Source organism: Triticum dicoccoides, chromosome 6A, assembly GCF_002162155.2.
Source record: "Triticum dicoccoides isolate Atlit2015 ecotype Zavitan chromosome 6A, WEW_v2.0, whole genome shotgun sequence".
Classification (NCBI taxonomy): domain Eukaryota; kingdom Viridiplantae; phylum Streptophyta; class Magnoliopsida; order Poales; family Poaceae; genus Triticum; species Triticum dicoccoides.
This window is the reverse complement of record NC_041390.1, coordinates 443813791-443885879: the sequence shown is the minus strand read 5'-3', so window position 1 is coordinate 443885879 and position 72089 is coordinate 443813791.

Genomic DNA, 72089 nt, shown 5'->3' with positions numbered 1-72089 from the left:
ATTGGCAGTTGGGAGAACTTGGAAGACGCATTCCTTGACAACTTCCAGCGCACTTATGTGCGACCACCGGATGCTGATGACTTGAGTCACGTAACCCAATAGCCTGGGGAATCAGCCAGGAAATTCTGGACTCAGTTCCTAACTAAAAATAACCAAATTGTTGACTGCCCGGATGTCGAGGCCTTAGCGGCATTTAAGCATAACATCCGCGATGAGTGGCTCGCCCGACACCTCGGCCAAGAGAAGCCGAAGTCCATGGCAGCCCTCACGACACTCATGACCCGCTTTTATGTGGGCGAGGACAGCTGGCTGGCTCACAACAACAACACATCAAGAAATCATGTCAATTCAGATGCCAAAGATAGCAACGGCAAGCCACGTCGCAACAGACACAAGTGCCGCAACAACGGCGACAACACCGAAGACACGACAGTCAACGCCGGATTTAGTGGCTCTAAATCCGGTCAGCGGAAAAAGTTGTTCAAAAGAAGCAATCCGGGCCCGTCCAGTTTGGACCGCATACTCGATCGCTCGTGTCAAATTCACGGCACCCCCGATAAACCATCCAACCACACCAACAGAGAATGCTGGGTGTTTAAATAGGCCGGCAAGTCGAATGCTGAAAACAAGGAAAAGGGGCTGCATAGCGACGATGAGGAGGAGCCCCGGCCGCCGAACACAGGAGGGCAGAAGAAATTTCCTTCCCAAGTGAAAACGGTGAACATGATATACACAACTCATATTCCCAAGCGAGAATGGAAGCATGCACTAAGGGCGTCTATGCGATGGAGCCAGTCGCCCCGAAGTTCAACCCATGGTCTTCTTGTCCGATCACTTTCGATCGCAGGGACCACCCTACTAGTATTCGTCATGGAGGTTCTGCCGCATTGGTCGTTGACCCCATCATTGACGGATTTCACCTCACTCGAGTCCTTATGGATGGTGGCAGCAGCCTGAACCTGCTCTATCAGGATATAGTGCGCAAAATGGGTATCGACCCCTCAAGGATCGAACACACAAAAACCACCTTTAAAGGTGTCATACCAGGTGTAGAGGCCTGTTGCACGGGCTCAATCACACTGGAAGTGGTCTTCGGATCTCCGGACAACTTCCGAAGCGAGGAATTTATGTTCGATATCGTCCCCTTCCACAGTGGCTATCACACACTGCTCGGACGAACCGCATTCCCAGATTCAATGCGGTACCGCAATATGCATACCTCAATCTCAAAATGCCAGGACCTCACGGGGTTATGACAGTTAATGGAAACACAGAACGCTCGCTCCGTACGGAGGAGCACACTGCGGCCCTCGCAGCAAAAGTACAAAACAACATTCTGAGGCAAAATGCCAATTCGACAATAAAGCCCCCAGACACCTTCAAGCGAGTCCGGAGTACCCTACAACAGGATCGCCCGACACGTCCAGAGCTCGCCTAGCAATTCGGCCTCCGTCCTAGTCCCAGTCAAGCGGCGAAATTTGCGCCACGCGTACATAACTACACACTCAAGATACCATGGGCATAGGCGGAGGCACGGCTATGGCACGGACCACAATGCGGCTCAACCGCTTCAGGACCCGTATATCTTTACCATTTTCTTCCTTTCAGGACCCTATTCTCTGAAGGCCCTCTCTGATAGCCTGATCATCGGACCCACCACGGGAAGGAAACACCAAGGAAGCAAGAAGCTTTGACGTACAAGGGAATCCCCAGGTGGTCTCTAATAACGATCGCTATACCTGTTTTACATACCCACACGCAGCCTGCCCTTGGATAGGACATGTCAAATAGTCCTATTTTTGCTTATTGCACTACTTGTATACATATGCTTTGACGTATCATTTAAATACCAATGTACAATGTTAGCTTATTATTGCATTCCTTCATCTTTTTTCCCTTTCTGCTTATTTACGACAAATTGCACCCGTACATTTTGGTACGCCCAGTGCGCCAGGGGCTTCAGTGTACCCCATAACACGGCATGAAAAGTCTGAACACTTTCGACAGAGCGGCACCCTGTACATATCGCATTATATGCATCAGCTTTGAATCATGTCTTGGGTCAATAGTTGGGTTTGCCCGGCTCCCATGTTTTGGTACCTTACGTTCCACTATATCGGCTAAGGTAGCACTAGGAGAACTACTACGATTGTGTCCCGATTCTTCCTGACGAGCACGTCAGTAGAGAAAGCCGAAAACTGACTGTCATGATGCGGTGAGAGCTGGTCGTTGTTCAAGAGGTCTCAAATCCTTAAAGATTTTTTCCGCTTCTGGCGAGGAGTCGGCCTTGTCCGATTTAGGCGTACATAGCGCACCAAGTTCGGCCTTCCGAATACTAGGGGCTTCGTCGAAATTTAAAATTGTAGACTTCTATGGCTAAGTGAGAGTGATAAAGCTTTATAGTCCGATTGCCTGGTTCGTTGTGCTGAACACCTCCTTTGAAGGACCCAAAACTGGGATAAAGAGTGGTTAGGTTTATCCTGAGCACCTCAGTACTAGTTACATGGGGGCAGAAGCCGACGACTGGCCACCTCTCAAATTTTATAAACAGCCGCACAGAAGGTAATATTTTAAATTAACAAGCGTTACATAGCGCACATGAACTCGTTCCACATTACAGGGTCACATGAGTACATTCATTCAAATATTACATCCTTAGCACATTCCTCTGCCACAAGGCGAGCACCCTTCAGGACACTGTCATAATACTTTTCGGGGTGGCGATGCTCCTTGCTCTCCGGCAGCCCCTCCTTCACCAGCTTTTCGGCGTCCATCTTCGCCCAGTGCACTTCCGCCCGGGCAAAAGCCCTGCGCGCACCCTCAATGCAGACGGACCGCTTTATGACTTCAAACCGTGGGCAGGCGTTCACAAGCCGCCTTACCAGGCCGAAATAGCTACCAGGCAGGGGCTCGCCAGGCCACATCTGGACTATGAGGCCCTTCATGGCCAGTTCGGCCGCCTTGTGAAGCTCGACCAGTTGCTTCAATTGGTCGCTCAAGGGCATTGGATGTTCGGTCCCAGTATACTAAGACCAGAACAACTTCTCCGTCAAGCTCCCTTCCTCGGCCCGGTAGAACTCCGCGGCATCCGACACACTGCTGGGTAGATCTGCGAACGCTCCTGGAGAGCTCCAAATTCGGGTAAGTAAAAGGAAAGTTTCCTTCACATGCTTGCTTTGCATAATGAATGCCTTACCCGCCGCTATCTTCTTGACCGCCTCAATTTCCTGGAGGGCCTTTTGGGCTTCGGCCTTGGCATTTTGTGCGTTCTCGAGGGCCTTCGCAAGCTCGGACCCTTGCGTCTTAGAGTCACGCTCCAAGGACTCGTACTTCTTGACAAACTCCTGGAGCTCTTGCTAGACCTCGCTGACTCGGGCCTCTTGCTTCTCGCGCTCGGCGTGCTCCTTGGCCGCTTTGCATTCGGCCTCGGACAGCGCCTTCTTCAGGGCCGCCACTTCGGTCGTGGCCCCTAGCAAAATTCATGATGATCCTGTGATCTAACAACCACTTTCCTTTTTATTTATCAATAAACAGATGAGGTATTACTTACCTTTGTTCTCTTCGAGCTGCCTCTTGGTAAGGTCGAGCTCTTCCTCGGACCGCTCAAGGTCCCGCTTCAGTGTGGAGACCTCCACCGTGCGAGTGGCAGCGGCCAGCAGTGAAGCCTTCTTATTCACACAGACATATTCTGATTAGACTCCCATGATTATTATTTGATCCTCTGTCCGGCCTTTCTTTGCGAACACCAAATAGAGAATCAGGGGCTACTGTCTATGCTGTAACATTTCCTCATAATTTGATTACTTACCTCAAAGCCTGTTATGAGGCTGGCACAGGCTTCAGTCAGTCCGCTTTTGGCGGACCGAACCTTCTTGACCACCGCACTCATGATAGTGCGGTGCTCTTCGTCAATGGAAGTGCCGCGAAGCGCTTCCAGCAAATTGTCCGATGCCTCTGGATGGACAGAGGCCATCGGCACAGACGGCTTGCCCCCCTTGGCGAGGGGTCGCCTGACAGAATCCGGAACCACTGGAGGTTCCAACGCAGTATTCAGCTGGGGGCTAGACTTGCTGCCCCCGGCATTAGAGCCCATGGGAGTCTTGCCCCTCGTGCGCCTAGCGTCCGGAATGTCGCCTTGGGGCGCCTCCGGAACTGTCTCCCCTTGGTTAAATACCCTTTGATACAACACCTCGACGTTGTCCGTAGGGCGGGGGGAGGAGGCGGTCGGGAGTGAATCACTGTTCATCTCCGACAGGCCCAAAGACTCATCCGAGGAGGATACGTCGATATGGGCTTTGGATGGGCTGCATGATCATGTTGGGCATGATAAGAAGCAATAAGATAAAACATACCAAGAACTATTATGGTATCCGGATACTTACGACTTTGTCAGGGGCTTGTCCCTGGGTAACCACTCCTCGTCGCTAAAAGCGGCCACCGTGGAGCAGTCCGGAAGGAGAGTCCTTCCCTTCTTGGACCCTTCGGCCTCCCCTGACAGGGTGGCCTTCCTTTTCTTGTCTCCCCCAGCTGGGGGGGGGGGATAACTTTCCTCTTCCTCCTCCTCGTTTTCATGGGAGGAGGGCACCTCGGTATTATCGGACGATGAGTCTGATATGACCTTGCGTCGGAGACCTTTCCTGGTCCCCGTGGCCTTCTTCTTGGCCTTCTTCTCTGGTGCCTCATAGGGCGCCAAAACCAGCATCTCCGTTAAGAGAGCCCTTGCTAGATCTTCGGCAGTGGGGCCGAACAATCGATCTGCTCCGCTGTCGCGACCCAGTCCTGTTAAATGGCTTGGAGGCTTAGATCCCCCACATGATTATACTGGGGAAAGAAACATCTTACGAGATATAAGGAGCTCACCGGATTTGTAGGGCGCTTTGCGCTGAGTCCGCGATCCTCGGTAAGGGGAGGAGGTACCTCGGCGGACTTGAACAACACCTTCCAGATGTCCTAGTGCGTCGTGTCGAAGAGCTCTCGCAGCGTGTGGTGCTTAGCCGGGTCGAACTCCCACATATTGAATGCCCGTCTTTGACACGGGAGGATCCGGTGGAAGAGCATGACCTGGACCATGTTGACAAGCTTGATTTTCTTGCTTATCATGTTTTTAACACAGTTCCGGAGTCTAGTCAGCTCCACTGATGAACCCCAGGTAGGCCCTTCTCTTTCCAGGAGGTGAGCTGCATGGGGATGCCGGATCGAAATTCGGGGGCCGCCACCCAGTTGGTGTCACGCGGCTCGGTGATGTAGAACCACCCCGATTGCCACCCCTTCACGGTCTCCACACAGGAGCCTTCGAGCCAGGTGATGTTGGGCATTTTTCCCACCATGGCACCTCCGCACTCCGCTTGCTAGCCGACCACCACCTTCGGTTTAATGTTGAAGGTATTCAGCCGCAGGCCAAAGTGGGGCTTGATGCGGAGGAAGGCCTCGCACACGATGATAAACGCCGAGATGTTGAGGATGAAATTGGGGGCAAGATCGTGGAAGTCCAGCCCGTAGTAGAACATGAGCCCACGGACAAATGGGTGGAGGGGAAATCCCAGCCCGCGGACAAAATGGGTAAGGAATACAACCCTTTCATGGGGTTGGGGGTAGGGATGATCTGCCCCGCGTCTGGGAGCCGGTGCACGATATCTGCGGCTAGGTCTCCGGCTTCTCGGAGCTTCGTAATGTTCTCCTCCGTAACATATGAGACCATCCACTTGCCTCCCACTCCAGACATGTTTGTAGTGGTTTTGCGAAGAAAATGTGAACTTGGGCGCTGGAGCTCGAGTGCGCGAGAATGGATGGGCAGGGAAGAAGAAGGCATGGGTGAAAAGGAGAAGTCCTTGTCCCTTTATAAGGGCGGAAGAAACTATGCGCCTCCCCACCTGCCTGGTAAACTCGCTTATTCCCCAAGCGCCGTGATTGATGGCGTGGCTGGGTTACCCACACCCGTATTGATGAGAATCCCGTAATAAGGGGACACGATCTCTGCTTCGACAAGACATGCCAAGAAAACCGCCTCGCAATATGTGCAATAGCTGGTTGAGAAAAATGGTTCGAACAATGACCGGGCCATGGCGTGATGTCACGCTATGAAATTTGTCAGTAGATTAGATTTGTGGGGTATTGTACTCTCTACGGTGGTATGTGGAATTTGTTTTGCAGAGCCGGACAAGATCCTTGTGTTCGAAATCTTCTATGGAGTATTCGGAGGAAGAAGCCGCCTTGCAATGCCAAAGACAATCTGTGCGCCAGACTCGTCATCATTGAAGCCTGGTTCAGGGGCTACTGAGGGAGTCCTAGATTAGGGGGTCCCCAGACAGCCGGATGTAGGATCGAAAGTATGTCTAGAGGGGGGTGATTAGACTACTTAATCAAATAAAAATCTAGCCTTTTCCCAATTTTAGTTCTTGGCATATTTTAGCTATCTTAGCACAAGTCAAGCAATCTCCACATAATTCAAGCAAGCATGCAAAAGAGTATATGAGCAGCGGAAAGTAAAGCATGCAACTTGCAAGAATGTAAAGGGAATGGTTTGGAGGATTCAAACGCAATTGGAGACACGGATGTTTTTGTCGTGGTTCCGATAGGTGGTGCTATCGTACATCCACGTTGATGGAGACTTCAACCCACGGAGGGTAATGGTTGCGCGAGTCCACGGAGGGCTCCACCCACGAAGGGTCCATGAAGAAGCAACCATGTCTATTCCATCACGGCCGTCGCCCACGAAGGACTTGCCTCACTAGCGGTAGATCTTCACGAAGTAGGCGATCTCCTTGCCCTTACAAACTCCTTGGTTCAACTCCACAATCTTGTCGGAGGATCCCAAGTGACACCTAGCCAATCTAGGAGACACCACTCTCCAAGAAGTAACAAATGGTGTGTTGATGATGAACTCCTTGCTCTTGTGCTTCAAATGATAGTCTCCCCAACACTCAACTCTCTCTCACAGGATTTGGATTTGGTGGAAAGAAGATTTGAGTGGAAAGCAACTTGGGGAAGGCTAGAGATCAAGATTCATATGGTTGGAATGGAATATCTTGACCTCAACACAAGTGTAGGTGGTTCTCTCTCAGAAAATGTGTATTGGAAGTGTAGGTATGTTCTGATGGCTCTCTCCTCGAATGAAGAGTGGGTGGAGGAGTATATATAGCCTCCACACAAAATTTAACCGTTACACACAATTTGCCAAACTCGGTGGGACCGAATGGTTAAACTCGGTCGGACCGATTCAGCAAACCTAATGACCGTTAGGATTTTCGGTGGGATTGAGATGCAACTCAGTAGGACCGATATGGTTAGGGTTAGGGCATAACGTAATCTCGGTGTGATCGATTACACAAACTTGGTGGGACCAATTTTGGTAATAAGCTAACCAGAGAGTTGGTCGGGTAAACTCGGTGGGACCGATTCGCTCATCTCGGTGAGACCGAAGTGTTACAAAAGGGAAACAGAGAGTTTACATTGCAATCTCGGTGGGACCGATCGCTCATCTCGGTAACACCGAAACGTTACGAAGGGAAACAGAGAGATTACAATCCCATCTCGGTGAGACCGAGATCCCTATCGGTGAGACCGATTTGCCTAGGGTTTGTGGCAGTGGCTATGACATTTGAAACTCGGTGGCGCCGGATAGAAAGAATCGGTGGGCCCGAGTTTGACTTTTGGTTTAGGTCATATGTGGATGTGGGAAGGTAGTTGAGGATTTTGGAGCATATCACTAAGCATTTTGAGCAAGCAAGCCATTAAGCAACACCTCATCCCTCCTTGATAGTATTGGCTTTTCCTATAGACTCAATATGATCTTGGATCACTAAAATATAAAATGTAGAGTTTGAGCTTCAAGCTTGAGCCAAACTTTTTGTCCTTAGAATTTTGAGGGATCCACTTTCCTCATCCATGCCATGCCATTCATTGAGCTTTTCTTGAAATATTAATCTTGGAATAATGTTAGCTCAATGAGCTATATTTTGTTAGGAATTACCAAAACCACCCAGGGATAGTTTCACTTTCAATCTCCCCCTTTTTGGTAATTGATGACAACATATAGATCAAAGCTTCGACAAATGATAATAAGAGTGAAAGATATTGTCGCTTTGAGAAGTATGTGAAAAGCAAGAGCTCCCCCTAAATTTGTGCATATCTTAAGATTTTCTTTGGACTGCAAATGCACAATGAGTTAGGATCATGTGTTACTCTTCCATGTCACATACATCTTGGTGGAGCGCTCAAAATGATAAGAATGAATACATGCACTCATCACCTAGCAAGGTGAATGATCATATAAGGATAAGTAAGATAATATCATCTAACAAGCATAAGTGTAGCTTATGATCAACCACATGATCATCAATGTCTCACAGATAATAGCATAGTATCTCAAGCAATCAAAAGACAGACAAAGTTCAACCACCAAAGCAAGAGAGAATAGAAAGCAACGCTCTCTCTCGAAGCCTATGATCTATACATTCCCCCCCCCCCTTTGGCAACAAGTTACCAAAAAGTTCATAAAAATGCATAGCACTAGAACGTCTCTCAAGCTTGGTCTTCAGGTGGTGGTGTCCGGAGAACGCCAAGGACGAAGGCTTCAGTCGATGTGGATGGAGCTGATGGAGTTGGTGCTGGAGCTGGTTGCGCTGGAGCTGTAGCTGGTGCAGATGAAGTGACTCTAGTGTCTGGAACAGGCACTGCAGCAGACCTCTGAGCTCTAGGCACTCTGGCAAATGCATCAGTGGTTGTCTTGCCCTTCCTCTCCTGCATATCATCTTGAAGTTGCTCCACAACAGACTGAATCTCAGTTACCTTCACATCCAAGTCATAGAATTTTTGCTCCGCGATTCTTTCCAAGCTCTCCTGGTTTTCAGTTAGGGTGGCTAGTCCCTTCTCAATCCTCAGAGTGGATGCAATCAGGTAGCCAAGCTGATCTTGCTTGCTTTTCAAAAAGTACTCAGATGCCTCCTCTTGAGTTGGCATCTTGGCAGCCTTCTCTTTCATTGCTTTCTCCTTCTCTTGAGCTTGTACTGATGATGGTTCATTCTCATTCATCACAACTTGATTGTCCTCAAAGTCAGGATAGATAGGCAAGTGTTCCTTATCCAACAGGTATGTGCATGTTCCCATCTTTGAGTTTATCAACTCCTGGATCTGTGGGGCATATCCACAACTTCTTTTCTGGTCAGCTGCAGTCCTCTTGATAGTCTCAACTATAAGGCTCATGACCTTGAACTTCTGTGGCACATCAAATATATGTAGCACGTTAATTGCATGGCCTCTGATCATTCTGTGATCACCAGACTTGGGCAAGAGAGTGTGCCTAAGGATCCAATTGATTGTAGGCAGCCCTGACAGCAAGTGTTTTACTGACCCAAACTGGTGAGTCTCAAGATCATCTTCAGGAATCTCCTTGTACATGTTTGCCACAGAGTTGTGATCCATCTTCTTCTTGGCATAGACATCCAAGTCATCTTCTTCTTCCTTAGGAGAATTGATCAAATTTTCCCATTCCTCAATAGTTGAGTGGTACCTTGTACCTTCAGACATCCATACTATCCTACCATCTGGATAGAAGTGTGCTGTGGAGTAGAATTGCATTATGAGCTCCTCATTCCACTTTGTGAGCTTCTACCCAACAAAGTCTGCAACTCCACAAGCACTGAAGCTGTCAAACACACCAGGATAGTGTTCCTCATTTTCCTTGATATACTTCCAGTCGACCCACCTAATTTCACACACTATAGGCTTCTTGTCCAACAAGATTGTCTCATAGAAGTCCTGCTGTTCCTTTGTGTGGAACCTGTAATCAACAGCAGTCCTTCTCCTGGTGGCATATGGATCTGACTCTCTCCATAGCCTCAACCCTGAGTCTCTCCTGATCTTCATGTTCTCATCCACAGGATGAGCATCATTGTGGTCTATAATCTTGGGTTTGAGCTTCCTCAGGACTTGTCCTTCATCATCTTCATCAGCAGCAACTTCAGGCACTGGGGCCTTGTTCTTCTCAGCAGCTGGTATACTCCTGGTATTCCTCTTAGGTGCACTCTTAGGCTTGGGGGCTGCTTTGGGTGCTTCTTTGGGCTTTGATGAAGCAGCCCCTGTCCTGATAGCATCACCCATAAGCTTCTGGGCCTTAGGTGCTAGTGCATCAACCTCTTCTTCCTCTTCCTCTTCAGAATCTCTCATGATTGAGGATCTCCCAAGCACTCTAGCAGTGGTCTTTTTGATCCTCTCCTTCCTCTTCTTCCCTTCTGCAGCAGCCTCTTTGGGTTCAGATCCCAAAGGGACTTGAGTAGATGCTCTGGCCTTAGACATTGGAATTCTCTTTGCAGGAACCTTTTGTTGGAAATATGCCCTAGAGGCAATAATAAATTGGTTATTATTATATTTCCTTGTTCATGATAATCGTTTATTATCCATGCTTGAATTGTATTGATAGGAAACTCAGATACATGTGTGGATACATAGACAACACCATGTCCCTAGTAAGCCTCTAGTTGACTAGCTCGTTGATCAATAGATGGTTACGGTTTCCTGACCATGGACATTGGATGTCGTTGATAACGGGATCACATCATTAGGAGAATGATGTGATGAACAAGACCCAATCCTAAGCCTAGCACAAGATCGTGTAGTTCGTTTGCTAAAGCTTTTCTAATGTCAAGTATCATTTCCTTAGACCATGAGATTGTGCAACTCCCGGATACTGTAGGAGTGCTTTCGGTGTGCCAAACGTCACAACGTAACTGGATGGCTATAAAGGTACACTACAGGTATCTCCGAAAGTATTTGTTGGGTTGGCACGAATCGAGACTGGGATTTGTCACTCCATGTAACGGAGAGGTATCTCTGGGACCACTCGGTAGGACATCATCATAATGTGCACAATGTGATCAAGGAGTTGATCACGGGATGATGTGTTACGGAATGAGTAAAGAGACTTGCCGGCAACGAGATTGAACAAGGTATCGGGATACCGACGATCGAATCTCGGGCAAGTATCGTACCGATGGACAAAGGGAATTGTATACGAGATTGCTTGAATCCTCGACATCGTGGTTCATCCGATGAGATCATCGTGGAGCATGTGGGAACCAACATGGGTATCCAGATCCCGCTGTTGGTTATTGACCAGAGAGTTGTCTCGGCCATGTCTGCATGACTCCCAAACCCGTAGGGTCTACACACTTAAGGTTCGATGACGCTAGGGTTATACGGAATAGATATATGTGGTTACCGAATGTTGTTCGGAGTCCCGGATGAGATCCCGGACGTCATGAGGAGTTCCGGAATGGTCCGGAGGTAAAGATTTATATGTGGGAAGTCCTGTTTTGGTCGCCGGAAAAGTTTCGGGTTTTATCGGTAATGTACCGGGACCACCGGGAGGGTCCCGGTGGTCCACCAAGTGGGGCCACCAACCCCGGAGGGCTGCATGGGCCAAGTGTGGGAGGGGACCAGCCCCAGGTGGGCTGGTGCGCCCCCCCCACCAAGGCCCAAGGCGCAAGGGAGAGTGGAAGGGGGCAAACCCTAGGCTCAGATGGGCCTAAGGCCCACCTAGTGGTGCGCCCCCTCTCTCCCCCCTTGGCCGCCCCCCTAGATGGTATCTAGGGCTGGCCGCCACCCCTAGGGGTGGAAACCTAGGTGGGGGCGCAGCCCCTCCCCCCCCTATATATACTTGAGGTTTTGGGCAGCCCAACACACGATTCAATCTCCCTGTTGGCGCAGCCCTACCCCTCTTCCTCCTCGTCTCTCGTAGTGCTTGGCGAAGCCCTGCTGGAGTCCCACGCTCCTCCACCACCACCACGCCGTCGTGCTACTGCTGGATGGAGTCTTCCCCAACCTCTCCTTCTCCCCTTGCTGGATCAAGGCGTAGGAGACGTCACCGGGCTGTACGTGTGTTGAACACGGAGGTGCCGTCCGTTCGGCACTAGGATCATCGGTGATTTGGATCACGACGAGTACGACTCCATCAACCCCGTTCACTTGAACGCTTCCGCTTAGCAATCTACAAGGGTATGTAGATGCACTCTACTTCCCTTCGTTGCTAGATTACTCCATAGATTGATCTTGGTGATGCGTAGAAACTTTTGAATTTCTGCTACGTTCCCCAACAGTGGCATCATGAGCTAGGTCTATACGTAGTTTCTATGCATGAGTAGAATACAAGTTGTTGTGGGCATCGATTTTGTCAATTTACTTGCCGTTACTAGTCTTATCTTGATTCGGTGGCATCATGGGATGAAGCGGCCCGGACCGACCTTACACGTACTCTTACGTGAGACTGGTTCCACCGACTGACTTGCACTAGTTGCATAAGGTGGCTAGCGGGTGTCTGTCTCTCCCACTTTAGTTGGATCGGATTCGATGAAAAGGGTCCTTATGAAGGGTAAATAGAAATTGGCATATCACGTTGTGGTTTTCACGTAGGTAAGAAACGTTCTTGCTAGAAACCTATAGTAGCCACGTAAAAAAAACTTGCAACAACAATTAGAGGACGTCTAACTTGTTTTTGCAGCATATGCCTTGTGATGTGATATGGCCAAAAGGATGTGATGAATGATATATGTGATGTATGAGATTGATCATGTTTTTGTAATAGGAATCACGACTTGCATGTCGATGAGTATGACAACCGGCAGGAGCCATAGGAGTTGTCTTAATTTATTTATGACCTGCGTGTCAACATAAACATCATGTAATTACTTTACTTTATTGCTAAAGCATTAGCCATAGTAGTAGAAGTAATAGATGACGTGACAACTTCAAGAAGACACGATGATGGAGATCATGATGATGGAGATCATGGTGTCATGCCGGTGACAACGATGATCATGGAGCCCCGAAGATGGAGATCAAAAGGAGCAAAATGATATTGGCCATATCATGTCACTATTTGATTGCATGTGATGTTTATCATGTTTTACATCTTATTTGCTTAGAACGACGGTAGCTTAAATAAGATGATCCCTCATAATAATTTCAAGAAAGTGTCCCCCCTAACTATGCACCATTGCGAAGGTTCGTTGTTTCGAAGCACCACGTCATGATCGGGTGTGATAGATTCTAACGTTTGAATACAACGGGTGTTGACGAGCCTAGCATGTACAGACATGGCCTTGGGACACATGCGAAACACTTAGGTTGACTTGACGAGCCTAGCATGTACAGACATGGCCTCGGAACACGGAAGACCGAAAGGTCAAGCATGAGTCGTATAGAAGATACGATCAACATGAAGATGTTCACCGATGTTGACTAGTCCGTCTCACGTGACGATCGGACACGGCCTAGTTGACTCGGATCATGTTTCACTTAGATGACGGGAGGGATGTCTATCTGAGTGGGAGTTCATTAAATAATTTGATTAGATGAACTCAATTATCATGAACATAGTCTAAATTGTCTTTGCAAATATGTTGTGGATAAATATCTCACGTTGTAGCTCCCTGTTTCAAATACGTTCTTAGAGAAAGATTAAGTTGAAAGATATTGTAAGCATTGATGCGGACTAGGTCCATAGTCCGAGGAGTGTCCTCACTGCTACACAGAAGGCTTACGTCTTCGATGCACCGCTCGATGTGCAAACCCCTACAACGTCGTCTATGGATGTTGTGAACACCTGACAGACACGTCCTGATGACTACTTGATAGTTTAGTGCACCATACTTTACGGCTTAGAATCGGGATTCCAATGACGTTTTGAACACCATAGAACATATGAGATGTTCCAAGAGCTGAAATTGGGATTTCAGGCTCATGCCCGTGTTGAGAGGTGTGAGACCTCTGACAAGTTCTTTTGCCAACAAGATGGAGGAGAATATCTCAGCTAATGAGCATGTGCTCAGAATGACTGGGTGCTACAATCACTTAAATCAAGTGGGAGTTAAACTTCCAGATAAGATAGTGATTGATAGAGTTCTCTAGCCACTATCACTAAGCTACTAGATCTTCGTGATGAACTATGACATGCAAGGGATGGAGTTGATCCCGGAGCTGTTCGCGGTGCTTAAGACCGCAAAAGGTAGAAATCAAAGGAGGAGCATCAAATGTTGATGGTTTAACAAGACCACTGGTTTCAAGAAGGGCAAGGGCTAGAAGGGAAACTTCATGGATGGTAAACCAGTTGCCGCTCCAGTGAAGGAACCCAAGGTTGAACCCAAACCCGAGACTGAGTGCTTCTATTGTAAGGGGAACGGTCACTGGTAGCGGAATTACCCTAAATGCATGGTGGATAAGAAGGCTGGCAACTTCAACAAAGTATATACGTGTTATTAATGTGTACCTCACTAGTACTCCTGGTAGCACCTGGGTATTGGATACCGGTTTAGTTGCTATTATTGGTGACTTGAAGCAAAAGCTACGGACTAAACGGAGACTGGCTGAGGGCGGGGTGACGATGTGTGTTGGAAGTGTTTCGAAAGTTGATAAGATCACCATCGCACGCTCCATCTGCCTTCGGGATTAGTATTGAACCTAGATAACTGTTGTCAAGTGTCTACGTTGAGCATGAATATGATTAGATCATGTTCAATGCAATACGGTCATTCATTTAAGCTAGAGAATAATGGTTATTCTGTTTACATGAATGATACCTTTCATGGTCATGCACCCTATCTGAATGGTTCATTGAATCTCGGTCGTGGTAATACACATGTTCACGCCAAAAGATGTAGAGTTAATAATGATAGTGCCACTTTCTTGTGGCACTGCCGCTTAGGTCATATTGGCGTAAGATGCATGAAGAAACTCCATATCGATGGATGTTTGGAGTCACTTGATTTTGAATCGCTTGACATATGCGAGCCATGCCTCATGGGCAGGATGACTAAGACCCCATTTTCAGGTACAATGAAACGGGCAAGTGACTTGTTGGAAATCATGCATGTTGATGTGTGTGATCCAATGAGAATTGAAGCGTGCGATGGATATCGCTATTTTCTCATCTTCACTGACGATTTGAGTAGATATAGGTATATTTACTTAATGAAGCACAAGTCTGAAACGTTTGAAAAGTTCAAGCGATTTCAGAGTGAAGTTAAGAATCATCATAAAAATAAGATCATGTTCATACAATCTGATCAAAAGGGGATTTTCTAAGTTATGAGTTTGGCAATCACTTAAGACATTGTGGAATTGTTTCACAGTTGAAGCCACCTGGAACACCACTAGGTTATGGTGTGTAATCAAACCCTATGAGATATGGTGCGATCTATGATGTCTCTTACTGATCTACCATTTTCATTTTGAGGATATGCGTTAAAGACAGCTGCATTCACTTTAGATTGGACACCATCTAAGCCTGTTGAGACGACGTCGTATGAACATTGGTTTGGCAAGAAACCAAAGTTGTTGTTTCTTAATGTTTGGGGCTGCAATGCTTAAGGCTTCAGCTGGAGAAGCTCGAACCCAAAGCAGACAAACACATCTTCATAGAATACCCAAAGGTGACAGTCGGGTATACCTTCTATCTCAGATCCGAGGGCAAAAAATTGTTTGTCGCTAAGAACGGGTCCTTTCTCGAGAAGGAGTTTCTCTCGAAAGAATTGAGTGGGAGGAAGATAGAACTTGATGAGGTTGTCGAACCTTTATTTCAACAGAAAGTGATGCAACACAGAAAGATGTTTTCTGTGGCGCCCACATCTGTTGAATAGGAAGTTAATGATAGTGATCATGAAGCTTCGGATCAATTTGCTATCGAACCTCGTGGGTCGACAAGGATATGTGCTACTCCTGAGTGGTGCGGTGATCCTGTCTTGGATATTATGTTGTTAAGACAACAATGAACCTACAAGCTATGGAGAAGCGATGGTGGGCCCGTATTCCGACAAATGGTTAGAAGCCATGAAATCCGAGATAGGATCCATATATCAGAACAAAGTATGGACTTTGGTGGACTTGCCCGATGATCGGGAAGCCATTGAGATAAATGGATCTTTAAGAAGAAGACGGACGTGGGCGGTAATGTTACCATCTATGAAGCTCGACTTGTGGAAAAAGAGTTTTTTCACAAGTTCAAGGAGTTGACTACGATGAGAATTTCTCACCCGTAGCGATGCTTAAGTCCGTCAAAATCATGTTAGCACTAGCTGTATTTTTAGATTATGAAATCTTACAGATGGATGTCAAAACAAGTTTTCTTACCAAGTTTTCGTAAGAAAAGTTGTATGTGATACAATAAAAGGTTTTGTCGATCCTAAGGATGCTAAAAGGTATGTTGGCTCCAGCAATCCTTCTATGGACTAGAACAAGCATCTCGGAATCGGAATATATGTTTTGATGGAGTGATCAAAGCTTTTAGGTTTATACAATGTTTGCTAGAAACTTGTATTTACAAGAAAGTGAGTGGGAGCACTACAACATTTCTGATAAGTATATGTGGATGACATATTGTAGATCCGAAATGATGTAGAATTTCTGGAATGCATAAACGGTTGTTTGAAGAGTGATTTTCAAAGGAAGACCTGGATAAAGCTGCTTACATATTGGGCATCAAGATCTATAGAAATAGATCAAGACACCTGATGATACTTTCAAAGAACGCACACCTTGACATGTTTTTGAAGGAGTTCAAAATAGATCAGTCAAGGAAGGGGTTCTTACCTGATTTGTAAGGTGTGAAGTTGAGTAAGACTCAAAGCTTGACCACGACATAAGAAAGAGAAAGGACGAAGGTCGTCCCCTATGCTTTTGTCATAGGATCTATACGGCATGCCATGCTAAAGTACCGCACCTGATGTGTGCCTTGCCACATGTCTAGCAAGAGGGTACAAAGGTGATCTAGGAGTAGCTCACCAGATAGCGGTCAAAATTATCCTTAGAGTAATAAGGAAATGTTTCTCGGTTATGGAGGTGATAAAGAGTTCGACGTAAAGAGTTACGTCGATGCAAGCTTAACACCTATCCGGATAGCTCTGAGTAGAGATACCGGATACGTATAATGGAGTAACAATTTGGAATAGCTCCAAGTGGAACGTGGTAGCAGCATCTACGATATGACATAAAGTTTTGCGAAATACATAGGGATCTAAATATGGCAAGACCCGTTGACTACAACCTCTCTCACAAGCATAACATGATCAAACCCAGAACTCTTGGAGTGTTAATCACATAGTGATGTGAACTAGATCATTGAGTCTAGTAGACTCTTGGATGTTGGTCACATGGCGATGTGACCTGTGAGTGTTAATCACATGGCGATGTGAACTAGATTATTGACTCTAGTGCAAGTGGGAGACTGTTGGAAATATGCCCTAGAGGCAATAATAAATTGGTTATTATTATATTTCCTTGTTCATGATAATCGTTTATTATCCATGCTAGAATTGTATTGATAGGAAACTCAGATACATGTGTGGATACATAGACAACACCATGTCCCTAGTAAGCCTCTAGTTGACTAGCTCGTTGATCAATAGATGGTTACGGTTTCCTGACCATGGACATTGGATGTCGTTGATAACGGGATCACATCATTAGGAGAATGATGTGATGGACAAGACCCAATCCTAAGCCTAGCACAAGATCGTGTAGTTCGTTTGCTAAAGCTTTTCTAATGTCAAGTATCATTTCCTTAGACCATGAGATTGTGCAACTCCCGGATACTGTAGGAGTTCTTTGGGTGTGCCAAACGTCACAACGTAACTGGGTGGCTATAAAGGTACACTACAGGTATCTCCGAAAGTATCTGTTGGGTTGGCACGAATCGAGACTGGGATTTGTCACTCCATGTAACGGAGAGGTATCTCTGGGACCACTCGGTAGGACATCATCATAATGTGCACAATGTGATCAAGGAGTTGATCACGGGATGATGTATTACGGAATGAGTAAAGAGACTTGCCGGCAACGAGATTGAACAAGGTATCGGGATACCGACGATCAAATCTCGGGCAAGTATCGTACCGATGGACAAAGGGAATTGTATATGAGATTGATTGAATCCTCGACATCGTGGTTCATCCGATGAGATCATCGTGGAGCATGTGGGAACCAACATGGGTATCCAGATCCCGCTGTTGGTTATTGACCAGAGAGTTGTCTCGGCCATGTCTGCATGACTCCCGAACCCGTAGGGTCTACACACTTAAGGTTCGATGACGCTAGGGTTATAGGGAATAGATATATGTGGTTACCGAATGTTGTTCGGAGTCCCGGATGAGATCCCGGACGTCACGAGGAGTTCCAGAATGGTCCGGAGGTAAAGATTTATATGTGGGAAGTCCTGTTTTGGTCGCCGGAAAAGTTTCGGGTTTTATCGGTAATGTACCGGGACCACCGGGAGGGTCCCGGTGGTCCACCAAGTGGGGCCACTAGCCCCGGAGGGCTGCATGAGCCAAGTGTGGGAGGGTACCAGCCCCAGGTGGGCTGGTGCGCCCCCCACCAAGGCCCAAGGCGCAAGGAAGAGTGGAAGGGGGCAAACCCTAGGCTCAGATGGGCCTAAGGCCCACCTAGTGGTGCGCCCCTCTCTCCCCCCTTGGCCGCCCCCCTAGATGGGATCTAGGGCTGGCCGCCACGCCTAGGGGTGGAAACCTAGGTGGGGGCGCAGCCCCTCCCCTCCCCCTATATATACTTGAGGTTTTGGGCAGCCCAACACACGATTCAATCTCCCTGTTGGCGCAGCCCTACCCCTCTTCCTCCTCGTCTCTCGTAGTGCTTGGCGAAGCCCTGCTGGAGTCCCGCGCTCCTCCACCACCACCACGCCGTCGTGCTGCTGCTGGATGGAGTCTTCCCGAACCTCTCCTTCTCCCCTTGCTGGATCAAGGCGTAGGAGACAACACCGGGCTGTACATGTGTTGAACACGGAGGTGCCGTCCGTTCGGCACTAGGATCATCGGTGATTTGGATCACGACGAGTACGACTCCATCAACCCCATTCACTTGAACGCTTCCGCTTAGCAATCTACAAGGGTATGTAGATGCACTCTCCTTCCCTTCGTTGCTAGATTACTCCATAGATTGATCTTGGTGATGCGTAGAAAATTTTGAATTTCTGCTACGTTCCCCAACACCTTTTGCTTCATGCCTGGCTTGATGGCAGCAGCAGTGCTATATTCCTTCTTAACCACTTTCTTCTTGGAAGTGGCCTCATCCTCAACTGCCACATAGTCTTCATCCTCAGGCTCTGAAGTTTTCTTCTTCCTTGTTCTGGTGGCAGCTTTGGGCAAGTTGCTGGGAGTGCTCCTGCTACCATCATCTGAACTGCTAGAGGGACTAGTGCCCTCACTCAGGTGAACCTGCACCTCTGACCTGTTCTGGTTGTCACTCTGATCAGACATATTGCAAAAAGTGACAGCAGACCCTGTGAATAGATATAGATGAGATAGAGTGGATGGGCATCACAAAATGCAGAGGTTTTTGCAAGAGAATGAGTCAAAAACTTAGTTTTAGTTTTCCACAGAAAGCATTTCAGATCAACCGATTTGTAAGCTCGGTGATACCGAAGCGGCTGTTGGAACCTAAACTAGTGAACTCGGTCAGGCCGAGTCACAGTTCGGTGGCATCGAGACTGCTAGGGTTTCACAAAGTCCTGAACTCGGTCACACCAATTTGCAATTCTCGGTCAGACCAAAAATTACATGTGCAATGGCCTGAGCCGAATCGGTGGTACCGAGTTCCACAACTCGGTGGGTCCGAGATGGTTTCGGCGGAAACCTAACCCTAAATTTTCAATTCAACTATAATCTACGGAGTGTTTTGACTGGATAAGATTGTTTCAATCGTGGTAAGAATCATAATGAACACAATGTGCTAGGAATCAGACGGGGATAGCACTGTGATCGAGTCCATACCCTAGTTCGGCGATGAACTCGCTACGGCGGCAACGGCGGGGAAGAATTCCGTTGACGGTGGCGGAGACCAGCGACAGGAGGCGGCTGGCGAGGAGGAGGAGGACGATCCGGAGACCCAGGAGGCAGAGCGAGCTATGCGCGGGCGAAAGGGTTTTGGAGAAATTTCCAAAATTTTGCCCGTGAGTATATATAGCCCGACCCTGTCGGTGTGACCGAGTGGAACAACTCGGTGGCACCGAGATTCATAACTGCAAGCAGTTACTGAAACTCGATGTGACCGAAAGATTCAAATCGGTTGCACCGAGATTGAAAACCTAGATCGACTTAGTGATCTCGGTATGACCGAAATGGATGAATCGGTCAGACCGAAACACACAAAGAAGTTTTGGAAGTTTAAGTCTATGACGAATCGGGGACTCCGAGTGCTCCTCACATAGAGTGGTTCGAATCTGACTTGATCAAATTTTGTGATGTAGCATGAATAGAGTTTGAGACGAGAAAAGCATAGATAGCTAGAGAGGGTTCTTAGGCATTCTTGTCCATCCACTTGGCAAAAGAAAAGAAAACCAATCAATCAAAACAACAAGTGGATGTCCTCGAATGAGTAAAATATGCAATCAACATGCTCACACAATAAAATGGCAATTGAAATATGTGGCAAAGCATGCACAACCAATTCTAGCATCTATCAAACAATTGGCGATGACTAGGTCATCTATATATGAGTATATTGACTTAGGAGTCAAATGAGAACATTTGATCATAGGTCATACTCATCGTTTAAGCATAAGTGGGGTTACCACTTTTACATGTTGTGTTCACACCATTAGAGTTGCTTTAGCTCAATTCTTAGAGTAAAGCTCCCCCTAGATGTGAGATCCCCCTAAGAGGGATGAACTAACCTTGGGTTTTGTCGATGATGACTTCATGTAGATGTTGAAGATGTGGATGCTCAATGTTGATGTAGATCATTTGAAGCTATCCATTGGAGTGAGTTGCACTTTCAATACCTACACGGGTTAGTCCCACAAGGAACAAACAAGGATATCCATAGACATAAAGTGATGCACACACAAGATGATGTCTATGAAAGCTTTTAGGTTACCTTGTCCCTTGTCTTACCAACAAGAGGGTTTGTGACTCCTTGAACTAGTGCAAGATGTGGAAGTTGATTGCACTTGTTCTTGCCAAGATGATAAGAGTGAAGTATGTTGGCGGAGTCACCCTCAAGAACTCTCTAGTTCTTCTTCTTCGGGATCCACACCATCTTGATGGGAATCCTCGGTGTTGTAGTTGTACTTGATGAAGTGGAACTTCAAGTAGTCTTGGGAACCCACTTGACCAAGGCCTTAGGAGCTTCTTCAAATGCATCAATTTCCTCTTGAAGCTTGTCCTTGCCTTTTTGCTTGTGGTCTTGTGGTGGAAGATCATCTTGAGCTTGTGTCCCTTTGAGAGAAGTAGGATCATACTTCTCTTGTTGAGGAACAAACTTCGTCTTGGGGTATTGATCTTCTTCCCACTCAACTCCATTGGCATTGAACTTCCGTTCAAAACCAACACCTTGATTCTTCCGATGCCTTCCTTGCTTGCGTACAATTTCCTCGAATTGCTTACTTCCGGCAGGGCTCTTGTAAACACCTTTCTCTATAATTCCCTTCAATAAGCTATTTTCTTGCTCAAGTGTAACTTGGCTAAGAGAATCATTAGTGGAATCAAGAGAACTACTAGAAGCAACAATATTGGATTTAGCATGATTATTGTTACTACTAGAGGAAGAATCTTTCTTGTTCTTGTTACTAGACTTGACTTGAGGCATGTAAGTGGATAAGAGTAAATGCTTGGCAATGTAAGAAGAAATTTTCTTACGAAGATCATCATTGATTGCTTTTAAGAACTCATGCTCTTGCTCAAGGTTGAGCTTTTCAAAGCGCAATTTCTCATGAGTCCTTAAAAGTGCTCGATGATCTCCTAGGATAGTTTCATGAGCTAACTTAAGGGTGTTTAGTTCTTTAGTTAGAGACTCAATCTTCTCCTTATCATTGTCATTCGTTTTATCTTGATTAGAATGATTAATTGACGTTTCATCATAGTATTCATCACTAGAGTTGTCAACAAGTAAATCATCATCACCTAACAAGTCATCTTCATCACTATTGAAATCAACATACTCGGGGTGTGATACCTTTGAGCCTTTAGCCATGAAGCATGTTCCAACTCCTTCATTTGGTGAGTCAAATATGTCGTAGGAGTTGGTTGTCACAAGTGCTAGACCGGCAACACCTTCATCTTGAGTATATTCGGAGTCGGAGTGATAGCTTCTCTCGGAGTGGTTGTCGGAGTCGGAGCCGGATATCCATTCACCAACATGAGCTTGATGTCTTCGTTTTGTGTAGCTCCTTGATGACTTGTCCTTTCTTTCCGAATCCTTGCTTCTCCGTGAGGGTCTTCGTTCATAATGATCATCTCTACTCCTTCTTTCTCTAGATGGCGATTCTTCTCTTCTACTTCTTCTCTTGGGAGAATCTTCTCTTCTCTTGTAGGGGGCCGTACACTCATTGGAATAGTGTCCGGGCCTTCCACAATTGTAGCAATTTCGCTCTTGACTAGAAGATCTTTTGTCATTGTAGGACCTTGACTTGGAGCTTCTCTCTTTGCTTCTACTCTTGTAGAACTTGTTGAAGTTCTTCACCATTAAGCTCAATTCTTCATTGAAGGTTTATTTCTCACTCGATGATGTGGGGGCTTCACATGAGGCTTGGTAAGCACCACTTGATTTGGTGTGAAGTTCCTATTTATCCTTGAGTGACATCTCATGAGCAACAATTCTTCCAATGACTTCCGTTGGCTTGAGATCTTTGTAATTTGACATCATTTGGATCAATGTGCACACGGTATCATGTTTTCCATCCAAGGCTCTTAGGATCTTCTTGATGATGAATCTATCGGTCATCTCTTCACTCCCTAAGCCGGCAATCTCATTTGTGATAAGAGCAAGCCTAGAGTACATTTCAGAGACACCTTCACCATACTTCATTTTGAACTTGTCAAGTTGACTTTGAAGCACATCCAATTTGGATTCCTTGACAGAGTCGGCACCTTCGTGCATATCAATCAAAGTATCCCAAATTTCCTTTGCATTCTCAAGACGGCTGATTTTGTTGAATTCTTCGGGGCACAATCCGTTGAAGAGGATATCACAAGCTTGAGCATTGTATTGAAGCATCTTCAACTCTTCCGAGGTAGCTTCACGGTTCGGTTCTTTCCCATCAAAGAATTCACCTTGCAAGCCAATACACACAATAGCCCAAACAAAGGGGTTATGTCCAAGAATATGCATTTTCATCTTATGCTTCCAACTAGCAAATTAGTGCCATCAAAGTAAGGACCTCTATGGTGATAATTTCCCTCGCTAGACGCCATACTCTCCTAGGTTGTGAAACCAAGGCTATGACCACCAAAAGCTATGGAAATCAAAGCAAATGGAGACCAAAGCTCTCATACCACTTGTAGGATCGAAAGTATGTCTAGAGGGGGGTGATTAGACTACTTGACCAAATAAAAATCTAGCCTTTTCCCAATTTTAGTTCTTGGTAGATTTTAGCTATCTTAGCACAAGTCAAGCAATCTCCACACAATTCAAGCAAGCATGCAAAATAGTATATGAGCAGCGGAAAGTAAAGCATGCAACTTGCAAGAATGTAAAGGGAAGGGTTTGGAGGATTCAAACGCAATTGGAGACATGGATGTTTTTGTCGTGGTTCCGATAGGTGGTGCTATCGTACATCCATGTTGATGGAGACTTCAACCCACGGAGGGTAACAGTTGCACGAGTCCACGGAGGGCTCCACCCATGAAGGGTCCACGAAGAAGCAACCTTGTCTATTCCATCACGGCCGTCGCCCACGAAGGACTTGCCTCACTAGCGGTAGATCTTCACGAAGTAGGCGATCTCCTTGCCCTTACAAACTCCTTGTCTCAACTCCACAATCTTGTCAGAGGATCCCAAGTGACACCTAGCCAATCTAGGAGACACCACTCTCCAAGAAGTAACAAATGGTGTGTTGATGATGAACTCCTTGCTCTTGTGCTTCAAATGATAGTCTCCCCAACACTCAACTCTCTCTCATAGGATTTGGATTTGGTGGAAAGAAGATTTGAGTGGAAAGCAACTTGGGGAAGGCTAGAGATAAAGATCCATATGGTTGGAATGGAATATCTTGACCTCAACACAAGTGTAGGTGGTTCTCTCTCAGAAAATGTGTATTGGAAGTGTAGGTATGTTCTGATGGCTCTCTCCTCAAATGAAGAGTGGGTGGAGGGGGTATATATAGCCTCCACACAAAATCTAACCGTTACACACAATTTGCTACACTCGGTGGGACCGAATGGTTAAACTCGGTCGGACTGATTCAGCAAACCTAGTGACCGTTAGGTTTTTCGGTGGGACTGAGATGCAACTCGGTAGGACCGATATGGTTAGGGTTAGGGCATAACGTAATCTTGGTGTGACCGATTACACAAACTCGATGGGACCGTTTTTGGTAATAAGCTAACCAGAAAGTTGGTCAGGAAAACTCGGTGGGACCGATTCGCTCATCTCGGTGAGACCGAAGTGTTACAAAAGGGAAACAGAGAGTTTACATTGCAATCTCGGTGGGACCGATCGCTCATCTCGGTAAGACCGAAACGTTACGAAGGGAAACAGAGAGATTACAATCCCATCTCGGTGAGACTGAGATCCCTATCGATGAGACTGATTTGCCTAGGGTTTGTGGCAGTGGCTATGACATTTGAAATTCGGTGGCGCCGGATAGAAAGAATCGGTGGGGCCGAGTTTGAGTTTTGGTTTAGGTCATATGTGGATGTGGGAAGGTAGTTGAGGATTTTGGAGCATATCACTAAGCATTTTGAGCAAGCAAGCCATTAAGCATAACCTCATCCCTCCTTGGTAGTATTGGCTTTTCCCATAGACTCAATGTGATCTTGGATCACTAAAATATAAAATGTAGAGTCTTGAGCTTCAAGCTTGAGACAAACTTTTTGTCCTTAGAATTTTGAGGGATCCACTTTCCTCATCCATGCCATGCCATTCATTGAGTTTTTCCTGAAATATTAATCTTGGAATAATGTTAGCTCAATGAGCTATATGTTGTTAGGAATTACCAAAACCACCCAGGGATAGTTGCACTTTCACCGGACAATATCCTTTGGCCGGACTGTTGGGCTATGAAGATACAAGATTGAAGACTTCGTCCCGTGTCCGGGTGGTACTCTCCTTTGCGTGGAAGGCAAGCTTGGCACTTCAGATATGTAGATCTCCTCCCTTGTAACCAACTCTGTGTTACCCTAGCCCCCTCCGGTGTCTATATAAACCGGAGGGTTTAGTCCGTAGGACAACAACAATCATAATCATAAGCTAGCTTCTAGGGTTTAGCCTCTATGATCTCGTGGTAGATCAACTCTTGTAATACTCATATCATCAAGATCAATCAAGCAGGAAGTAGGGTATTACCTCCATCGAGAGGTCCCGAACCTGGGTAAACATTGTGTCCCCCGCCTCCTGTTACCATCCGCCTTCGATGCACAGTTCGGGACCCCTACCCAAGATCCACCGGTTTTGACACCGACACTACCTACAAACACCAAAAACTAGTTGCAATTCCTGGACAGAGATCATGTTGATTAATAAGTCGAGAGGGGTCGAGTTATCGGAACCCAATGTGTGGTAGTAACTGTTCATGGATCACAAACACAGAATTTAGTTCCTGAGAACGGCTTCAATGAGACAACCCACCATGTACTCCTACATGGCCTCTCACCAATACCTTTACCAAATCATGTTCACGCACTTAGCTCACAACAGTAGGACATGTTCACACACCTCTAATTCATCCCCGATGAATCAGACCTGACTCAACTCTAGGCAATAGCAGGCATGACAAACAAGCATGAATGAGTAGGCACATCAGGGCTCAAACAACTCCTACTCATGCTAGTGGGTTTCATCTATTTACTGTGGCAATGACAGGTCATGCAGAGGAACGGGGTTCAGCTACCGCAACATGTAACAGTTGAAACAATGTTGTCCTAATGCAGTAAAAGCAAGTAGGAGCGAGAGAGTGGGATTGTATCAGAATGAACAAGGGGGTTTTGTTTGCCTGACACTTTTGAAGATAGTATAGCTCTTCATCAGTGTCATCGATCACGTCGTCGGAAACATCATCTACTCAGAGGAAACAACCACGGGCAAACACAAAAGGAACCATAATCAATGCAATTCACATTCATATGAATGATATGTCATATTAAAGTATTGAATTGACCTAGTGCAATAGTTAGTCATACTCATTGAAGTGGAATTCAAACCTATAGCAAATTCCAACTCCAAAACTTATTACCATTTATTCCATAATCATGAATTGTCCTATTCAGTGAGTTTAACTTGTTCAAACATGCATGGAAATGTAATATTCAGATTCTTTGGATCTTTCTGATCATATTTCATATATAAATTATTTGATTTGGAGATACGGTTGATTTTCTATGAATTTTAGAAGTTTTGGATATTTTCTGAAATAAATAAATCATTTCTAATTTATTTAAAATCCCAGAAAGCATTTATTGGTCAACATGACGTCAGGCTGAGGTCAACAGGTCAACGGGGCACGGTCCAGGTCAAACCTGACGGGTGGGGTCCACTGGTCAGTGTCACATAGCTGGCCAGTGTCACAGACAAGTGGGCCTAGTCAACAGCCACGTCAGCATGGTCAACTCTGGCATGTGGGTCCTGCTGGGTTTTAAACTAATCTAAACAAAAACAAAATTGGGTTTAATTAGGATGTGGGCCCATGTGTCAGTGAGCATGTGGGTTAGTTAATGGCCTCATTAGCCGCTAATGACGACGCCACGTCGGCATGGCTGGGGTTAGGCCGTCGGCGACCTTCCGGCGCGACAGAGTCCACTCGGGACGGTGCTACAGGGGGCGGCTGGGCGAGCGTAGGGCGCCGGGAGGAGGCCCTCACTCGCGCGCATCCAACGGTGGCCATGGGGATGCCGGGGACGGCGTGTAGCGGCAGCGGTGGCGAGCATATGCGGCGGCGGAGCTTCCGCGTCCGTGCAACTACGACCTAGAGGACGCGGAGAGGCCGGGGAAGAGGGGGAGTCGAAGCGGGCGCTCACAGGGAGGCGGCAGGGTAGCTCAAGGGCTCGGGGACGCTCCAGTTGCCGCGGATCGACGGCGATGGTCGGCGTTGCCGATGCTTGAAGACGAGGAAGATGCCAGTGATGCAGGGCATCCGGCGATGCTTGGCTTGGTGAGGAGGTCGAGGATGGAGCGGCGGAGCTCGTGGTCAGCTCAAAAGGTCAAGGGGGAGGCAGTGGATGCGGTGGTGGCGAGTGGCGGCGCGGCCATGGCGGCCTCGGCCATGAGATGGGGATCGAGGGAGAGAGGGGGAAAATGAGCAAAGGAAGAGGGAGAAAGTCCAGGGCGTCCAGGCATTTCCACGATGCAAGGCGAGGACGCAGGAGGTGTTGACAACACGATGCAGGAGGTGGCCGCTCGGCGCGTGCGCTCGCTGTCCTGCCTCTGCCTACTGGCAAAGGTAGGGGACGACTGGCGGCGGCCAACTAGGCTGGGCCGACCAGGTAAGCAGGAGCAGGTAGGTCCTTCTCTCACTCTCTTTTCTAATTCTTTTTGTTTTCTATTTTTTGAAGTTTGATTTGATTTGATTTAAAATATCAAATCATTTTAGTAGCTTCTAAAAAGATTTATGTGGCTTGATACTAAATATTCAAAGCCACTCATAGGTTCTCAGGGTTATCAGATTTATATTGTATACATAGCAAATATAATTCCAGTTCAAATAATTATAGATTTAATTCAAAGTCCCAAAATAATCATTTCTGAGATTCCAAAAATATTGGTTTGAGTTTTAGCTCTTGCCAATATTTTCAGAGATTAGCAGGAACGTTTTCTTGGGCTCATTTGAAAAGATTTTAATGTTGATCATTTTAAAATGTTTCCGAGGCTTTGAAAATTCCCTCAATTCAAGTTCCTTGAAATTAAAATGATGCATGGATGCTTGATGCAACTAATACACTCAGGTATTCTAGGGCTGTGACAACTCACCCCCACTAAACAAGAATCTCGTCCCGAGATTCAAGACGTGAGGTAAGAAGACAACGGGGACACAAATCTAACACAAACTCCACGACCCAACTACCCTTCATAGGAACGTTGATTCCTTGCTTCATTTTGATCTTGATATCCTTGCTTTCGAGATCTTCACTCAACTCGATGACGACGAAAGGATATTCCATAGGAAACGATCTCCTCGAAGATCAAGCGATTCACGATGATCGTTTGAAGGGGTTCGGGGAAATGACATACTCAGTTCGGAAAGGAAACAATGGTTATAGAACAACTCAACAAACGGGAGGCACATTCCAATTGATATCGAGGATATAACTTAGTGACCGAGTGTGCTCTCAAGAACTTGAGCATGTCCATAGTCATCAAGGTCTTACCAACATCCGTGCCGAGGATCCTGGCAACACAACTTACTACCGTGATGAATAGTGATGGACAATGCATGTGCAAGGAAAGACAACACTTTCTCAGATTTCACCTTAGCGAGGCCAAGGGAACGAAATCTGGATGATTGACCGAGAGATATTTAGCACTCCACTTCTAATGTTCTCCTTGATGTGCTAGCGTCACCCATTTATAGATATGGTTTGGTATCTAGAACATCAAGTAAAGATTGGACTTCAGAAGCACAAAATCCATAAGAAACAACTTCTAGAATAAGTCATGCGAAATCCTCATGGGAGGTGACCAAACGGCTTAATCAAGATACTACAACAATAGTGCTTCCAGCTAGGCATGTCCACTTCACTGGAACCTATATCATAGTTCTTGAAATAAGTTCCAACCATCATATCTACTTGAAATTCAGATCTGGTTGGTAACTGGATAATTCAGACAACGTGTCTGGAAAAGAAAGTTTGCAACACAAATCGATGAGATGACATTGCGAGATTCTCGGGAGATGAACTACGATAACAAGCTCCAAAACATGAGATGGTTTTGCTACACACATGTGAACACGATGTCCAGACAAGCATGCCCACATAGTAGTCTTACAGCAAAACACTACTGGGTTCTGGTTGGGAACCATCATCGAGGATAGCAAAGTCCTTACTTAAGGCATGATTAGCTCTTAAGAAGGAACTTCTTCTCCCTGAACAAGTCAATCAGTGGCTTGGTGTGCTAGGAAACACATATGGAATGAAGGTAGCTAATCTCACAAACCAAAGTATACTTCGCACATGCATGTCTAACTTGGGATGATTCCAGAGGAAGCAACATTGAATTTTTCGAGTTCATGGCGGCAACTTGCATCAAATGCACATGAATTAGAGGAAGTCACTTCTGTCATCCGAACATATGCTTCATGAACGGAACATGAAGATAATGCTTATAAAAGTTTCCAACACTACTTAGATGTTCAACATGAATCATGGACAAGATGAAAATATTTTCAATGGGCTCAACAACAAATCATCGATACTTCCATGAAGATGGAATTCCACAACTGTGTGAACATGGTGATAACATTGGTCAGACCCAAAAGATGTAATGATGTATGCTTGAGGATACAACCACGAGTAATACAATATTACGAACATCGTTGGTTCTGATTTGATTTGACGATAGCCCACACTCAAATCAAACGATTGATAAGACAATAGCACCGACAATTGACCACGTGGATCAATCGATGAAGATATCATCTTTCTTCAACACAGATAGAAGATATCCCTTAGGGATGAGCGTGGTCGGACAAGCTTTTATCTTCCAACTCTCCAAGTTGTTGTTAAGCTTAACCAAATAGCTCAGGGGTATCCAACGCAGATTCTTGGAGAAAAGGGTGGCTACAAGAAACCAACTGGATCACAATCTCAACATAGCGGTCAGGTGACAACCTGGTGATACCTCCGAGAAGATATTCGGAAAATCACGAACCACCGATATGTTACTAAGCTTGAGAACAATCTTGCTTTTCAGGGCAAGACGATATGATCAACAGAGCAAGGGTTTGACAAAATCCTAACTCATTGATCGAAGAGTGCACCAGAAATAAGGACTAGGTAGCATGATCAATCTTAGGTTGATGATTTAATAACCAACACAAATAAGAATGAGAGTGTTGTCCATTAACTACCAAGCAACAGAGTTGCTAGGAGTATAGATTTCGCACATCACAGTACACTTGTCGGCATTTCGGTTACAATAACACGGAAACTGAGGAATGAATAATGATGGCAATAAGTATCACTGTGGCAAGAATCCATAAGAGGTGGTGCAATTCTCATGAGATTCTTGACATAAAGATGGTAACACTCCAAGGTAGACCAAAACAAAAGTTGGATTGGCATTTGTTCTGCGGAATACAACTACTTTGACCCAATCCCAGAAATGGAGGAGGTACTGGATTTTGTTTCTCCTAGTCATTCTGGAGTAGAATGGCTTGGCAGACCATAAGAGTAAAAGGCATCGATGAACAAGGATGCACAAATACTCCTAACTATCAACTGATACACGAGGGCCGGAATACAACTAAAGAGGGACAACTCAAAGGAACATGTATCTTTCTGAGTTGTGGATGCATAGATTAGTATGTCCAACGAGTTCAACATATTTCTTCCGGATAACCCATGCAGAAAGGTAGAACTGGAATAGTCACAACATGGAATCGAGAACTCATCAAGAGCACTCTGGTTGTGATCTTTTGGTTCAATGAGGAACTTCTGCCATAAGTAGTTCATGGTATTTGGAAGAGGAAAATGTCACGAACCTCGAGGACTATCACAAAGGTTACTAATATCGTAAGGAACTAGCAAACACTATCAACAAGAAGTAGGTAGGGTGAATCTCGGGTTCAAGAACCCATGAATAGAATACCTACTAACTAAATAACATCATGAGATGCTTTTGCGAATGGTGGCCAGAATCATCACACTAGGAACACAAAACATGGCTAGACTACTAGGTTACTCCCTAAAACACCTAGGGTCATAATCATAGCTCCAACATATATGTCGAGGCAGTAGAGTACCTCAACACACCGATTAGTGTGGTTAATCTGGCACAAAGTATAGCGAGAACAGAGGGAAAGGATTTTGCAAATGCATCAGATTGTTTAGAAACCTGGGATGACTCGGACAACATAACGGCTGTAAATGCTCGAAAAAGACTTGAGACATCCTGTAAAATAGCGGCATGACCACTCAAGACCACAAAATCAAGGTTCCGAGACCAACTTCTAACACATAGAAAATACTAGAAACTGAATTGAGACTTGAATTCATCAATCCTATAAGTCTCTATCATAGTAACTCGTCATACTGATAGATAGATGAGAAGGCCTAGTTCTTAATCCCCGTAGAAAAGAAGAGGTTGACTCAGATCAGAAAGGCATAAGGTAAAGGAGTAAAAAGAGCCTTACGTTCCCTTCCACAATCAATTCCCTTATATAACTAAAGCATTTCTAGACTCAATTTTGACCAGTTTGGCTAGGTAATCCTACAGGCAGTCAGGCTCTGATACCAAAGCTGTCAGGACCCCGATCCTAAGTCACACCGATCTAGCATGTAACACATCATATCACTTTGCGGCCTCACGCACGGTATTCTCACGGGTGCCACCTTACCTGGCCCGGGACCGTTTGCGCCTTTTGGCTCACATATATGATAATGTCGCTAGCATCCATATGACAGAGAACCCGTGACGACATGACTAGTCATGAACCCAAAGTGGCACTAACTTACGGGAAAAGGCATACGTGAACCAACATCTAACGTGTCGGTCATCAGCGTGTAAATTTGGGCTGTAGCAACTAGGCTAACAGGACTCCGGTAAAATGGGCTATAGAAGGCTAGCAGGACTCCGGAGGTCATCGCGTGACATTTCCCCGAAGGGACAGACACATGAACGATGTGGATCACATGCCGGCTAGTCTAGGTGTTCCGGAGCAGTAGCAACTGGGCTAGCAGGACTTCGGTAAACCGGGCTGTAGCAGACTACCATGGCTCAGTGGAAGCACTAGACTACATTTCCCCATAAGAGAGGCTACCAAGGATAGACAACTAGGTTGTCGGATCCCACACATACCTAGCATTTGAATCATACACACAATATGCTCGATATGTGCAAATACAACATGGCATCACAACATGACTCTACAACTCAAGTATTTATTCAATAGGCTCCGAGGAGCGAGATATTACAAACATGGGTCTCATGACCCAACATTCAGAGCATACAAGTCAAAGCACATGCGGAAGCTTAACATGTCTGAGTACAGACATCTACAAATAAAATGGTTGAGAAGCCTGACTATCTACCAGATCTTGCCGAGGGCACAAGATCGTAGCTGAGGTATCAAGCTAAACGTCAAAGTCCACACGGAACTACTAGCGAGACTGAAGTCTCTCTGCAAAACATAAATTAAGCAAACGTGAGTATAAATGTACCCAACAAGACTTACCAAATCGTGTACTCCTACCTAAGAACGGCTTCAATGAAACAACCCACCATGTACTCCTACATGGCCTCTCATCGATACCACGTAGGAGTACACGATTTGGTATGTCTTGCTGGGTACATTTGTACTCACGTTTGCTTAATTTATGTTTTTGCAGAGAGACTTCATTCTCGCTAGTAGTTCCGTGTGGACTTCGACATTCAGCTTGATACCGCAGCTACGATCTTGTGCCCTCGGCAGGATCTGGTAGATAGTCAGGCTTCTCAACCTTTTTCATTTGTATATGTTTGTACTCAGAGAAGTTAAGCTTCCGCTTGTGCTTGTTGCTTGTATGCTCTGTATGTTGGGTCATCAAACCCATGTTTGTAATATATGGCAATTCGGAGCCTAATGAATAAATACTTTGAGTTGTAGAGTCATGTTGTATTTGCACATATCGAGAATATTGTGTGTATGTTGTTGCAATGCTTGGTATGTGTGGGATCTGAAAACCTAGTTGTCTATCCTTGGTAGCCTCTCTTATGGGGAAATGTAGTCTGGTGCTTCCACTGAGCCATGGTAGTCTACTACAGCCCGGTTTACCGGAGTCCTGCTAGCCCAGTTTCTACTGCTCACCAAAAAATGTTCCAGCTTTCCAATTTTGTTCACATCATCAAAAGTCTACATCAGGCACATGTCATTTTCTGGGACGATCACTTGTATGTTGGTCTTCAAAGAAGCAGAACTGTGTATCTCTCTCCACTGCTGAATCTGAATACATTGCTGCTGGATCTTGCTGCGCTCAGCTTCTGTGGATGAAGCAAACACTCAAGGACTATGGCATTCATCTGAAGCAAGTGCCACTCTACTGCGACAACGAAAGCGCCATCAAGATTGCCAACAACCTAGTTTAGCACTCGAAGACAAAGCACATTGAAATTCATTATCACTTTCTCAGAGATCATGTTGTGAAGGAAGATATTGAAATCATACACGTCAACACTGAAGAGAAATTGGTAGATATCTTCACCAAGCCCTTGGATGAGAACAGATTTTGCAAGTTAGGTGTGAGCTAAATATCTTGGAATCCTCAAATGTCATGTGATCAGGCACACATCCTAACACTTATGCATATTGATGACTTAGATGTGCAACACACGAAGTAAAGTATATCTTCCATAAATGAAGACATACATTCTAAGTGTGAATACATTAATGTGGAATTTGACTTCGGAGCGCCACGATAATTGTGCGCCGTGTCTGGGTCTAATACTTCCTATACGGTGGGTAACGCCACCACCAAAGGTTCTATTTGAAGTGTTTCACTCATGGCGTTACATTTGCTATGTATTCACATTTGGTTTGGCTTCAATCTCAACATGTCTTCATGATTATCTTCACTTTGTTGATTATATATATAGTAGTGGTCTGTCCTCTACAGCATTCACTTATAGCTATGTCTTCTTGTTGAATCTTTTGAACTAAGTGAATGTGATCGGACCCTAACCTCTCTATGCTTTCTATCTCAAACTCTATCTCTCCAAATCATATGCATTCTATTGAAACTGTCGAATGTCTTCTCTGCGTCCTTGTCAGCAGAAGATACAGAGACAAACATTAAGTCCGTTTTCAATGCTCATTCCTTCACCTGAAACCCGGAGAAGTGGGAACGACCACCCGACAATCCAGGCGTGCATGGGACGTGGAACAACCCCCGATATGCTGCATGACGGCCACGTGTCCCTCAGATGTGAATCACCAGGGGCACCTGTGTAATAACGCAGTGCCACCCCTGTACCTATAAATACACACCTCACCACAATCATTATCTCTTCTTCCACTCTCCCACGAACCCTAGCGCCACCGCTAGCCCTCAACGACGCCAGCGACGAAGCGCTTCGCTACCGCAACCTCTCCGACGCCGTCTTCACGCCGGCCGCGGACATCGTCCTCTCCACCGTCACCGTAGGTGTCCTCCGTCGCCAAGTTAGGGCATGGAAGATCGAACTGCTCGGCCTCCTTTGCCACTCCGTCTAGCAGTTCTTCGTGTGGTAAATAAAACTTCCTTTTTACGGCCCCGTTGATCCTTTATCTCTATCATTTTCTACCACAAGCAGTTTCCATTCACACAAGTTGGATCTCTTTCATACTACATCTCATAACATGCCTAGTATATTCACTTATGCTTCACAAAGTAGTTAGATTCCTCACTTGTACTGATCCGTGGATTCGTACAAATCTGGAACCAACTCCTTATCTATGAGTGAATGTCTTCGCACGATGAGGTCAATGTCTTCTAAACTGATTTATCTTCAAAATCTTCTGAGAATGCATATGACCTCTTCCGATTCCCTCGCACCTTAATGCTGTCACAGGTACATGTCCGTGGGAGAATCCCTTGGTTCTCATAGTCTGCATTCATTTGCAGAATTCTTACAGCATCATTTAAATTCTCCCGAAGCCAGTTCCTGTTTGTCCAGCAAGCGAAAACCTTTGAAGCCTTTGAACGTATTGAAGCCTTTCAGTTTAAAATTCATGGCTTCAGAGAAATCTGCAAGGAAGGGAGGTAGACAACATCGTGGCGGAACATCAAGAGATCTGCCTGATGACCTCTCAGAACTTTACAAGACAGATCCTGAAGAGGATTATAATCAGCGCAAGACCTGAATCCAGTGGATTCGAAGATATTGGGCAGAACAATGGTTCAAGTACAGATTTGTGATAAAGGAATATGCTGAAAAGAATGCCATCAAGCGACCATGGGGAGACATCCTATACAAAAATCTTCAACCCAGGTCCAGAGATGAAGCCATTGAACAAGGCTTCTATACCTGCATGGTCCATGGGCCACAGCCTGCAGATGCACACTCATCGTCACTACTATGGTGTCATGACGACATTTTGTTCAAGCGCAACTTCTAGTTTGCCCAGAACTCAGCAAAGCAGAACCAGAAGTCATTGGGACTAGACTTCAACCCTGGTCCTTCTGCTCCAAGGGCTGACGACACACGAGATGCAGAACCCAATGTCGTCGGTCCTTTCTACAACCTTGAAGGTCTCATCACCCATATCTTGGTTCAAGGGACAGCAGTGAATGAGCCTGCAGATGACGCTGAATCAGATGAAGCGCCTACAGCGCCGAAGCCAAAGAAGCAGCCTAAAGCTTCAAAGTCTGCCTCTGCTCCAAAACTCTCACGGGTGAAGCCACTGGCAACTGCACCTCCTGAAGACAGTGTGCAGTCTGAAGATTTGTCACGCATCTCCAAGCCCTAGAAGGTCAAGATGCCTCTGCCACACACCAGCCAAGAACTGACAGCTGCTGCTGTTCTGTGTAATGATGCCATTGATCTGGCAAGTGATGAAGATCTTGCAGATGATGCTCTTGAGCAACTGATCAAGAGCAAAGAAGAAGCAGAAATCTTCAATAATCTGCCTCTCTTTGACGTGGAAATCATCCACAACTTCATTGATGAATGGTTTGACATGCCCAACATCAGCTTCGAAGATCTGCAACTACCCATTGTCCTCGGTGTTGCCTTCCATGGCGCCATTGCTTCAGAGCTAGCTATCGCCCAGCGCATAGTTGAACTGAAGCAAAAGATTGACTTTGAGAAATCTCAGTTCAAGAAGCATATGGCAAAGCTCAGCGTGTAAGAGGTGAAGAACTTCAAGATTATGCTGCATGAGCTCAAAGAAGCCTTTCTCAAGAAACATGCAGAAGCTCAAGGTTCTCGTGAGTGCATGAAGGCCCTGGCTGACAAGTGTGTGCAAGCTTACAATGAGGCTGAGAAGCGCAAGGCCCTTGGGCGTCCTGGCATCGACCCTGGGATGGCTGCAAAGAAGAAGAAGAAACCTGCTATGGCTGAACCCGACGCACCAAGGCAGGAAGCAGCTCCCATTGTCTTCCCAACTAGCATGACTGGCTCGAAGCCAAAAGCCAGGTCTACCGCTTCAGAACTGAAGAAGACGAGGACTGCTGAGGCTGAAGCCAGAAAGAGAAAATATCCTGAAGCCTCTGATGCTGCTCCCTCCAAGAAGAAGTAGAAGACCAAGAAGGAACGGGCTGCTCCCACAGAGCCCTTGATTGTTGAACCCATCTCCATGGTTCACCCTGACGCTGAACCTCAAGACTACCAACTGACTGTCCATGAGCCTGCTTTCACAGGGGCTCATGAAGCTGAAGACATTGGTCATCATGACCATGTTGAAGATGATGCAGTTCTTCCTCAGCTCGAGCACCAACAGGTATCATCGCCTGTGCTAACGCACAGCGAACTCATCAGCATTGGTCGTCCTCTGACGCCAATTGCTCAGGATGCATCATGGGCTGATCGCCCACAAGCACAAGAGGAAGAAGACTTTGAGGCCCAGCCAACTCCAACTCCATAGGCGTCGCCAGCATTACGCAGGCTTCACAAAGGACCAAGGCCTCCAGTCTCTGAGTCTGAAGCTAAAGCTGCTGAAGACATTCCGGCTGCATCAGCCGATGAAGAAGAAACACCAAGCGCTGCTACAACCCCGTCTTACCAAGAAGCTGTTCTTGAGGAGAACATGACTGTGACCGACCCTCCAGCTCGTCAAGTGGAGGTTGAGAATCTCCAGGCTGCCACCACTAACACCAATGAAGCCAATGACGCTGTCATGGCTGAAGCTAATGTGGAGCCTTCACCAACTCAAGCACCAGAAGTCAGCAAAGCCACTGATCCCATTACCTCTATTCCTGCGCCTGCTGCTGGTCCTCAGTTTGACTATCATGTTGAGCACATGCCTCAGGTCCAGAAGCCAATTCCTAGATTGCCCAGGTTTCCAGGTCCTACATCAGCACCTGGATCCTTCAATGTAAATGGCTTCAAAGCAGACAACACCTTCTTCAATAGCTCCAGGAACCCCTACTCAAGGGAAAGGATATCATCTGATCGGTTCTAGAGCTATCCGCGGCGAAGCTATTACTCCTGCATTCTATACAATCAAGGTCGCATCTTTCCACATAAGCGTCTTGACATTGAAGCAATAGCTGGTCTGCCCTGTCTGGAAGAAGCTTTGGATTGCTTCAAAGAGGTTGGATTGCTGCCGTTCGTCACCGACCAAGAGCATTGGAATGAAGAGTTGCTGCTCCAATTTTATGCCACACTTCACATCCGTGGGTACAACAAAGATCCGAAGACTTGGGTCCTGGAGTGGATGACAGGAAATGTTCATCACGAAGCCAAAGCCTTTGACATCATTGAGCTCACTGGTTTGCCCACTCCTGGAGATCTCTACGAACATGGCTGTCAGCTTCATAGTGAAGCTGTTGAGAGCATCTTTCAGAAGCCTGAACCTAACATGATTCAGATGCTCAGTATGATGAAGCCATTACCCCAAGATGCTGCATATCCCAAGGAGTTCTTCATTGAAGACCTTGAGTATCTGCCAAGGACTATTTATCACATCATAAGGTGAACTCTCTGGCCAATCAAAGGACATTCTCCACATGCCAAGCTGGAAGGTGCAATGAAGACTTTGGTCTTCTATATTCTTCATGGCAAATGCTTTAATGCACAGGACTTCTTCATCCGCCAACTTGCTGCATCAGGCTCTGATCTCTTTGGCTTGAAGTTCTATGCTCCATGGATAATGCGGCTGATTAAACTCCACTCCGCCATCTCATATCAGCCGTCTGCTCGCAATCATCGGATTTTTCTGCCTGATGTGCATATGTCCATGGAAGCCATTTATCCTAAGCCTGCCAAGGAACCTCTAAGTCTTCAGAATGCGGAGCATCAAAGTTTTTCTCAGAACATTGAAGGAGTTGAAGCAGTCACTCGTGTGTATCCTTTGGCTGGCACTACACGTGCACCGCATCCTGCTCTCACTGAAGCCACTGATAGCACAATTGCCCAACGACCCAAGAAGCGCACTCGTGTTCTCAATGACCGAGAGCTTCTTGTGGCTCTTCATCAGAAACAGGATAGGCATCATGACTGGCTGAAGCGTCAAATGCAAAGCCTCTTGGTGGATGTTAATCGCATTCGCAATCTTGCCACCAAGAATGCCTTTGTTGCACACGAAACCTCTCGATGCACCTGGAAAGGGCTGACGCTAATGTGCTCTTAAGATGATCTTCAAGAGGATGGCTTCTCTGAACGATTCAAGTTTGACTCCACACCTCCTCGAAGGGCAGTGCTGCGACGAACTCCATCTCTTGAAGACTTTGAGTTCTCTTCCTCTGCTGCAACTGTGAATGCCAGAGTGATTGAGGATGAAGACGATGCTACTTCACCGCCACCTCCTTCAGCCCGCTTCGACACTGCTCCAAGCTCTTCTGCACCGCCGAACACCACCGACGACCCTGCTGCTTCACCTACTCTTCATGGGAACGAGTAGATGCTCTATGTCTTCGAACCTTTTTGGTCCTTACTGACAAAAGGGGGAGAAGCATATGAGTTTGATAGTCTTCAAGCGGGTCCATATGGGCGGGTGCTTTATATTTTGCTTCGTGTTTACAACTCTCGTTTTGATACATTTGGTTCTTTGAGTTGTAACACTTAAACTCGATGGTCATCTGCTACTTATTTGCCACCTTGTGATGCGATGATAAATTCCGCATGTGCGACGATAAATACCGCACTTAGATCATTTTGCAGACGTCCATTTCCCATTTTGCATGTCATTATCTTCACATACCTTCACATGCATAGTGGATTGTCATCATAAGTTGAAGAGGATCTCCACAAGCACAACCTGCCATGTGCATTTACATTCCAAAAGCAAATTACTTATATGCACATCTTCAAGGGGAGCCCTTGCAACTTATGAAGACAATTCCTTATCCTTTACAATTTCACATATTATATTCCCCGTTGAAAACCTCAACTAGTTTGTCATCAATCACCAAAAAGGGGGAGATTGTAAGTGCATCCAGTGCCACCCCTAGTTGGTTTTGGAGTATTGACGACAAACCTAGTTGAGGAACTAATGTGTTTGTGAGAATTGCAGGATAACACAGGTAGAAGTCCCTCATTGATTCGGTTTTCCTACCAGAGATGACCCCTAAAAATGTATGAAGACATTGATGTCAAAGGTGGTATATGAAGATATTCACATTGAAGACTATGACAAGAGAAGACATCGCATGAAGCCTATGGAGCTCGAAGACTTAGATCTTTCGTAGTTCTTTTCCTTCTTTGTTGAGTCATAGGAACCACCGTACTGTTAAGTGGGGTCCAAGAGAACCAGTCAGAATGACTGAAGTGATGCTTAAAAAAACCTATGTCTTCGAGTGAAGACTATGAGAGCGAATCTTGTCCAGAGTCGGATGAGTCAGCTTTGCTTGTAGCCCAAGTAAAGTTGCCGTGTGAGTTTGAAATCTGACCGTTGGAACACGTGTCAGTTCCTTAGTGACCCAGGGTCATTTCAGACAAATCAGGTCGGGTTGCTTAGTGGCTATAAATAGCCCACCCCCTACAACCATAAACGGTTGGCTGCTCAGATTCAGAGTACGGATTTTGTCGTTTGAGAGCAACCCACCTCGAAGCCTTTGAGAGAGAATTCCTTGCGAGGATAAAGCCCTAACCACCCAAACCCTAAGAGCGTTAGGCATCACTTAAGTCTTCTTGTCTGTGTGATCTGAAGACTTATTACACTTGAGGACTGTGAATCCTCCAGCCGGTTAGGCGTCGCGTTCTGAGCGTCCAAGAGACATTGTGGATCGCCGATGAACAAAGTCTGTGAAGGTTTGGGAGTCTACCTTGAAGACTTACCAGAGTGATTGGGCGAGGACTGTGTGACCTTAGCTCAAGGGGAATACGGTGAGGACTGGGTGTCCTGAGCTGCGTGTTCAGGACTGGGTGTCCGGGACCGTGTGTCCTCAGGTTTAAATACCTAGCCACCCCAACCAGACATACAGTTGTCACAGCAACTGGAACTGGTCCAACAAATCATTATCTTCAACTAGTCACTGGTTTCATCCTTCCCTTCCCTTTACTTACTGTTGGTCCTTGTGAAGTCATTGTATGATTGCTCTATCTTTTGTCTTCACAGAGTGACTGTGTGTTCTGTTTTGCTTTATAATATCTTCCTACCTGATCCTTACTACCTAGCTGCTATTAGTCATTGTGCTTTCACTTCATTGAATATTTGACTATGGTTTACCTAGTGTAATCTACCTTCCGCTGCATGGTAATAGGTTTATTTCTATCGTTTGTCTTAAAAACTTCCACGGTTTGAAGACTTCCATAAAAATCGCCTATTCACCCCCCCTCTAGTCGATATAACGCACTTTCAATGTGCAGTACGAAAAGCCTGCTGAAACTGGTCCCATGTGACAGTGTCGACAGGGAAAGTGGCTGTGAAATTCTCCCACCATGATGCTGCGGGTCCTTCAAGTTGATGTGCGGCAAACTTCACCTTCTCCTCATCTGTGCATCCTGATGTGGTCAACTCTCTAGCTGTCTTGCGGAGCCAGTCATCTGCTACTATCGGCTCGGTGCTACTGGAAAACACCGGCGGATTCAGCCTAAGAAAACGGGCTAAATGATCAACAGGTGGTGGTGGTGGTGGGTTGTTGTTGTTTCCCCTGATTCTGATTCTGGACTAGCAACTGCATCAATGTGTTCTGCTGCTGGATCAACTGGGTGAGCTCCAGTGGAAAGGTAAATCCGGGGTCACGTCTCGGAGGCATCTGAGGGTTTAGAAAAGATGAGAGTTAAGAATAGAGGGGGTCTAAAGAGAAAACACTACCCATATGCACATGAGGCAAAATCAAACAATTCACTTCATTCAATCAAACAAGGGCATATAATCGATCTAACTATCACAAAAGTGCTCGGACTAATATATTTACATGGTGGACTACTACTACTGATGTGGTGGTCTACTAGAAATATTCTTCCGTTGCAGACTCCATGATATCTGATCCAGCTTCATCAACATAGTCATCATCGCTTTCGTCTGGGTCCGAGTCTGTGTCGTCGATGATGATGTAGTCTTCTGGGCTAATCTCCTTGGGTTCTTCGTCTTCCTCTACTGGTGTAGGGCCTCCCATAAATATTCCAATCTTCATTGTTAGGTCGGCATTCTTATCCACCAATACTTCAATTTCTTCTTCATAATCTTCACGTGTAGACTTGAGTTCTTCCTCCAGTTCCTTGATTCTTGTCATTGCCTTCTTCAGGTATATCATGTCGGCGCACATCTGGTTCTCCTGTCATCGAATGTGCTGGTTTAACTCCTGGATAAAAGCTGCAATTGATCTATCCTTTCTGGTGCTGATCATCTCCCAGTGCTCATCTCTGCGCCCACAAATCTGGTAGATAGTATCCTTGAGATCATTGCGGTAGACTTCTCCAATGCGTCCCACGGCGATGTGAGCTACCATGCTCATTCCCAGACTCCAAGTTGGTTCATCAAAAGAAAACTCTATGGGCTCAGTGACTGGCATGAATGTCCTTCCTGGAACTTGATCTTGAATCATCCAGCGCTCTTCTTCAGGTAAAGTGGCGTTGTAGTTTCTGGTGAAGCTTGGTACTCATATGTTCAGCTATCTAGTGACTTCCTTCAAGTGACGTCCAAAGGGTGTATCTTCATCCGGTTGCGTGAACTTGTTCCTTGCATCCGCCATCCTAAAGAGTAGAAAAGATGAGAGGTCAGAAGAGAAGAGAGTGAATAGTGATCTAGGTCTTTAGCTTAGTGGTCGTGTCCTACAGTCAGCGTGTCCTCTGATACCATCTCTGTAGCGACCAGACCTCAAACAGTCTGATCTCTGTGCTCCGGTGTCATCCCTGGATCAGTAATGCTGACACCACACAGTACTCGAAGGATTTATAACAGAGTAGCAATCACACACTTATTACATCGAGTGTCCCAAAAGAGAATTTATTACAATAAATATGGCTTAAGGCCATCTAATAATGATAAGAGCAGAAGGCTTGGAAGATAAGTGAGTCCATCAACTCCAACGGCATCACTGAGTATAGAACCACGACCTAAAACTCCTTAATCGTCGTCTGAAAAGTCTGCAACATTAACGTTGCAGCCCAAAACGGGTCAGCACATGGAATATGCTGGCAAGGTAACACATAGAGAGTAATGGAATGAAACAGCTATACTATATGCATATTTGGCTGGTGGAAAGCTCTATGGTTACAGTTTTGCGTAAAGCTAATTTTTCCCTACTTCAAAGGAATAAATTTTATTTAACTATCATGGTAGTTGTTAAACATTGAGAATGGTCGACAGCATTCTCAATCCCAATTAAGCATCATCATTAAACAAAAACCCAACAAAATTAATTTAGAGTAACATGTTGAGATTCACATGATAATCCAAGTACTAGATACTCAAGATTGTCCATAACCGGCGACACGGCTAACCATGATTAGTTTATTACACTCTGCAGAGGTTTGCACACTTTTCCCCACAAGACTCGATGGCCTCCGTTTGGTTTCTTGCACTACATGGTGTTTGAGAAGACGGATGACCGAGACATAGTCTTTCAGAAGCGCTTGCACCTTACGATCGGGTAGACCGTACCACCTACATCCCCTACATCTGCTAGTCTACCACTATAAGAGTTCGCACGACTTAGTAAACTATGCTAGAGCCCATAATAGCTTGTGGCTGCACATGGAAGTTTCTAGTATGAATAGTCTCATGATCCATTTGAGCCTGGGTGGCGGTCCAAAATAAAACAGGCAAGTCCTGGAATACCTAGGTGCCTCAATCCACCCAGATGTGTGTTTAAGTTGCCACTTTAGATAAACCATTAATTAACAAACTCACATCTGTCATGGATATCACTCACCCAATCCACGTCTACTAGCATAGCATGGCATAATAAGCAAACGCAGAAGTAACTCCCAAAGGTTTGATAATAATCAGGTAATAGGTACTACCTCAAGTACTTCCCATCCCACAATTTAATTAGGTCCTAATCATGCAATGTGTGAGGATTGATCTAATGCAATAAAACTGGGTAGTAGGAAAAGTATGATCATAGTGTTACTTTCCTTGCTGATGATCCGCGAAACCTAGAGATTCGAAGTGTCGGCGGACCTCGGGCGGCGTGTCGGCGGCGGCGGCGGGGGGGCGGCAGCGGCGGCGGGCGGCGCTAGGGGCTGGGGCGGCTAGGGTTAGCTGGGGCTGGGCCTCCCCCCGGCTTATATATCCTAACGGGCCGGGAGTCCTAGTCGGACACGGCCCTAGGTCGGTTCGCTGTTTTTTTAAATAATTACGCACAGAAGAAAAATAATAAGAAATACTAAACGGACTCCAAAAATTCTGAAATAAATTTTCACGGGCTTCTAAATCAAGCCGCACAAGGTGAACATTTATTTGGGGCCTAAATTCAATTTTGAAAAATGCACATTTTTCCTAAATTCAAATGAAATAACGAAAAACTCCGAAATAAAATCTTATTTGATTTTATTATTAAATCCTCAATATTTCTTTATTCTGGGAAAGTCATTTCATTCCCTCTCTCATATTTTTGTAATAGAAATAATTGATGATAAAATAATTAAAATCAAATGATCCTATTCTCAAAATTTGAGAAAACTCCAATATGAAAATAACGAAATCCCCAACTCTCTCCGTGGGTCCTTGAGTTGCGTAGAATTTCTAGGATCGACCAAAATGAAAAATAAAATATGATATGCAATGATGCTCTAATGTATAACATTCCAAATTGAAAATTTGGGATGTTACAATGCGTGGGTGCAATAGCAACAATTTCATGTTTAACATAAGGAACTATAGAAATTTCATCTCCATAAGCCTAATTCATATTGGCATCTTGGCCATAAGCATAGCAAGCATCATCAAAAATGGATATTTCAAAAGAATCATAGGGATCATAACAGTCATCATAGCAATCATCCTTCGGTAAGCACGAAGGGGAATTAAACAATGTATGAGTTGAAGAGTTACTCTCATTAGAAGGTGGGCACGGGTGATCAATCCGCTCTTCCTCCTTTTGTTCTTCGCTCTCCTCCTCATCTTTTTCATCCAATGAGCTCCCAGTGTCATCAACTTCTTCTTCCATAGATTCCTGCAAAATATTAGTCTCTTCTTGAACAACGGAGACTTTCTTAATAAGTGCATTAATTTCATAATTGTATTCATAATTCTCATAGCAATATTTGAGGATAGCTAAATTTTCAGATCTATAACAAGCATCATCAATATCATCAAACTCTTTAAACATAGATTCAATTTCATAAGCACCCATAAAAGCAACAAATTCTTCTATTTGTTCCACATCATAGTACTCATATATACCTCTAGCATAAGAAGCCAAGGTTTCATTATCATTAAATTTGCATGAAAAGGGGAGGTGTGGAGAATTCATCCTAGAGCAACAAGTATAATCATATTCCGAGCATAGTTGTCTAGCATACCACTTCAACATATAAATTTGATCCCATAATAGTTTCCCTTTTTGTGTCAAGCGGTAGTCCCTAAAGTATTCACGTTGATCCAACATTACTCCCATTACATAATTGAATGGGGTTTTCTCGGGATTATTAAAGTAGCACATAATATCTTTCACATAACCAGCATCAAGGGTTTTAGGAGGTTCCCCATCTCCATGAGCAGGAAGTACACCTAATTTTTTTGGTATTTCATGTTCCATATCCATAACTAAAGACAGAGAACAACTAAGAACAACAAATAAAAATTACTTATTGACAAAGCAAACAAGCACACACGAGAATATTCACCCCACGCTATTGCTCCCCGGCAACGATGCCAGAAAAAGGTCTTGATAACCCACAAGTATAGGGGATCGCAATAGTTTTCGATAAGTAAGAGTGTCGAACCCAACGAGGAGCTAAAGGTAGAACAAATATTCCCTCAAGGTCTTGATAACCCACAAGTATAGGGGCACGCTTGACATTCGCTTTACCTAGAACAACTATGAAACTAGAAGTACTTTGTAGGTGTTGTTGGATAGGTTTGCAAGATAGTAAAGAGTACATAAATGAAAAGTAGGGGCTGTTTAGATAAAGAAATAACTGAAGTAAATATAGCGAGTGTGGAAAAGTGGTGGCAGGAGTTGCGAAATTGTCCCTTAAGCAATTGACTACTTTACTAGACCGATAGCAAATATTATGTGGGAGAGGCCACTGCTAGCATGTCATCCCTTACATGGAATTCTATGCACTTATGATTGGAACTATTAGCAAGAATCCGCAACTACTAATGTTCATAAAGGTAAAACCCAACCATAGCATTAAGATATATCGGTCCCCCTTCAATCCCGTACGCATCAATTTCTATGCTAGGTTGAAGCTTCTGTCACTCTTGCCCTCCAATACATAGTCCTATCAACATACAACTAACCCTATGGTGTGATCCACGCGCGCGCTCATATGATGGGCACCAAAGGACAGCAACATAACCATTAGCAAATTAAATCAATCATAGCAATTCATCAACCACCGATAGGACAACGAAAATCTACTCAGACATCATAGGATGGCAACACATCATTGGATAATAATATGAAGCATAAAGCACCATGTTCAAGTAGAGGGTACAGCGGGTTGTGGGAGAGTGGACCGCTATAGATAGAGGGGGAAGGTGATGGAGATGTTGGTGAAGATGGCGGAGGTGTTGGTGAAGATCGCGGTGATGATGATGATGGCCACGGCGGTGTTCCGGCGCCACCGGAGGAGAGGGGGAGAGGGACCCCCTTCTTCCTCTTCTACCTTGACCTCCTCCCTAGATGGGAGAAGGGTTTCCCCTCTGGTCCTTGGCCTCCATGACATGGGAGGGGCGAGAGCCCCTCCGAGATTGGATCTATCTCTCTGTTTCTCTCTGGTTCTGCGTTCTGTTCTGGCTCTGTTTCACTGTTTCGTATATATATGGAGATCTGTAACTCCGATTGGCCTGAAACCTTAGCCGTGATTTTTTTCCGAATATTAGCTTTCTTGCGGCAAAAGAAGAGCGTCAACCACCTTACGGTGGGCTCACGAGGGTAGGGGCGTACTCTAGGGGGGGCGCCCCCTGCCTCGTGACCACCTCGGGCACTGGTTCGCGTTGATTTTCCTTCCGAATTTTCCATATTTTCCAAAAATAAGCTCCGTCCGTTTTTATCCCATTTGGACTCCGTTTGATATGGATATTCTGCGAAACCAAAAACATGCAACAGACAGGAACTGGCACTAGGCACTTGATCAATATGTTAGTCCCAAAAATAATATAAAAAGTTGCCAAAAAGTATATGAAAGTTGAATAATATTGGCATGGAACAATCAAAAATTATAGATACGACGGAGACGTATCAGTGTGCGATGTACAACATACAGTTCACTCGCATGAACCGTTTGCGATGAGGCGGAACAAAAGAAACGGGCAGCCTAATGAAGGTGTGTGCGATGTCCATCATATGGTTCACTCGGATGAACTCTTTGTGATTAGGGAACACAAAAGAAACGTTCAGCTAGATCAAGGTGTGTGCGATGTACGACATGCGGTTCACCCGGATGAATAGTTTGCGTTGAGACAAGAGAACAGAAATGGTTCAATATAACAAATACCATAAATATTGCAAGGTTCAAGTTCAAAGATTACAACGCCCAAATTCAAACATTGCAAGCTGCGTCATTTCTGAAAAGGGATCAGCCGCTGACAAGTCATGTAGGGTTTGACACAATAACTTCCAATTGCTTTGCCATATGCCCTTCCAATACAAAGTTTGGCATTTTTGGAGGCACTTCCATTCCGCAGTACCAGCCGCCTCTAATAATCATACCATTGGTCTTTCCTAATTAAATGTGTGTTCAACCTCAATACCCTTAGCACCTTTGCTCTGGCAAGAAAGAACATGGCGAGTGTAATCTCCGGTGGGGTCCCTCGGTAGGAGTTCAAAGTAATATTTGAGAGATGCAGATCTAGGCATTCGATGTGATTGTCATTATCAACATCTTCCACCGGTCCTAATATGCACTACAAAAGAAGAGAATGTGTTAGTGCCTACATGCAGTTTTGAACAGTGCTACACACCCATTTGGTTTGCAGGATTTGTAAAATGCACCAACGTGCCATCTTCGTTCTGCCATGATTAACATGGGCATTAATTTGATTACAATCTAGAAACATGTAGCCTTGTTCACAAGAGGTTAGATTGGATGAAAAATTCCCTAAGAAAACTAGTACAGATGAATCGAAAGGAGAAATGCTTATGGACGATTGTAACCATATGAATGAAGCAACCAATATGGGATGGGGGTATATGTCCTAAAATCCTCCAAAATTCCTTCAGAAATCGTAGTACATAGTCATTGTAAACTTGGGGAAAGGTGCAAAAAATTGAACTCCCTTATGGTTAACATTTAAAAAGAAAGGAACATCACCTCGATATACAGCTTCTTCAGGCACGAAAAGCATCTCAGGCAACTAAAAACTTGGTCCAGGTTGGGGACGACATATTCTAGTGCCAAGACCTTCACTGTGCCTAGAGTCTGGGTGAAGCTTCGCTGGATGACAGACGAACATACATATTCAAAACTAGTTATAACATTGATATCAAGAAGTAGATGTATATACGGCGATTGTTGTACCTGAAAGTTGTAGTATTTGACAGACGAGTAGCCCACCACTTTCAATTTCGGCACAGAAATGACATTGATTCTTGTTGGACCTTGTTGATCAACTACAAGTAATCCCTCAAGTGAAGATGTGTCCTGGATGACCATATTGTGGTCCACCTTTTGTGATCTCTTGTTGCAGCACCAGCAACACACATCAATAGTGCGGAGAGTCCTGGAGGTGATGTGCAAGGTACTCGACCAATTCATCGCTTGAAGACGAAGGAACTCGAGTGCAGTACAGCTGCGGAGCAGGCGCTCCATGTCATCCTTTGGGATGCAAACAACGACGAGGTCGAGGTGCTTCAGTCGTGGTAGAAAAAGAGCGGATGCGTCATTACGGAGGGGATGGAAGTTCATGAACTTGGCGAGGCGCAGCATGGGCGCAAAGCGGAGCACGGACGTTGGCAGCAAGCTCATATTACCATCATTATAACCTAGCTTCTCGAGCTAATCTATGGCGCGGGATCGAAACCACTCGTCAAGCTTGGCTCGCTCCTTGCCATTGGAACGGAACTTGCCCGCGATAAGGCCTTTGATTGGGCCATGGTGACTGCCGAGGATCTGGGAGAACGCATCCAAGCTTTGGCGATAGCCATGGCAGAGCTTGTGGGCGTGGAGGAGGTCGACAGGGGTGCGGAGCCATAGGGTGCGCCACTGCCGGGAAACGGCGGCTGTCGAAGCCCGATTTCTGATTGGGAGGATGGATATGATGACTATCAACATATCACCGGGGAGGTTCTTTATGAAGTCTGGGTCTGTTGGAGTTGCTTGCGGTTCTTTCTCGACCCGCCTCCGCTTGTTGGCAGCCTTGTTCTCCACCTCGTCGACGGGGATGGTAACCTCTATCTCCATATTCACGCCGTGCTCCGGTGCTTCAGCAGCCCCGACGTCGCCACTCCCTCCGATGGGGCGCTTCGGCGGCATCCTCGTACACTGACGACTTTGAGGACTTAGAGCGGCATCAAGGATGCAGGCGGAGGGAGAGGAATTGTGTGTGTGGAGTGGATGGGGGGTGCGGTCGCTCGGCGGCACCATTAATATAGACCAGTGGGAGCGAGGCGGGCGGCGGTCCAAGGCTGTCTCGCTTCTCGATGAGAACGACTGCTTAATCTCTAGTATGAATGAAATCTATGCTTAATTACTGAATTTTAGTTGCAAAAAATAGATGGTGATATTGATTTTTGGCTGCATAATTTTACAAATCGCAGTGTCTCTTGGCTTAGCGCCGAAGTCTGGCTTTAGTTTGCATACCGTAATCTGAATCATTTGCGTTGAAGAGATGCATAGATCCTGCGTTGAACAACTTGTACACTTCCCGGTGAGCCTGCACACCGGACTGCGCTCACACGCCTCCTATTCAGTCAAGCAGCTATCCACACGGCACCTCCTATAGCCATTAAAACCAAGTCACGTGGCATCACATGAATGGTTAACCGAATGCACACGGTTTGAATTATACAAACGTTTCAGATATTAAAGTGGCAGCTATTTTTTTTTTCAAAAATGCCTTTGTTGGCTGTCATTATTCGAGTGCGCCTTCTCTCAAAATGGACATGAAAAATATCACAGCATGTCGGGTGCCCTTCCATGATAGCATGCCAAGTTTCATGAATTTCAGACGAGTTTTGGATTTACTAGAATTTAAGAACCAGGCATCTCAATGTTTTGCCGGCAATCAACGGTGCCCTGGTGTTTGAAATTCATTCCCATTTCTTGCATGGGACCTAAGCATGCACCCAAGGACACAAATTTGTTTTTTCAACCAATTTATATGCACAGGAGCATGCACATGTAGTTCAAATTTGAATTATGCACATAAATGCATTGAAAACTCAGATAATGCATAAAAATGTCCAAACGAACCCAGAAAAATCACAAAAATTCACATAACACTCCTGTTGTTCTATATTGACACGAGAAAAAAACTTGAAAGCAATAAGAGGCAATGGATATTGTTTCGTCCCCAAAGGTGGGACGTTCCCTACCGAAAACCATCATGCTTGTTATGAGAAGCTCCGGTTTGTGAGAAGCATATACCCAAACCTGCCCCAAATGGGACAAAATTTGTACCACGACATGTTGATGCCGCTCCACAATAGCATGCCAAGTTTCATGAATTTCAAACGAGTTTTGGATTTACTAGAATTTAAAAACCAGGCATCTCAATGTTTTGCTGGCAATCAACGGTGCCATGGTGTTTGAAATTCATTCCCATTTCTTACATGGGACCTAAGCATGCACCCAAGGACATAGATTTGATTTTTTAACCAATTTATATGCATTGGAGCAAGCACATGTAGTTAAAATTTGAATTATGCACATAAATGCATTGAAAACTCGGTTAATGCATAAAAATGTCCAAACGAACCCTGAAAATCACAAAAATTCACACAATACTCCTATTGTTCTATGCTCACATGAGAAAAAAAACTTGAAAGCAATAAGAGGCAATGGATATCGTTTCGTCCCCAAAGGTGGGACGTTCCCTACCGAAAACCATCATGCTTGTTGTGAGAAGCTCCGGTTTGTGAGAAGCATATACCCAAACCTGCCCCAAATGGGACAAAATTTGTACCACGGCATGTTGATGCCGCTCCATGATAGCATGCCAAGTTTCATGAATTTTAGACGAGTTTTGGATTTACTAGAATTTAAAAACCAGGCATCTCAATTTTTTGCCGGCAATCAATGGTGCCATGGTGTTTGAAATTCATTCCCATTTCTTGCGTGGGACCTATGCATGCACCCAAGGACAAAGATTTGATTTTTCAACCAATTTATATGCACTGTAGCATGCGCATGTAGTTCCAATTTGAATTATGCACATAAATGCATTGAAAACTCACTTAATGCATAAAAATGCCCAAACGAACCCTGAAAAATCACAAAAATTCACACAACACTCCTGTTGTTCAATGTTGACACGAGAAAAAAACTTGAAAGCAATAAGAGGCAATGGATATCGTTTCGTCCCCAAAGGTGGGAGGTTCCCTACCGAAAACGATCATGCTTGTTGTGAGAAGCTCCGGTTTGTGAGAAGCGTATACCCAAACCTGCCCCAAATGGGACAAAATTTGTTCCACGGCATGTTGATGTTGCTCCATGATAGCATGTCATGTTTCATGAATTTCATATGAGTTTTGGATTTACTAGAATTTAAAAACGAGGCATCTTAATATTTTGCGGGCAATCAACAGTGCCCTGGTGTTTGAAATTCATTCCCATTTCTTGCATGGGAACCAAGCATGCACCCAAGGACACATATTTGATTTTTCAACCAATTTATATGCACTGGAGCATGCACATGTAGTTCAAATTTGAATTATGCACATGAATGCATTGAAAATTTAGTTAATGCATAAAAATGTCCAAACGAACCCCCAAAAATCACAAAAATTCACACAACACTCCTGTTGTTCTATGTTCACACGAGAAAAAAAACTTGAAAGCAATAAGAGGCAATGGATATCGTTTCGTCCCCAAAGGTGGGATGTTCCCTACTGAAAACCATCATGCTTGTTGTGAGAAGCTCCGGTTTGTGAGAAGCATATCCCCAAACCTTCCCCAAATGGGACAAAATTTGTACCACGGCATGTTGATGCCGCTCCATGATAGCATGCCAAGTTTCATGAATTTCAGACGAGTTTTGGATTTACTAGAATTTAAAAACCAGGCATCTCAATGTTTTGTCGGCAATCAACGGTGCCATGGTGTTTGAAATTCATTCCCATTTCTTGCATGGGACCTATGCATGCACCCAAGGACAAAAATTTGAATTTTGAACCAATTTATATGCACTGGAGCATGCACAAGTAGTTCAAATTTGACTTATGCACATAAATGCATTGAAAACTCACTTAATGCATAAAAATGTCCAAACGAACCCCGAAAAATCACAAAAATTCACACAACACTCTTGTTGTTCTATGTTCACACGAGAAAAAAACTTGAAAGCAATAAGAGGCAATGGATATCGTTTCGTCCCCAAAGGTGGGACGTTCCCTTCCGAAAACCATCATGCTTGTTGTGAGAAGCTCCGGTTTGTGAGAAGCATATACCCAAACTAGCCCCAAATGGGACAAAATTTGTATCAAGGCATGTTGATGCCGCTCCATGATAGCATGCCAAGTTTCATGAATTTTAGACGAGTTTTGGATTTACTAGAATTTGAAAACCAGGCATCTCAATGTTTTGCCTGTAATCAACGGTGCCATGGTGTTTGAAATTCATACCCATTTCTTGCATGGGGCCTAAGCATGCACCTAAGTACAAATATTCGATTTTTCAACCAATTTTTATGCACTGCAGCATGCACATGTAGTTCAAATTTTAATTATGCACATAAATGCATTGACAACTCACTTAATGCATAAAATGTCCAAACAAACCCCAAAAAATCACAAAAAATCACACAACACTCCTGTTGTTCTATGTTGACATGAGAAAAAAACTTGAAAGCAATAAGAGGCAATGTATATCATTTCGTCCCCAAAGGTGGGACATTCCCAATTGAAAACCATCATGCATGTTGTGAGAAGCTCCGGTTTGTGAGAAGCATATACCCAAACCTGCCCCAAATGGGACAAAATATGTGCCACAGCATGTTGATGCCGCTCCATGAAAGCATGCCAAGTTTCATGAATTTCAAACGAGTTTTGGATTTACTAGAATTTAAAAACCAGGCATCTCAATGTTTTGACGGCAATCAACGGTACCATGGTATTTGAAATTCATTCCCATTTCTTGCATGGGACCTAAGCATGCACCCAAGGGCAAAGATTTGATTTTTCAACCAATTTATATGCACTGGAGTATGTGCATGTAGTTCAAATTTGAATTATGCACATAAATGCATTGAAAACTCACTCAATGCATAAAAATGTCCAAACGAACCCCGAAAAATCAAAAAACTCACACAACACTCTTGTTGTTCTCTATTGACATGAGAAAAAAACTTGAAAGCAATAAGAGGCAATGGATATCGTTTCATGCCCAAAGGTGGGACGTTCCCTATCGAAAACCATCATGCTTGTGGTGAGAAGCTCCGGTTTGTGAGAAGCATATACCCAAACCTGCCCCAAATGGGACAAAATTTGTACCACGGTATGTCGATGCTGCTCCATGATAGCATGCCAAGTTTCATGAATTTAAGACGAGATTTGGATTTACTAGAATTTAAAAACCAGGCATCTCAATGTTTTGCCGGCAATCAACGGTGCCATGGTGTTTGAAATTCATTCCCATTTCTTGCATGGGACCTAAGCATGCACCCAAGGACAAAGATTTGATTTTTCAACCAATTTATATGCACTGTAGCATGCGCATGTAGTTCAAATTTGAATTATGCACATAATTGCATTGAAAACTCACTTAATGCATAAAAATGTCCAAATGAACCCCGAAAAATAACAAAAATTCACACAACACTCTAGTTGTTCTATGTTGACACGAGAAAAACACTTGAAAGCAATAAGAGACAATGGATATCGTTTCGTCCCCAAAGGTGGGACGTTCCCTTCCGAAAACTGTCATGCTTGTTGTGAGAAGCTCCGGTTTGTGAGAAGCGTCTACCCAAACCTGCCCCAAATGGGACAAAATTTGTACCACAGCATGTTGATGTCGCTCCATGTTAGCATGCCATGTTTCATGAATTTCAAACCAGTTTTGGATTTACTAGAATTTAAAAACCAGGCATCTCAATATTTTGCCGGCAATCAACGGTGCCCTGGTGTTTGAAATTCATTCCCATTTCTTGCATGGGACCTAAGGATGCACCCAAGGACACATATTTGTTTTTTCAACCAATTTATATGCACTGGAGCATGCATATGTAGTTCAAATTTGAATTATGCACATAAATGCATTGAAAACTCAGTTAATGCATAAAAATGTCCAAACGAACCCCAAAAAATCACAAAAAATCGCACAACACTTATGTTGTTCTAAGTTGACACGAGAAAAAAACTGAAAGCATTAAGAGGCAATGGATATCATTTTGTCCTCAAAGGTGGGACGTTCCCTACTGAAAACCATCATGCTTGTTGTGAGAAGCTCCGGTTTGTGAGAAGCATATACCCAAACCTGCCCCAAATGGGACAAAATTTGTACCACGACATGTTGATGCCGCTCCATGATAGCATGCCAAGTTTCATGAAATTCAGACGAGTTTTGGATTTACTAGAATCTAAAAACCAGGCATCTCAATGTTTTGCCGGCAATCAACGGTGCCATGGTGTTTGAAATTCATTCCCATTTCTTGCATGGGACCGAAGCATGCACGCAAGGATAAAGATTTGAATTTTCAACCAATTTATATGCACTGGAGCATGCGCTTGTAGTTCAAATTTGACTTATGCACATAAATGCATTGAAAACTCACTTAATGCATAAAAATGTTCAAACAAATCCCGAAAAATCACAAAATTTCACACAACACTCTTGTTGTTCTATGTTCACACGAGAAAAAAACTTGAAAGCAATAAGAGGCAATGGATATCGTTTCGTCCCCAAAGGTGGGACGTTCCCTACCGAAAACCATCATGCTTGTTGTGAGAAGCTCCAGTTTGTGAGAAGCATATACCCAAACCTGCCCCAAATGGGACAAAATTTGTACCACGACATGTTGATGCCGCTCCATGGTAGCATGCCAATTTCATGAATTTCAGACGAGTTTTGGATTTACTAGAATTTAAAAACCAGGCATCTCAATGTTTTGCCGGCAATCAACGGTGCCATGGTGTTTGAAATTCATTCCCATTTCTTGCATGGGACCTAAGCATGCACCCAAGAACAAAGATTTGATTTTTCAACCAATTTATATGCACTGGAGCATGCGCATGTAGTTCAAATTTGAATTATGCACATAAATGCATTGAAAACTCACTTAATGCGTAAAAATGTCCAAACGAACCCCAAAAAGTTACAAAAATTCACACAACACTCCTGTTGTTCTATGTTCACATGAGAAAAAAACTTGAAAGCAATAAGAGGCAATGTATATCGTTTCGTCCCCAAAGGTGGGACATTCCCTATCGAAAACCATTATGCTTGTTGTGAGACGCTTGGGTTTGTGAGAAGCATCTACCCAAACCTGCCCCAAATGGGGCAAAATTTGTACCACAGCATGTTGATGCCGCTCCATGATAGCATGCCAAGTTTCATGAATTTCAGACGAGTTTTGGATTTACTAGAATTTAAAAACCAGGCATTTCAATGTTTTGCCGGCAATCAACGGTGCCATGGTGTTTGAAATTCATTCCCAATTCTTCCATGGGACCTAAGCATGCACCCAAGGGCAAAGATTTGATTTTTCAACCAATTTATATGCACTGGAGCATGCGCATGTAGTTCAAATTTGAATTATGCATATAAATGCATTGAAAACTCACTTAATGCATAAAAATGTCCAAATGAGCCCCGAAAAATCACAAAAATTCAAACAACAGTCTTGTTGTTCTATGTTGACACGACAAAAAAACTTGAAAGGAATAAGAGGCAATGGATATCGTTTCGTCCCCAAAGGTGGGACGTTCCCTATCGAAAACCATCATGCTTGTTGTGAGAAGCTCCGGTCTATGAGAAGCATATACCCAAACCTGCCCCAAATGGGACAAAATTTGTACTGCGACATGTTGATGCCGCTCCATGATAGCATGCCAAGTTTCATGAATTTCAGACGAGTTTTGGATTTACTAGAATTTAAAAACCAGGCATCTCATTGTTTTGCCGGCAATCAACGGTGCCATGGTGTTTGAAATTCATTCCCATTTCTTGCATGAGACCTAAGCATGCACCCAAGGACAAATGATTTTTCAACCAATTTATATGCACTGGAGAATGCGCATGTAGTTTAGATTTGAATTATGCACATAAATGCATTGAAAACTCACTTAATGCATAAAAATGTCCAAACGAACCCTGAATAATTCCAATTCTTTTATGATCACTGCAGATAAAAGGTCTAGCAATTCAAACACCGTCCATGGCCGCTTTGACCCCATTATGTAATTCAAATCAAGACCAAAAATGAAGTAGATCCCACATAGTTTATTATAACCAACCGTGTGAGATGCAACACAAAATATCTTCGGACCGTGTCTGAATAAGGGACCGTGTCTGATGACACTTTGCGCGACAGTTTTTTTGTCTGAAGCGATTCCAAATTTTCGGCTTCCGTGGAAATATCTACCTCCCCGCCCCTCCCCCTTACCAAAAGCCACATTTCCCCCCTTTTCGCCTTCCTTCCCAATTTGAAACCTTCACTCCTTGCTTGCAGCGCCGCCGCCTCCTCGTCGGCGACCCTCCTTCACGCTGCTCGGCCTCACCTATCTAGGCAGGTAATCCACACCCGACCCCCATCCTCATCCTCCTTCCACATCCCACATGCCCCGACTGCCGGCGCGAGTGCGACACCTCCCACCAAAATACCCCTCCACCAAATAAGCGCCGGCCTAAGACACGACGCACGCAGTATAGCCAGGACCTCAAGGAGAATTTGGCAACGGAGAAGCAAATCGCGGCCACACGCGCGGATGTGGTCACGATGGCTGCCATTCGTGCCGACCCCCAGATCTTGGAGGAGCACCTCGCCGTCGAGGCCACCGTTGACGCCTTGTGCGCCGACGCCGCGATGGGGTTGGCTGCTTTAAAAGATAGTTTGTGGCATTTTCTCGAGGCCACCGTTGGTGCCTTTAACGAAGACTACACGGTGTTTTCTCAGCGTGGACGTGCTTACCTCATCTCGAGAGCCAGCAGGTTGGTGCCCAGAGCGGCTCACGCAACTCACCACTACAACAAGGGCACCCATGATGCGGAGGCCTCGCCCTCTTCCATGTCCAAGGAGCCAATCATCATCGATATCTCCGACAATGAGGAGTAGCTTGTCTTATTAGCTCACTATAAGGACCCATGTTTAGTTTGCTAGCTACTGACTTTCCTTAACAAATTCTAGTGAATTGTGCTATCTACTTTTACCATGTGGTGTTCAATTAACTTCTTGGCTCAATTCTGCAAATGTGATGTTCAATTCTTCAGGGTGCAATGTTTCCAAGTTGTTAAGCATGCTTGGTTTGGTTAACTTCCTAATCTTCTATTAGGAGTATGTTATATTGTTCAATTGGTGTTTACTTAACTCCTTGGTTCATTTGTTGTGGCTTGGTTCACTTGTTGTGGTGTTTAGTTAACTGCTTGGTTCAATTCTGCAATGCGATGTTCAATTGTTGTGGCTGCATTCTGTTATTGTATACCATGTGAGGAATAAATCAAATTTGGCTATACTAAATACATGGGAAACAAATAAAATTGATATATTTCCAAGTTGTTAAGCATGCTTGGTTTGGTTAAGTGTCTGATCTTCTTTTAGGAGTATGTTATATTGTGCAATGTGGTGCTCAGTTAACGTTTGGTTCATTTGTTGTGGTGTTTAGTTAACTGCTTGGTTCAATTCTGCAATGCGATGTTCAATTGCTGTGGCTATATTCTGTTATTGTATACCATCTGAGGAATAAATCGAATTTGGTTGCACTTAATACATGAGAAACATATACAAGTGCTATATTTCCTAGTTCTTAATCATGCTTGGTTTTGATAAATGGGGTTTCCATGTGGCTTGAATTAATCTGATGAATCTGCAACGTGCTTATTTATCATCAACATATTTTACTAATAGCATGTGAACCCTTACTTAACCTGATGACTAACTACCTTATATGTGTTGCAGGGAAGCACTAAGGTTTACAAGATGGTACTAACTATTATACCTTGCCTTTTTGTATTCCTTTGCCCCATTTCCAATATAGAGAAGATATTTATGCACATCCTTGTTTTCAGGCTTCACTGATGATTACCTCTCAAACCACCTCTGTGGTCAGGAGGCGAGGAAAGTTTTCAAACAACACGCACGGTTCAATTGAAGTGTTGCTGAAGAGGTCGAAGGATGGACGGTCAATCATCCACATGCACTGGCCTAAAGTTGCAAAGACCTTCAACATGAATGAAGGCTCAATATTCGCCTTTCGCTTCAGCTGTTTTCCAGATGAGATGCATCTCTCTATGTACCATCTATGATGCTAATTTCGAAAGGTTCTAGATGTTGCATGTGAAACTTGCTGCTAGTGCAGTTGTGTAATGGGGTAGCTGTGTGTTGAAGCTATATCATATTGTACTCTGATGTATTTCAATTATGAAATCGTGCTTCCTTAATATGGAAATGGAATATATTATGTGCTTAATATGAATGTCAATTAGATTAGTAAATGGATTATTAATAATAGGGAAATTAGCCTGCTAATTGGCCAATTAGCTTGCTAATTAGGTTTTGCTATTGCAAATGGTTGTTGAAAAAATACCGTGGGCGATGACCTCAGGCAACACACATAGTTTCTAGGAATAAACCGTGTTGGATCAATGAACAATCACACATGACATTATCTTCGAAACTGTTTGCGTTACGGCACCTTGCGCAAATGTTTTCCTTGTATTGACTGTGTGGGATGTATATACGAACGAAAACGTTTAGTGCTGACTGACTATGTGGGATGTACTTACGACCGGAAATGATTTTGCGTGTATAATTGTATTTTTTAGCACCACTATACGTATTTCTGTATTTGAGTGCTCGCCGGTCGCACACGACCTCATTTTGCCGAGCGTGTGTGCCAGGAGGGCATATCCCCAACGGTTTCTGGGTCACGTGGGAAGGACCCTGCTATCTCTTGAGCACTTGCGTTGGTTTTCCCTTGAAGAGGGAAGGGTGGTGCAGCAAAGTAGCGTAAGTATTTCTCTCGGTTTTTGAGAACCAAGGTATCAATCCACTAGGAGGCCACGCACGAGTCCCTCGCACCTACACAAACAAATAAATCCTCGCAACCAATGCGATAAGGGGTTGTCAATCCCTAGACGGTCACTTACAAGAGTGAGATCTGATAGATATGTTAAGATAATATTTTTGGTATTTTTATGATAAAGATGCAAAGTAAAATAAAAGGCAATAAAAATAACTAAGTATTGGAAGATTAATATGATGGAAGATAGACTTGGGGGCCATAGGTTTCACTAGTGGCTTCTCTCGAGAGCATAAGTATTCACGGTGGGTAAACAAATTACTGTTGAGCAATTGATAGAATTGAGCATAGTTATGAGAATATATAGGTATGATCATGTATATAGGCATCATGTCCGAGACAAGTAGACCGACTCCTGCCTGCATCTACTACTATTACTCCACACATCGACCACTATCCAGCATGCATCTAGAGTATTAAGTTCAAGAGAACAGAGTAACACTTTAAGCAAGATGACATGATGTAGAGGGATAAAGTCATGCAATATGAAATAAACCCCATCTTGTTATCCTCGATGGCAACTATACAATACGTGCCTTGCTGCCCCTACTATCACTGGGAAAGGACACCGCAAGATTGAACCCAAAGCTAAGCACTTCTCCCATTGGAAGAAAGATCAATCTAGTAGGCCAATCCAAACTGATAATTCGAAGAGACTTGCAAAGATAACCAATCATACATAAAAGAATTCAAAGAAGATTCAAATATTGTTCATAGATAAACTTAATCATAAACCCACAATTCATCGGTCTCAACAAACACACTGCAAAAGAAGATTACATCGAATAGATCTCCACAAGAGAGGGGGAGAACTTTGTATTGAGATCCAAAAAGAGAGAAGAAGCCATCTAGCTAATAACTATGGACCTGTAGATCTGAGGTAAACTACTCACACTTCATCGGAGATGCTATGGTGTTGATGTAGAAGCCCTCCATGATCGATGCCCCCTCCGGCGGAGCTCCGGAACAGGCCCCTAGATGGGATCTCATGGATACAGAAAGTTACGGCGGTGGAATTAGGGTTTCGGCTCCGTATATGGTAGTTTGGGGGTACGTAGGTATATATAGGAGGAAGGAGTACACCGGTGGAGCAACAGGGGGCCCACAAGGGTGGAGGGCGTGCCTGGGGGGAGGGGGGTAGGCGCGCCCCCTACCTTGTGGCCTCCTGGTTGATGTCTTGACGTAGGGTCCAAGTGCTCTAGATCATGTTCGTTCCGAAAATCACGTTCCCAAAGGTTTCATTCCGTTTGGACTCCGTTTGATATTATTTTTCCGCGAAACCCTAAAATAGGCAAAAAATAGCAATTCTGGGTTGGGCCTCCGGTTAATAGGTTAGTCCCCAAAATAATATAAAAGTGTATAATAAAGCCCAATAATGTCCAAAACAGAATATAATATAACATGGAACAATCAAAAATTATAGATACATTGGAGACGTATCAGACCCACTATTGCCCACACTCACTTGGCGACAGTTTTGAATGTCATCACAGAAAGGGGTTAAAAACCATTTGTTTAGGACTGACGCGCACCAGTGATCATAGCAACGAGCAGGGAGAGTGTGTCCACATACCCTCGTAGACCGAAAGCGGAAGCGTTTAGTAACGCGGTTGATGTAGTCGAACGTCTTCGCGATCCAACCGATCCAAGTACCGAACGTACGACACCTCTGTGATCAGCACACATTCAGCTTAGTGACGTCCCTCGAAGTCTTGATCCAGTTGAATCCGAGGGAGAGTTCCGTCAGCACGACGGCGTGGTGACGGTGATGATGAAGTTACCGGCGCAGGGCTTCGCCTAAGCACTACGATGATATGACCGAGGTGTGTAACAATGGAGGGGGACCGCACACGGCTAAGAGATCGTCTGTTGTGCTATTGGGGTGCCCCTGGGCACGTATATAAAGGAGGGAAGGAGAGAGGAGGACGGCCAGGTTGGGAGCGCCAAGGGGGGAGTCCTACTTGGTTTCCTAGTCCAAGTAGGATTCGCCCCCCCCCCCTTTTCCTTTCTTCCTCCGGAGGGAAAGGGAAGGGAGAGAGAGGGAGAAGGAAAGAGGGGGCCGGCCCCCTCCCATAGTACAATTCGGTTTGGGCGAGGGGAGGGCGTGCCCCTCTCTTGTGTCCCTTTCTCCTCTCCTCCAATAAGGCCCACTAGGCCCAATACTTCTTCCAGGGGGTACCGGTAACCTCCCAGTACTCCGGAAAAATGCCTTAACCACTCGGAGCCATTCCAATGTCCAAATGCATGATGTCTACTACACAACCTTATCCTTGTAGACGTTGTTGGGCCTCCAAGTGTAGAGGTTTGTAGGACAGTACCAAATTTCCCGCAAGTGGATGACCTAAGGTTTATCAATCCGTGGGAGGCGTAGGATGAAGATGGTCTCTCTCAAGCAACCCTGCAACCAAATAACAAAGGGTCTCTTGTGTCCCCAACACACCCAATACAATAGTAAATTTTATAGGTGCACTAGTTCGGCGAAGAGATGGTGATACACGTGCAATATGGATGGTAGATATAGGTTTTTGTAATCTGAAAATATAAAAACAGCAAGGTAACTAATGATAAAAGTGAGCACAAACGGTATTGCAATGCGTTGAAACAAGGCCTAGGGTTCATACTTTCACTAGTGCAAGTTCCCTCAACAATAATAACATAGTTGGATCACATAACTATCCCTCAACATGCAACAAAGAGTCACTCCAAACTCACTAATAGCAGAGAACAAACGAAGAGATTATGGTAGGGTACGAAACCACCTCAAAAGTTATCCTTTCCAATCAATCCGTTGGGCTATTCCTATAAGTGTCACAAACAGCCCTAGAGTTCGTACTAGAATAACACCTTAAGACACAAATCAACCAAAACCCTAATGTCACCTAGATACTCCAATGTCACCTCAAGTATCCGTGTGTATGATTATACGATATGCATCACACAATCTCAGATTCATCTATTCAACCAACACATAGGACCTCAAAGAGTGCCCCAAAGCTTCTACCAGAGAGTCAAGACGAAAACGTGTGCCAACCCCTATGCATAGATTCCCAAGGTCACGGAACCTGCAAGTTGAGCACCAAAACACACATCAAGTGGATCATAGAATACCCCATTGTCACCACAGGTATCCCACGCAAGACATACATCAAGTGTTCTCAAATCCTTAAAGACTCAATCCGATAAGATAACTTCAAAGGGAAAACTCAATCCATTACAAGAGAGTAGAGGGGGAGAAACATCATAAGATCCAACTATAATAGCAAAGCTCGCGATACATCAAGATCATACCACCTCAGCACCGAGGGATAACTACTCCCTCCTCGTCATGGAGAGCACCGGGATGATGAAGATGGCCACCGAAGAGGGATTTCCCCCTCCGGCAGGGTGCTAGAATGGGTCTAGATTGGTTTTCGGTGGCTAGAGAGGCTTCTGGCGGCGGAACTCCCGATCTATTGTGCTCCCCGGAGTTTTTAGGGTATATGGGTATATATGGGAGGAAGAAGTACGTCGGTGGACCTCCGGGCTGTCCGTGAGGCAGGGGGCGCGCCTAGGGGGTGGACGTTCCCCCCACCCTCGTGGGCAGCCCGGGACTCTCCTGGTCCAACTCCGATACTCCGTGGGCTTCTTCTAGTCCAAAAATAAGTTCCGTGAAGTTTCAGGTCAATTGGACTCCGTTTGATTTTCCTTTCCTGTGATACTCTAAAACAAGGGAAAAACAGAAACTGGCACTGGGCTCTGGGTTAATAGGTTAGGCCCAAAAATAATATAAAAGTGTCTAATAAAGCCCATAAACATTCAAAACAGATAATATAATAGCATGAAACAATAAAAAATTATAGATACGTTGGAGACGTATCAGCATCCCCAAGCTTAATTCCTGCTCGTCCTCGAGTAGGTAAATGATAAAAACAGAATTTTTGATGTGGAATGCTACCTAACATATTTCTCTAAGTGATTCTTCTTTATTGTGGCAAGAATATTCAGATCCATAAGATTCAAGACAAAAGTTTAATATTGGCATAGAAATAATAATACTTTAAGCATACTAACTAAGCAATTATGTCTCTTCAAAATAACATGGCTAAAGAAAGTTATCCCTACAAAATCATATAGTCTGGCTATGCTCCATCTTCACCACACAACATATTCAAATCGTGCACAACCCCGATGACAAGCCAAGCAAATGTTTCATACTTTTCATGTTCTCAAACTTTTTCAATCTTCACGCAATATATGAGCGTGAGCCATGGACATATCACTATAGGTGGAATAGAATGGTGTTTGTGGAGAAGACAAAAAGGAGAAGATAGTCTCACATCAACTAGGCGTATCAACGGGCTATGGAGATGCCTATTAATTAATAGATATCAATGTGAGTGAGTAGGGATCGCCATGCAATAGATGCACTAGAGCTATAAATGTATGAAAGCTCAACAAAAGAAACTAAGTGGGTGTGCATCCAACTTGCTTGCTCACGAAGACCTAGGGCACTTGAGGAGGCCCATTGTTGGAATATACAAGCCAAGTTCTATAATGAAAATTTCCCACTAGTATATGAAAGTGACATCATAGGAGACTCTCTATCATGAAGATCATGATGCTACTTTGAAGCACAAGTGTGGAAAAAGGATAGTAGCATTGCCCCTTTTTATTTTCTTCTTTTTTGGGCCTTCCTTCTTTTTTTATTTGGCCTTTCTCTTTTTTGGGACAACGCTCTATTATTGATGATCATCACACTTCTATTTATTTACAACTGAAAGATTACAACTCGATACTAGAACAAAGTATGACTCTATATGAATGCCTCTGGCGGTGTACCGGGATGTGCAATGATGCATGAGTGACATGTATGGAAGAATTATGAACGATGGCTTTGCCACAAATACAATGTCAACTACATGATCATGCAAAGCAATATGACAATGATGGAGCGTGTCATAGTAAACGGAATGATGGAAAGTTGCATGGCAATATATCTCGGAATGGCTATGGAAATGCCATGATAGGTAGGTATGGCGGCTGTTTTGAGGAAGGTATATGGTGGGTTTATGATACTGGCAAAAGGTGCGCGGTATTAGAGAGGGTAGCAATGGTGGAAGGGTGAGAGTGTGTATAATCCATGGACTCAACATTAGTCATAAAGAACTCACATACTTATTGCAAAAATCTATTAGTTATCAGAACAAAGTACTACGCGCATGCTCCTAGGGGGATAGATTGGTAGGAAAAGACCATCGCTCGTCCCCGACCGCCACTCATAAGGAAGACAATCAATAAATAAATCATGCTCCATCTTCGTCACATAACGATTCACCATACGTGCATGCTACGGGAATCACAAACTTCAGCACAAGTATTTCTCAAATTCACAACTACTCAACTAGCATGACTCTAATATCACCATCTCCATATCTCAAAACAATCATCAAGTGTCAAACTTCTCATAGTATTCAATGCACTTTATATGAAGGTTTTTATTATAACCATCTTGGATGCCCATCATATTAGGACCAAATTCATAACCAAAGCAAATTACCATGCTGTTTAGGACTCTCAAAATAATATAAGTGATGCATGAGAGTTCATCTATTTCTATAAAATAAAACCACCACCGTGCTCTAAAAAGATATAAGTGAAGCACTAGAGCAAATGACAAACTACTCCAAAAGATATAAGTGAAGCTCAATGAGTAGTCGAATAATTATGCAACTATGTGAAGACTCTCTAACATTTAATAATTTCAGATCTTGGTATTTTATTCAAGCAACAAGCAAAGCTAAATAAACTAAAAGGACGCTCCAAGCAAAACACATATCATGTGGTAAATAAAAATATAGCTCCAAGCAAAGTTACCGATGAACGGAGACGAAAGAGGGGAGGCCTTCCAGGGAATCCCCAAGCTTAGGCTCTTGGTTGTGCTTGAATATTACCTTGGGGTGCCTTGGGCATCCCCAAGCTTAGGCTCTTGCCACTCCTTATTCCATAGTCCATTGAATCTTTACCCAAAACTTGAAAACTTCACAACACGAAACTTAACAGAAAACTTGTAAGCTCCGTTAGCGAAAGAAAAACAAAACACCATTTCAAGGTACTGTAATTAACTCATTCTTTATTTATATTGGTGTTAAACCTACTGTATTCCAACTTCTCTATGGTTTATAAACTCTTTTACTAGCCATAGATTCATCAAAATAAGCAAACAACACATGAAAAACAGAATCTGTCAAAAACAGAACAGTCTGTAGTAATATGTAACTAACACAAACTTCTGGAACCCCCAAAATTCTAAAATAAATTTCTGGACGTGAGTAATTTATCTATTAATCATCTGCAAAAATAATTAACTAAATAGCACTCTCCAATAAAAATGGCAGCAATTCTCGTGAGCGCTAAAGTTTCTGTTTTTTACAGCAAGATCAACAAGACTTTTCCCAAGTCTTCCCAACGGTTCTACTTGGCAAAAACACTAATTAAAACATAAAAAATCAATCATAACAGAGGCTATATAAATTATGTATTACTAAATAGGATCAAAAATCAAGGAACAAAAATGAAGTTGGGTTGCCTCCCAACAAGTGCTATCGTTTAACGCCCCTAGCTAGGCATGATGATTTCAATGATGCTCACATAAAAGATAAGAATTGAAATATAAAGAGAGCATCTTGAAGAATATGACTAGAACATTTAAGTCTAACCCACTTCCTATGCATAGGTATTTTGTGAGCAAACAACTTATGGGAGCAATAATCAACTAGCATAGGAAGGCAAAACAAGCATAACTTTAAAACTTTAAGCACATAGAGAGGGAACTTGATATTATTGCAATTCCTACAAGCATATATTCCTCCCTCATAATAATTTTCAGTAGCATCATGGATGAATTCAACAATATAACTAGCATCTAAAGCACTATTTTCATGATGCACAAGCATACAATTTTTATTACTCTCCACACAAGCAAATTTCTTCTCAGGAATAGTAGTGTGAGAAAACTTAACAAAATAACTACCATGTGAGGTATAATCCAATTGAAAACTAAAATCATGATGAGAAGTTTCATGGATATCATTATTATTTATAGCATACAAGTCATCACAATAATCATCATAGATAGCAACTTTGTTCTCATAATCAATTGGAACCTCTTCCGAAATAGTGGATTCATCACAAAATAAAGTCATGACCTCTCCAAACCCACTTTCATCAATATAATCATCATAAATAGGAGGCATTCTTTCATCATAATAAATTTGCTCATCAAAACTTGGAGCACAAAAAATATCATCTACATCAAACATAGCTTCCCCAAGCTTGTGGCTTTGCATATCATTAGCATCATGGATATTCAAGGAATTCATACTAACAACATTGCAATCATGCTCATGATTCAAATATTTAGTGCCAAACATTCTAATGAATTATTCCTCTAGCACTTGAGCACAATTATCGGAATCCTTATTTTCATGATAGATATTAAAAAGATGAAGCATATGTGGTAACCTTAATTCCATTTTTGTAGTTTTCTTTTATAGACTAAACTAGTGATAAAACAAGAAACAAAAAGATTCGATTGCAAGATCTAAAGATATACCTTCAAGCGCTAACCTCACCGGCAACGGCGCCAGAAAAGAGCTTGATGTCTACTACACAACCTTCTCCTTGTAGACATTGTTGGGCCTCCAAGTGCAGAGGTTTGTAGGACAGTAGCAAATTTCCCTCAAGTGGATGACCTAAGGTTTATCAATCCGTGGGAGGCGTAGGATGAAGATGGTCTCTCTCAAGCAACCTTGCAGCCAAAGAACAAAGAGTCTCTTGTGTCCCCAACACACCCAATATAATGGTAAATTGTATAGGTGCACTAGTTCGGCGAAGAGATGGTGATACACGTGAAATATGGATGGTAGATATAGGTTTTTGTAATCTGAAAATATAAAAACAGCAAGGTAACTAATGATAAAAGTGAGCACAAACGGTATTGCAATGCGTTGAAACAAGGCCTGGGGTTCATAATTTCACCAGTGCAAGTTCCCTCAACAATAATAACATAGTTGGATCACATAACTATCCCTCAACATGCAACAAAGAGTCACTCCAAACTCACTAATAGCGGAGAACAAACGAAGAGATTATGGTAGGGTACGAAACCACCTCAAAGTTATCATTTCCAATCAATCCATTAGGCTATTCCTATAAGTGTCACAAACAGCCCTAGAGTTTGTACTAGAATAACACCTAAAGACACAAATCAACCAAAACCCTAATGTCACCTAGATACTCCAATGTCACCTCAAGTATCCGTGGGTATGATTATACGATATGCATCACACAATCTCAGATTGATCTATTCAACCAACACATAGGACCTCAAAAAGTGCCCCAAAGCTTCTACTGGAGAGTCAAGACGAAAACGTGTGCCAACCCCTATGCATAGATTCCCAAGGTCACGAAACCCGCAAGTTGATCACCAAAACATACATCAAGTGGATCATAGAATACCCCATTGTCACCATAGGTATCGCACGCAAGACATACATCAAGTGTTCTCAAATCCTTAAAGACTCAATCCGATAAGATAACTTCAAAAGGAAAACTCAATCCATTACAAGAGAGTAGAGGGGGAGAAACATCATAAGATCCAACTATAATAGCAAAGCTCGCGATACATCAAGATCGTACCACCTCAAGAACATGAGAGAGAGAGATCAAACACATAGCTACTGGTACATACCCTCAGCCCCGAGGGAGGACTACTCCCTCCTCATCATGGAGAGCACCGGGATGATGAAGATGGCCATCGGAGAGGGATTTCCCCCTCCGGCAGGGTGCCGGAACGGGTCTAGATTGGCTTTCGGTGGCTACAGAGGCTTCTGGCGGCGGAACTCCCGATCTATTGTGCTCCCCGAAGTTTTTAGGGTATATGGGTATATATGGGAGGAAGAAGTACGTCGGTGGACCTCCGGGCTGTCCACGAGGCAGGGGGGCGCGCCCAGGGGGGTGGGCACACCCCCCATCCTCGTGGGCAGCCCGGGACTCTCCTGGTCCAACTCCGATACTCCATGGGCTTCTTCTGGTCCAAAAATAAGTTCCGTGAAGTTTCAGGTCAATTGGACTTCGTTTGATTTTCCTTTTCTATGATACTCTAAAACAAGGGAAAAAACAGAAACTGGCACTGGGCTCCGGGTTAATAGGTTAGTCCCAAAAATAATTTAAAAGTGTCTAATAAAGCCCATAAACATTCAAAACAGATAATATAATAGCATGGAACAATCAAAAATTATAGATACGTTGGACACGTATCAATGCAACCTTCCAATATATGAATCTTTATGTCTCGACCATTTTGAGACTCCTCATCATGTCCATGATCTTATCCGGGACTCCAAACAAACTTCGGTCATCAAATCACATAACTCATAATGCAAATCGTCATCGAACGTTAAGCGCGCGAACCCTACGGGTTCGAGAACTATGTAGACATGACCGAGACACATCTCCGGTCAATAACCAATAGCGGAACCTGGATGCTCATATTGACTCCTACATATTCTATGAAGATCTTTATCGGTCAAACCGGATAACAACATACATCGTTCCCTTTGTCATTGGTATGTTACTTTCCCGAGATTCGATCGCCGGTATCATCATACCTAGTTCAATCTCGTTACCGACAAGTCTCTTTACTCGTTCCGTAATGCATCATCAGGCAAATAACTCATTAGTCACATTGCTTGCAAGGCTTATAGTGATGTGCATTACCGAGAGGGCCCAGTGATACCTCTCGGATACATGGAGTGACAAATCTGAATCTCGATCTATGCCAACTCAACAAACATCATTGGAGACACCTGTAGAGCATCTTTATAATCACCCAGTTACGTTGTGACGTTTGATAGCACACAAGGTGTTCCTCCGGTATTCAGGAGTTGCATAATCCCATAGTCAGAGGAACATGTATAAGTCATGATGAAAGCAATAGCAATAAAACTAAACGATCATTATGCTAAGCTAACGGATGGGTCTTGTCCATCATATCATTCTCTAATGATGTGATCCCGTTCATCAAATGACAACACATGTCTATGGTCAGAAAACATAACCATCTTTGACGAGCTAGTCAAGTAGAGGCATACTAGGGTCACCCTGTTTGTCTATGTATTCACACATGTACTAAGTTTCCGGTTAATACAATTCTAGCATGAATAATAAACATTTATCATGATATAAGGAAATATAAATAACAACTTTATTATTGCCTCCAGGGCATATTTCCTTCAGGAAGTTCATGTATTATAAAATTTCTTGTATTTTAAAAAATGATGCAAATTAAAAACACAAATTTTAATTTTTTTTGGCACATTCAAAGAATATTCATTGATTTTATACAATGTTCATGAATTTGAAAAAGGTTCGCACAATCTAAATGTTCACAAACTTTAAACTTTACAATTATTCATATATTTTAGTAATGCTTGGGAATTCTAGAAAAAACATTCATAGAATTTTCAAATGTCTGCAAATTTTATTATATATTCATGAAGTAACATGTAAAAATATAAAAGAGAAGAAAAAACAAACAGCCCCCTCCCCCCAAAAAAACCCAATGGAAACAGACAAAAGATTGGAAAAAACAAGCAATGCCTTCTTCAACCAAAAATATCAGTCGGCCAGCGACACACATTTTGACAGTTGGGACCGACATTGTCTCCCGTAGCCCTCGATGCATTAGGTTGTTCCAAATCTAGGGAGCATAGTATCTAAATTGATTCCTAGCTAACAGATATACAACATGAAATGCATCTGATCTAGAGCTTTGGTTCAACTCTCTCGGTATCCGTGAATGGTTTATCCGTGTAATATGAGTGGTCCCCAATATGAATTTGCACAAACAGGTTGACTTGGTATTTGGCACATGTGCTCGTATTTTTTGTATTTATTCCACGGTTGTCTCTTGCAATTTCATAAAATCTAAGATTTACCAGTTTGATCTTTTGGAGGTGTTTATAGGGATAAAGTGAGTGTGTGTATGTAAGCATCAGCACTCTATTTCTAGCAAATAAAAGACCACAATAAGATATTTATAACCGATACTCCAAATTCTAAGGGTAATGATAAATAACATACATTTATAAAACAAAGACCTGAGTTAGTTATAATAAATCTAGCTGAAGGATTCCATAGGCTAGTATCTCAGGTAGTGACTAGGCTCTCAGTCTCCGGGGTTCTCATTGGATAAGGTGTGCGTGTATTTATGTAATCGGCTATGCGTCTATACTATGTTTAAAAAACATGACAATTCTATTTTTTAACCGATACTATAGATTAAAAGGGTAATGATAAATAAGAATGTAGTTTTCGTTTTTTAGAACGAAGGATCGAGGAGAGCCCGACTTTAAATTAACAAAGCCATCAACCGACTAGGATTACATCGAACAAAGATAGGAATCATAGAAAAAAACAAACAATAAGAAGATACATGATGATGTGTATAAAGCTATCAGGCTATGACAAACTACTAGCAAAGATATGGAAACTAACGCATAAATCTAGCTAGAAGTCGGAGAAGCCCTCCATAATGAGTAGAGCACCACACAAGACACCAGCAAAGCTTGGGCGGGACATCTAGTAGCTGGAGTAGCATCGTTGACAGCTCAATGAGCTCTGGCCGTCGCACTACTAGGAAAAGGCCTACTAATAGCGCACAAGTTTTGCCTACTAATGGTGCATCAGTGGTGCGCCATTAGTATCACGCCACTAGTATTTATTACTAATGGCGCACCACTGGTGCGCCATTAGTATCTGGTATACTAATGGCGCACCACCCAGTGTGCCATTAGTATATAACACCATGCACCATTAGTATGCCTCCCAGGGGCCATATTTAACCATGTGCTTTGGCACACTAATGGCGCACTGCGGATGGATGCACCATTAGTATACTTGGCATACTAATGGCGCACTCTTTGGTGATGCGCCATTAGTATACTTTGGCATACTAATGGTGCACTCTGTAGTGATGCGCCATTAGTATGAATATTAGGTTTTATTTTTTTTACTTTTCTGATTTTTACACAGGTTACAAAATATATTATTTGACAGAATATAGACAGTAGCACACAGCAACAGCAGATTCATCAAATACAATAGAAGATTAGTCTCCGAATACAATTCATCATATTAGTCTCCGAATTCAAAAGACCGAACAAACATAAAACATTACAAGTCTCGAGACCGCGAGTATCGAGTTTGTCTTCACATTACAAGTCGATATCGATCATCTAAACTACCATCACATAGAAGAGAGCTGCGGTCATCACGATGAGCATCATCGCGATGAAACTGGTCTTCATCCGGTTCCTCCAACGCTCCCTCCTCTCTCCCGCTAGATAGCGGGCGTATCTAGATTCCGCCTCCGCCCTAGTGGTGTACCCTTTGTAACTGTTACCGCTGAAACTGTGAACCTGTCTCCGACACTCCTCCCAGTCGTCATAGACTCCAGGAACCTTACCCTTGTACATGACATACGACGGCATCTCTATGCACAAGCCAAACAACAGACAATACATACATAAGCAATATATGAGTATGCAACAAAAGGATCGGAAGAGAAAAGAAAGACATGACATTAATAGCACGATTCATGGTCCTACTAATAAATAGCATCGATTACATCTAAGTTGAACGACTGTCCAAACCAAAGAGACATACAAGTTCATTAAAGTTTAATTACAACATGAGCCAATCAATGTTTCAGAACTACACATAGCATCGCTACTGTTGACTCGACTCATGGGACCAGAGCATGGATGAAGCCGCCGTCTGTCGTGATGGTCATGAAATCGCGGGCGTTCTCAGCCTGCATTTGTAGCGTTACGTCTATCTCCCTGTTGGACGGTTGATATCTGAGGTAGAACTGCCCCGAGGTATGAAGGACATCTTGATGGATGATGTCCGCAAACTCCGACTGGATGCGAAAGAATTCTTGTCTGATGTCCGCGTCCTGGATTGCCGACAAGCTCGCGGCCCAATCTAAAAGCCAGATGCAACTTGTTGAGCTAATTTTGAGCAGAACTCCTTGAGTAACTAGCAGCAAAAGGTACTGAACTAGCAGCAAGCTTGTGTTATTGCTTACTAAGGTACTGAACTGATCAGAACTTCAGAACAGTGAGCTTTACATACTAATTTCAGAGGGATTTGAACCTAATTTGACCTAAATTTGAGAGGGATTTGACCTTATTTTGCATCTACACTAGCCCCTAATCCATGGCTAGAGCTAGTAGTAGGAACACATGGTAGAGTAATTAGGCAGCCTTGAGGAACCCAAATCCATGGCTGCTAGATCGAATGAAACAAGGAGGGGAGAGGGGATGGAGGGGAGTTGGG